At 46.3% G+C, this 72,089-nt stretch overlaps 1 protein-coding gene across 1 annotated transcript; it reads left to right on the top strand.

The window, feature by feature from the left end:
• The first annotated feature begins 21,206 nt into the window (after positions 1-21,206).
• LOC149372391 (adenosine deaminase-like) lies at positions 21,207-31,707 on the top strand. The gene is made up of 8 exons (XM_089586262.1): positions 21,207-21,526; positions 22,805-22,866; positions 23,917-24,039; positions 24,760-24,989; positions 27,058-27,182; positions 28,494-28,741; positions 31,302-31,428; positions 31,579-31,707. Exons 1-8 carry the CDS (start codon positions 21,479-21,481, stop codon positions 31,681-31,683), a joined length of 1,068 nt encoding a protein of 355 aa, XP_089442388.1. The 5' UTR covers positions 21,207-21,478; the 3' UTR covers positions 31,684-31,707.
• Positions 31,708-72,089: the final 40,382 nt, after the last annotated feature.

Here is a 72,089-nt window from a genome sequence, read left to right as displayed (position 1 = left end):
TCGATGGTCTGTACTAAGCTATACATTAAAAGTAAAACACAAATATGGGATGACGAACTGAACAATAAGTCATAACTAGAAAAGAAGGAAAAAAAGAACGCTAAGGAAAAACAGTCTCTGCCCAGGACACGCCTGCAAGCGCAGAAAAAAGCAAATAATCGCTAACCCAAAACTGCTTATCAACGCCGCCTTGTAGGCACCCACTTTAACTGAATAAGCCTACTCGGGGCAGTGAACCGGCACTAGCACAAGAAAAGCAGCTGAATAATTAATTATTAACGCCCGTAGCTTCCTTAGCTTCCTTAATCACCTTTGCGTAACTTGATAAAATCGGGCATTTCTAAGTACACTCACAGGTTCACAGCACATTACGGAAAAATAAGTTTGTTTCACTTCCTTGTACTTACTTGCTCAGGTTGAATAAAAATATTGTACGGGTCAATGTAATTCATATACGGGACGGCCTCGCGCTTTCTAGTAAATATAGCATACGTGGTGTTCGATCGAAAAATGCCAACTTAGTCGTAGTAATCAGGATGTACTTACAGAAGTCTGCGAAGATAGCAAACGCTTTTGCTGCTACGTAGTCTAAATTGCTCTCCTCGTCAAGGGTCTTCCAGGTTTCTTATGTCTGTCTACTCGTAGCCGCGTTCAGTGTGCACCTGTGTTCCGCTTTTGGTGCACAGGTGACGCACATGTGAAACATCAAAGGCGCGTACATGTATGCAAACCTCAAGTGCACAGACTTTATATGTGAAGAAATCGCTACTAGTTAGCGCACTTCCGCTATTTATCGCGGTGTAGAGAATCGAGCTGGGTACATGTCCCAACAACAGACCCGTGCATTCTTCTTCGCGCTATAAACTAACATGTCACGTCTCTCACTCTGCGTGTTGCACTCTTGCTTTATGCACTTGCATCAAGTGTCGTAACAGCGCGTGAAAGGCGATAGGCTGCATTAAGATGCGGATTTGTTTTTTTTTTTTTTACGAATGTGGGATCTGTAGATGAACAGAATGGCGTAGATATAGATATCACGGTGAGCCGACAGGTTATAAGCATGCGACGAGAGGAAAAGCGACTGCTTGCGACGTGTGCGCTGGACCTAGCGGCGTTCCGAAAAGGATAAGCCTTCGCGGTCTCCTGACAACATCTATACTGGATAGAGATGGTCTGAATTTAAGCAATGCAAATGTTACTCTACGCATTTGTGTACGAGGTCGCACTTCGTTCTCCCGCTGCTCGATACGCATTATTTATTTATTTAATACTGCCAGCCTTATTAGGCCCAGGCAGGAGGCATGGGGCTACAAACCTCTAAGCCAACATCAAGATGCTTTGAAATATCGTATTTCGACACCATTTCAAAAACCAAGATGCAGCCGCTTTTGCTGCTTGCGCTCGGCAAACGCAAATACAGCACGCATGTTTAAAAAAATTGGCAGTGATTTCGCTCCGGTTAAAACTGGAGTATTGTGAAAGCAACTAGGAGAAAGAGAGAGGCGATGGAGAGCGCGCGGCAGCGGCGGCGGCCCCGGCACGCTAGCTATGCGCAGCTATTGCGCATGCGCAACTGTCGAGCGCGGCGGCGGCACCTCTGAGTCACCCGCGCAGCCACGGCGGCGGCGCGCCAGCTGTGCGCCGTGTGACGTCACTGCTCCTACGCACATGTGCAGTATGGCCTTGCCTCAGCTCCGCGAAATGGCTCGGCGACTCGCGTAGTGCTGCTTTTGCAACAAAAATGTCGCCTTAACAAACGCCTACGGACCTTTACGTCGTCGAGGAAGCGTGTTTCAAAGCGGGCATCTTAAAGACTACGTGGAACTGGCTCCTCCACCATGAGTGCGAGCGCAAGCAGCTAAGAAAACTTTACAAATTAGCCAGCAAGGTTATAGTCACCGATCAGGCAAGTGGCTGTTAATCTGCAAGCGGAATAAACTCTGCCGACCTCCTGCTCATACGTTGGCATAAAAATTCCATTGGCGACGACTGAAAACCGCTGCATTAGGTTTCCTTATTTACATCTGGTTTTTAAGTATGCAGGCTGCCAGTCAAGAGTCGGGTCCTTATTAATTTGAGTTTATTAATTTGAGCCTATTTGAGCCTATTCCCGGCGTGACTGCAACTATTTTTACGTCACAACCAGCTCTGGTATTAAGTGCCTATTAGCAAGGGTATGCGCTTCACCTGTTGTATAAAGAATAAGGTACAAGCAACACAATATGTTCTGCAGCGTTTTCCAGCAAGTAGGGGGTGCACACACTAGTTTTTCAATCCAATGTTATGCTGTTTCGGTGTGCCCCTAACACCACACGTGACATTGAATGAAGGTATTTGCATTTGCTTCATGCGGTACCAGGAAAGCGTTCGGCTTTCAGATAAGCATTGTCTGGGTGGAGGATATTGATAGAGCTCAGAAGTGGACGAAGAAGAAGTGCTTCGCCATCTCGCTTGTGACGAGGAAGAAGAAGTGGTTCGTCTTCTTGCTGGTGACCGCTCGGCAGACTGGAGCAGTTCTTGTGTCTCTGTGTGCTGTGTAATATTCGTGACAAATCTGGTGGAGGTGCGGGGTACGCTTCCAGACCCGCGTAGGCTACCGATCAATACGGATCTCACCCCAGTTCACCAGCGCCGCGGCCGCCGCCTCCGTGGAGCGTCCCCTGAATTTGGACTCCTTCCGGCTGCAACCAGGGCGACGCAACCCCGGCCTTCGGAGGCACCAGCTGCCATGGCAACTGAGACCACGCTCCCGGCGCACATCCTCTGTCATCAGCCACGAACACCCCCGTCGTTTCATGGCGACGTGTTCGAGGACGCCGAGGATTGGCTCGAGATATTCGAACGGGTTGCCCGTTACAACGGCTGGAGTGACAACCGTAAGCTCCACAATGTCTATTTTGCACTTGAAGAGTCGGCTCGGACATGGTTCGAAAATCATGAAGCTTCGTTTACGTCCTGGGAAGCTTTCTGCCGCAATCTTAAAGCCACTTTTCCGAATGCAGACCGTCGAGAGCGAGCAGAAGCTGCGTTACACTCGCGCAACCAGCGCCACAACGAGAGTGTACGCATGTACTACGAGGACATGACTCGCCTTTTTAAGCGCGCGGATCCCAACATGACAGAAGACAAGAAGCTTCGCCACCTCATGCGGGGTGTCAAGCAAGAGCTCTTCGCAGGACTCGTGCGCAGCCCACCAAGCACTGTGGCAGAGTTCCTCACCGAGGCGGCAACTATGGAGAAGACGCTGGAACAGCGAGCCCGCCAGTACAATCGCGACGTCAACACCTTCGGGCCTGATCCCATCTCCATGCCTCCCGGTATCGACGCGGCCTTTCTACGCGAGCTGGTCCGATCCGTCGTCAGAGAGGAACTGCAGGCCTTCCGTACGCCGTCCGAGACGCCATCTTTCACGCCACTGAGCGAAGTCATCCGGGACGAGGTGCGCCTGGCAGCACAACAGCACCAGATTTCCGAGGTTCCTCGCCAGCCTGATGCAAGGCTCACGTATGAGTCCGTCCTGCGCCAGGCCCCTGGGTACGACGTCACTGCCGCGACTCCAGCAGTGCGCTCGTCGAGCTCCCCTCGTGGTGACGCTCCGCCAGCCTATCAGCGGCCGCGAAAGAGTGAAGTGTGGCGTGCCCCGGATCGTCAGCCCCTCTGCTATCACTGTGGCGAGGCGGGTCACCTCTACAGGGCGTGCCCATACCGCCGCGTGGGCCTGCGTGGTTTCGCGCCGGACGACCCGTGCCCTCAGAACGGGGAACGACCGCAGGAGATAGCATTCCATCTGTCGTCGCGCCAGAACCACATCACGTCAGGCTACCAGGAGGCTCGATCACCGTCGCCGCGACGCTACCGTTCTCCAAGCCCCCGTCAAGCCGCAGGCTACTCCGGACGCCGTTCTCCCAGTCCACGCCGGGAAAACTGATTCCAGCGGCCTCTGGAGGCAAGGCCGCTGATGCCGGGACTTGTGAAGATCCTCCTGCGCCACTACCACGCGACGATGTTTCTCCGGGAGCGAGTAGCGACAGCATCCGACGCGCTACCTCCGATTTGTGCGTCAAAATTGACGGAATCGACGTGACCGCGTTGCTGGATACTGGTGCCGACTATTCTGTCATGTGCCTGGCCCTTGCCGTACAACTGAAGAAAGTATTGACGGGGTGGTCGGGGCCTAGCATTCGCACTGCTGGGGGTCACCTGATTATCCCTGCCGGCAGGTGCACAGCTCGTGTCGATATCCGTGGTTTTGTGTACGTCGGCGAGTTTGTAGTCCTCCGTGAGTGTTCGAGGGACTTGATCCTCGCTCTTGACTTTCTCCACACGAACGGTGCTGTCATTGACCTCCACGAATTACGGGTCACGTTCTCGACGAAACGGCCCGTGGCACGCACTGACACAGACGATTCACGCTTCACTGCTTTGCGACTTGTTGACGACGACGTAATGGTGCCACCCCGGTCCAGTGTGCTAGTTCTCGTGAGGAATGATTTATTCCACGACTACGAAGGTGTCGCTGATAGCCACGTACCCCTGCTGCTCAAGAAAGGAGTAGCCATCGCTCGCGGGCTCGTCCAACTAAAAGACGGTTGTGCTAGTGTGCTCCTTACAAATTTTGCCAACGAGTTGCAGCACCTCGCCAAGGGCACGGCTGTCGCCTTCCTGCATGACTTCGCTGTGGTGCCTCAAGTGTGCGCCCTGGAGACAAGCCCTGAAGACCAGGCCCCACCATGCCCTGTCCTTCCGTCCGTCAGAATCAATCCCGATTTGGCGCCTGAGCAGAAGGCTCTTCTCTCGGCGCTTCTAACCGACTTCGCGGGTTGTTTTGCCACAAGCTCCAGGGTCGGTCGTACGCCTGTCGCAAAGCATCGCATTATCACCGACGAGACTACACCACCCGTGTGCCAGCGCCCATACCGCGTTTCTTCGACGGAACGCGAAGCCATTAAAAGGCAAGTGGATGAAATGCTCGCCGACGATGTCATTCAACCGTCGACAAGTCCATGGGCGTCACCGGTAGTCCTCGTGAAAAAGAAAGACAACACCCTGAGATTTTGTGTCGATTACCGCAAACTGAACAACGTGACGAAAAAGGTCGTTTACCCGCTCCCCAGGATTGATGATGCACTCGACAGACTACGTGATGCCAGGTTCTTTTCCTCCTTGGATCTCAAAAGCGGCTACTGGCAGATAGAGGTGGACGAGCGAGACCGCGAGAAAACTGCTTTTGTGACGCTTGATGGTCTATACGAATTTAAGGTGCTCCCGTTTGGACTATGCTCATCGCCGGCCACTTTCCAACGCATGATGGACACTGTCTTGTCTGGGCTCAAGTGGCAGACGTGCCTCGTATACCTGGACGATGTCGTCATTTTCTCGCCCACCTTCGAGCAACACTTGGAGCGGCTGCGCACAGTGCTCCGGGCGCTCCAATGTGCGCAACTTACGATCAAGCCCGAGAAATGCTATTTCGGTTTTGAGGAGCTTCGTTTCCTCGGCCATGTTGTCAGCGCGCGCGGTGTTCTCCCAGATCCCGACAAGACCGCTGCTGTCTCCAGTTTCCCGCGTCCCACTGACAAAAAGACCCTTCGACGTTTTTTGGGACTGTGCTCTTACTATCGACGATTCGTCCAAGATTTTTCCAAAATAGCTGAACCCTTAACAGCGCTGACCAGAGACGACACACCCTTCTTGTGGGGAAGCGACCAAGAGGATGCTTTCGTGGAGCTCCGCCACCGCCTGCAACGTCCACCGATACTCGCCCATTTCGATGACGCCGCAGCAACTGACATACACATGCACTGATGCTAGCAACGTAGGCCTTGGGGCAGTCCTGGTACAGTGGCAGGATGGCGCCGAACGAGTCATCGCATACGCAAGCCGTACACTTTCGCGCTCGGAATGCAACTATTCAACGACTGAGAAAGAATGTCTTGCGGTAGTCTGGGCCATCAGTAAGTTCCGCCCATACCTATACGGAAGACCATTTCGCGTTGTCAGTGATCACCACTCGTTATGCTGGCTGGCCAGCCTCAAAGATCCATCTGGGCGGTTGGCGAGGTGGAGCCTCCGTTTGCAGGAGTACGACGTAACGGTCGTGTACAAGTCGGGGCGGAAGCACCAAGATGCGGATTGTTTATCACGCGCGCCAGTGGACCTTACTTCCCCGGAAATCACTGAAGACTTCTCTTTCCTTGGTGATGTTAGCGCAACCGATATGGCGCAGCTTCAAAGGGAAGACCCAGAGTTAGCGCCGCTCATCGCGTACCTGGAAGGCTGCGACGGTCCCCGCATTCCTCGTGTTTTTCTTCGTGGACTCAAATCCTTCACTCTGCAGAACGGCGTCCTCTACAAGCGCAACTTTGAGAGCAACACTGCAACATTTCTGCTCGTAGTCCCGTCCGAGTTGCGACCTGATATCTTGAGCGCTTGCCACGACGAACCATCTGCCGGCCACCTGGGGGTCAGTCGTACCTTAGCGAGGATTCGGCAGAGGTACTACTGGCCAAGATTACTTCCATCAGTGCGGACATACGTCAAAACCTGTCGCGACTGCCAGCGCCGTAAGTCTCCTCCCTTCAAACCCGCAGGATTTCTTCATCCCATAGCGCCTCCGAAGACGCCTTTCCAACAAGTGGGAATGGACCTACTCGGCCCTTTCCCGAAGTCATCCACTGGAAAACGTTGGATTGCTGTCGCGACGGATTATTTTACGCGGTACGCTGAGACAACGGCGCTTGCAAACGGAACTGCTGTCGAAGTGGCTACGTTTTTTGTACACAACATCGTGCTGCGTCATGGCGCTCCTGCGGTTATAATTACTGACCGTGGAGCTGCTTTCACAGCCCGCTTGACTCAGGCAGTCCTAGATCTGACCCACACCAGCGATAGGCGTACAACAGCGTACCACCCACAGACAAATGGTTTGGTAGAGCGCCTTAACAGAACCCTGGCCGACATGCTCTCCATGTATGTGGATGTGGAGCATAAAACATGGGACCAAATTCTCCCATACGTAACGTTCGCTTACAATACGGCCCTGCAAGAGGCAACGCGGCTCACGCCCTTCCAGCTTGTCTTCGGTCGTCCAGTTGTTACTTCTTTGGATGCCATGTTGCCCGTCGACCCTCAGTGTGACCTAGAGCCAGATCTTGACGTCGCCACTTTCGTTCAGCGGGCTGAAGAAGCACGTCAACTGGCCAGGCAGCGAATACACCGTCAACAGCACGCCGACGCTGACCGCTACAATATCGGACGGCGATTTGTTACGTACGAACCAGGCGACCACGTGTGGGTTTGGACACCAGTTCGTCGCCGTGGGTTGTCCGAAAAATTACTGCGCCGATACTTCGGACCTTACCGAGTTCTCCGCCGCATTAGCGACGTGACGTACGAAGTTTCACCGGCAACCCCAGGCCGCCCTTCGCGCAGACCACCGCATCCGGATGTTGTGCACGTCGTTCGTATGAAGCCGTACCACGACCGTCCTGCTGATTGTACTTGACGCTGAGTGCCGCCGGTTGTGTGTCGTGATAGCTGTATCTCACTTTCCGTGTCTAACCCATTTTCCCCTCTGTGAAAGCGGCCCGCATCGAGGCGATGCTGCAGGGGAGGGAGCAATGATACAGCTCAGAAGTGGACGAAGAAGAAGTGCTTCGCCATCTCGCTTGTGACGAGGAAGAAGAAGTGGTTCGTCTTCTTGCTGGTGACCGCTCGGCAGACTGGAGCAGTTCTTGTGTCTCTGTGTGCTGTGTAATATTCGTGACAATATCACCTGATTATGTAATTTAGAAGGAAGGCTACTACCCCACACACAGTCGTTTGGGGAAACATTTGAAACCCGTCCATTTTGCGCGTATTGAACTCATCGTTTTATGCAATTCACTTAACTGAGACTTCTCGGCGGGTATTTATAACTGCATTTCGTATCCTCTGGGTACGCTTGTCTGGATTTCAATCTCTTGAGCGTTACAGTTTGCGTAAAAGTTAAATTTCCAAAACACTATCTTTGTTACACGTCGAAACAAACGTCGACATGGTCTACACCCTAAAAATCTATTCATGCATAATATATATCTCGGCACTGTCTCAGTACAGTGCGCAGCCAGACAAATGGGACGGATCACTTCCAGCCGTGAATGCAATAAAACTCAGAATATTAATTAATTCGCCGCAGTTAACAACTGTGTACAAACCGGCTAACAGATCATTAATCTTGTCCGAGGAAGTTAATTAGCTTTGTTATTTCACTAAACTGCACAATAACATAGTTGCTGAACAGGGAAAATATCATGTTCATAATGGCTCAGGGGCAGAAGTGTTTTTTTACTGAAAAAAAAGCTGCGGCTTCGGTGTCCGATTGCCTCGGCTGTATTTTGGCTGGGATTACGAATGTGACATTTCTGCGCGAATAGTTTTTGATTAAATGAACGTACGATTTTCATTAAGGGACGCCTCAAAATTCTGACACACAAAGTATCCCTTCGTCGTTGCTCTCTTGTTCTTATGGTGAATAACAGAGCAAAAGGACTTCATATTCTCGTCTTCATCTCCAATTCCCGCGAGAAGATAAACGGCAACGGATCTTTCCACCTTCGGTAAAGATGTCTCCTCAACTTTGAGTGCGTTTTTTTTTTATTTCCGGAATGCTACAGGAGTTGTGTACCGCATTCGATGAACACCATGAAAGATATCTCTCGGTCTTCCTTCCCGTAAGCCGCGTAGCATTCTTCGTGCGGCCAAATCCAGAGGCGCCATGGAATAAATCAAAGTAGCGCACGAAGAGGCACTCGTGAGAAACACCACGCGCGCTGCGAAAACGGAATACTTGCATTCAGACTTCCTTTGAAAGACTCGCAGCCGTCTGGGTAAACACGACGAGGCTCATTTCCCTCCCCCATAACTGCGATATTTCTTGCCTGCTAGACTTCAGGCAGTAAAAGGTGAAGGCAGCGCAAGCTGAAGCTCCACTTTCAAAATACGGAGGATGAGAAGCTTCGCAGTTTCAGAGGGGTGAGTTTCATATGTGATCTCGTGTCTGCGAATAAAATGAGTTACGCGCACATCTCCGGGGATGCAGTGGTTGCTGGGAAAACGAGAAAGTGCCATGTTCAAAACTCCCAACAATTTCCTTTTCTCCGAGTAAACAAAGCCAGCCTCTAGCTCTCAACGAGTACGCTTGTTTGCGGAGGCTGGCACGCTTTCGGGTCTTGACTATACACCGTATACATAAAGAACTCGTTGGGCTATGCAGTTCGCAAACAACTGAACAGACATGTTGCGACGACCACACGTGCTTCCTGCCAATATCTTATTATGAACAGTTCCTTGCAGGCGAAACTTTTGCTAGTTCCACTTTGAACTTTGCACTCTACCAAGTGGCGGCAATGGTGCAGTAATTTCCTGTATAGTCAGGCTTATGGTAAGATTATCTCTTATTGGAGAAGAGTTGCTCTTCGCGTTGGCAAAATAGCTCGAGAAAAATTACCGTGTTTATGGTAGCCACGGATACTATGATCAAGAGAATGCGAAGTGTGTGGGGGGAAAACCATTTCAATAGCTCCCAGCATGACAGCAGATTTGCAGCTTATATCGCTTGCCGCCCATACCACTGCACGCATTTATAAGTTTTTCAAATGGAGCTTTTTATTTCTTCAACTTGAAACGGGAAAACAGATGGTGCTGGTCTTACCGCACGGTTACACTACAAGACTAAACGAGAAGAGCTTTGTTCAAGGCTCCTAAATGTAATGCTTGGCTGCGACTTTGCGCCGACACCGGTTTAGTCGGCTTGCGCGCAGTGCGGGTTCATTTAAACGCGCTGCTCACAAACAGAAAGCAGATTCAAACGCAGAGGTGATACGCATAGGCGTAACAGGGTGAGTAGTCCACTGCAAGCGAAGATACCTAAAACAAGTTGTGTGACGCTCCTGTTGGTAATTTCCGGCCTTTCAATCCCTTGCCATACTTTCCAACGTTCGTGGCGTCGCCTGGTTCAGAATTACATTAGCTGCTTCAAAAAAATAAAAAAAATAAATACACTATCACTGAACGTTGCCTACGTACGAATGAAGAGGTGAATTCGGCATGCTCTGTGCTTACCTGCATCGAGATCTTTAAATAGCAATGTGAGAAGAAACTGAAAGAGGTCCGATACATACAAACAGCAATGCCAAGAAAGTAAGTTGCCGCGCTATTTTAAGGCAGAACTTGCCATAATGTACTGCATCGTTTACGTCAGAGTTGTTTGGTTTTCACCGTGTACGGTGAATATCTTTGTATACAAAGATATTTTTTCGGCCTGAAGTAGAACTTAGCAAGACACCCCACATTTCCTTTGCAAAGCACTCTGCTCGCAAGGAACTGCATTATCAAGTTTGAACGAGATTACTTATGACGTTATCAATACGTAATCATGTCATGGTTTCGTCATGACTACTTTAATATCCTGCGCCGCCTCCTCACCTAATTGCAGCAATGCAAACGATGCGTCTGATGCACGCCTACTTAGTTAGGTAATGGGACTCCAGTCCACGCATTACGCGAAATGTCAGAATTAGCAGGACGCAGCGCCATCAGTTCTGCCTCGGAAAAAAAAAAACAGCGGGTTCTAATCTCGATCTCTTCTTTGGCAGGGAAGCCTGGAGCCGATAGCGAGCTTAGGTCGGCTACTTCAGCGAACGACGGCTCATTGCCGTAAGGATCGACCGAGGCAGCTACGGAGTGCCATTCGGTGGTTACCGACGTCGATTCAGCAAGCAGCTTCCCATTGGAGCCTTATTTTTCTTGCGTTACGGAGTCGAGCGCGCCGCTTCGTAATGAGGGAGCTGTCATTTTTCAAGTTTTCTGATTATGCTTTCGCGGCTTAGGAGGCCAGATAGCAGTGGCGCTAACAGACCGCGCACCGACATACAAAGGGCGTTAAATAGCTGCGTGGAGCAAGATGCTCTGGCGTTTCATGGCACGGCGAAGCGTGAAATGAAGAAATCAATCAGAGGCACATCTTTGTCAGTAGTTCATGCCAGTGAACGACGTGCGTTCAAGAGAGGGGCCTTTCAACGTCGCTTCCTGCATTTAGGCGGCAGGAGGGAAGTGCAAAACACGTATTAAGACGCTGATAAGCCAAACAGGCTTTTTCTTATCGTATCTTAAACGCAGATGACTTCGATAAGATGCTGATGAAAAAAAAAAGAACACCAAGGAGTGTTATTATTAAGGGGAAAAGGAAGCATAACGCTACTACTGGCAGGTGAAGAAATAAAAAGACGAGAGCGAAGCACGAAAACCCTGACAAAAAATAATCTTTTGAAAATCTTCTGAGAGCTTAAATACCATTTTGCGCCTACGCAGTTTGTCAAGATCTTGAATAGCACCCACGTGTGCAGAGGCTTCATGGAGGGTGCGCTGAGCTAATTTTGTCTGCACAAAATTTTCCCGCTCAGTGAGCACAGTCATCATTAGCTCGACCAATGTCGCAGTAGCATCCGACCGTAAAAGCTTGTGTCTTAGTAGAGCCGTGATCAGCGATAACTTCTCTCAGCCTTCGAGTTCGCATTTTAAGGCCGGCGTAACGGCGTCTAAAACGTGGCGGGCACGTTTATAAAAACAAAAAAAAAAAGATTTCTTAAGTAAGCGTTGTATTATTTATTTTATTATTTAAAGACACCGAAACTTCTGTCCATATATCGTATGTGTTACAGGCCTGAGCCAGAAAGGAGTTTTTCTACAATGCATTACAACTAAAGTGCCTGAGATAACGCAACTAGTTCTCCGGCGTAATGTAATATCCACGAAACACATAACAAAATACATCGAAAGAAACAAAGCTCATGGACTAGAAACACTCAATTTACCCACTGCTATTGTTCTATTGTTGTTGTTTTTCAATATTTATTTTGTGCTGTCAATATCTGTTTGTGTCCTAATCTTTCGCCCACTGTTCGCTTTTGGCACTTAGATTTCTTTTAATAGCATGGAACTCGCACTTACATCGCTTCTCCGTGGTTCACTTTTTTTCTTGCACATCTTTGTTGTTGAGAAAGGCATATACACCATATCGATTGTTTTCGTGAAGTCCCCATATAACGGGTTTAGAGAAACTTGTCACGCCAAACAACACTCGTATAATGCGGTAATCTAAATGCAGCCGTCTGCCAGGTCGCTGCCTTTGCCTCCATTCTCATGATTTCCGCCTCCTCGAATGGGAACAGCTTGACCGATGGTAACACTTTCTTCTTGTCCTCTAGCATTTCCTTCGGTAGCCTTCAACAGATTACAAATTTAAAATCTTCGTGACCTAAGGCTACATAAAAAAAAAATCTAGTATTTTTCTCGGTGACCATATGTGTAAGGAATTCTAGTTCGGTGGTGTTATAATTCCTTGGATTCCTATCGTTGGTTAACATGAAAGATGCGAGCACGAAACTTCAAAAATAAACTGAAACAAAGAGAAACAAAAACTGTGTAAACTTCCTTTGTACCTTTCTTAAAGTCCCAAGGTGAAAGTTTTGGAAGGGGTACAGCGAGAATTTCTTCTCTCTGGCAACCATTCGTAGCGTCACTGCTTCGAAGTTGCTCCGAGAGGCCCACGACACTGGTTCGCTGGAAATCTCATGGCCTGGAAATTTTAGACAAAGATACGCGGTGCAAATTGCAAGCAAAGTGTGCCCACGAGTCCGAAACGACACACACACGAAAGCAAAGTATATATACGTATATTTATTGTAAAGCAGTATTCAGTGGTGAAAAAATAGTCGTCGATTTCATTTGGAGCGTGATTGTTCTCAAAAAGCTTTAACCTTTATAACCAATACTTTCGAGAATATCATGGAATATAGACAGTGAGACCGCCATAATGCGATGTTTTTTGGTATAAGTGTAAAGGAATAACACAAACAAACTATTCCAAAAATCTCTTCGCATGCTGCTGTGCAAGCGCACGTGCTCAAATGTACACACACCGAAAGGTTTACTGAGGCCTCAGGCCCTCAGAATATCCGAAGATCACGCCGAATGCGTTTCGATCTCGGCTTTAAATTCGCGTCGGCTCACACAACAGCCCGAGGCTCCGTTCGAAATTGGTCACACGCCTTGCTTTCTTCAACCTTGCACCGGCTGCGCTGTCGGCTTATTCCACACGCGTCTCAGACAGGTTGAAGCATTTGCAGGCAGTTGTGTTCAGGTTCTAAAATTTATTTTGTTTTTCTTCTTTTTTTAAATCTGTGCTTTCTTTAGGTGTAGCACGAGGATGTAGTCAGTGCTGCTGCGGGTTTTATCAGTGCCACATATTTGCTGAAAAAATGATAATAACGAGGCCCAAGCAAGGAGCTCGTGCCTTTTGAGTTCTTAACTTCGTTGAAGCTCATGATGCCCCGAGAAGGTGCCCCTGACAGCACCTTGGGCTGGATGGAACGAGCTCAGGATTGTTTTTTGCCACTGATTACTGTTTTTTTATAGTGTACGTCTTTCAATAGCGTGCTGTCAGCGAGTGAAATAGATATTTGTTGGAGAAAAGTAATAGCAGAGACGAGGTTGTGCGATCGGCAGTCGGCCACTCACTCATGTTGGAATACACGCGAGCGAAATGTTGAATCGAAAATTTTGGTAGTAAAAAAATGTATAGCCTATCTCGTCGTCGAGATCATATCAATTTCAATTTTTCAATTTTGATTTATTTTCTCATGTACACATGGTGAGGGCCGAGGGAAAAAAGCCAGAAATTGTGGCTTGACGTGCCCCTCGGCCCCTACATTGCAGGGCAGCAGGTAACATATAAATGTTTTACACAAGTAGCATCCCAAAATGTAAACAATAGTTATCAAAAATGGTTTGGCGCATTATTAGAAAAAATGACAGGGAATGAAGTGTACACAAAAAATGGTAACAAAAAAGTTAACAGAAAAATACACGTCGTCGAAAAACAGGAATTCGGTTATTCAAATCAAGTCAACACTATACGGAAACGAAAGAGATAAAGAAGCAGTGAAGAGATAAAGAAGCAATGAAAGCACGGTGAAATCTAAAAAGTAGCACATACATCGTGTATATCTTTGCGGCATGCTCGTGATTAATATACAACATTTTCATTGATATATATATAAACATGAAATGCGCTGCAGGAAAGGCGTAGAACATTATACGACGCCTCATAGATAGCGATTGGCTCCTGTGTGGGCCCTGTCTTCGTCCGCTTCTTTTCTACTAGCTACACAGCGCGCTTGTATTCCCTGGCTGCTTTCACGGTTTTCCCAGCCTCCATCATCAGCGGGTTTATTGTGCTAGCATTACAGGCCCCACTGCAGCGATTTCTGGCCGTCCTTTGGAGTTCGTTCTGAAGCCTCAATGGAGCACTGTAGTCTGAGAAATGGAGAATAGAATTAGCACTTAGTAGTGTAATTAGTACTTAGCATATTCATTAATAGCCTAACTTGTAATTAGAAGTAGTAATGAATAATTAGTAGTAGTAATAGATGGAAATTGATAGGAATGCTTCGTGATAGTGATATATTACCTATGGTTAGGTAATTTGTGATAGTAATCGCAAAATACGCCTGATGCTAAGGCATCAAATCAATTACGCTGATCATCCCTCAATTTTTCCGAACTGGACTGCATGCTCGGCTTCCTTCGCCGCCTTTGATGCTTCGCATGCATCCCGCCGCGTTGAGTTATTCAGATTTTCGAGATGGGCAGCTTTCACTCTCACCGTTATCCCTTCCTTTATGGCGTGGTTCAGGTGTCCACCGAGATATGTGAGACAGTTTCTGCGCCATTTCCTTTCCTCAAAAACCAACAAACAAAAGCGCTTTCCGCACTGCTTTCACTGCTTGACGCGCCATAGCACTTTCACACTCCCTATCGGCCTCAGCGCCCGGTTTGACCGCCTTCTAGCCTTCATGTGCGGCTACATAAAACTGCCACTGGCGACATAGTCAAACCTTTCTATCCCTTGACTGAATAGGCTTCATTATGGTGCTACTGCGGCAGCACTGCTGGCTCATTTAGAAGCGTAGCACGAATGGATTTACAGCACGTTTAGTTGTAACCCTATGCGCGAGAGGCACTTAGGATCGAGCGTGCCAATGCTGGTTCTACTGTACTTAAGGGGCAGCGACAGCAACTGTTCGAGCTGCTTGATTGTAAACTATCAGAGCACGTGCCAATCCGCTCGTCCGTATAGCACGGCTGTTCGATATCCCGCTGCTTTTTGCCCTTTACATAGAGCCGATTTGTTTGGTTTTTCTGCACAGCAGTAATATCCACGGCTTCCCTGTTTTGAGTAATAAATTCAAAGTGCTTGCAAGTTGAACTGCTTCCGAGCACAGCTAAACTCGCGGCAAAGGGCGTTTCATCTGCTTCGGCCTGCTCGAAGTGCCAACTCAGGATAATTTATCCTGTATAATCGCAGTCTACGAGCGCTAAAACAAAGCAAAAAAAGATTCCATGTTTTGCAGAATATTGCTGTGTAGGGCGGGAAAAGTCGAATGACCTCGCAGGTTTCTTTGCATAAAGCGAAGCATGTTGTGTTTCCACTAACCCAGCTTTCTGCACACTATAAAGAAATTTCTCTAGGTGATCAAGTGATCCCTGTGGTGTTGAGCCTCGTACAGAGGGCAAAACAAACCGCTTGCCTAGAGCGCAAGAACTGTGTGCTGCAAGCCGATCCGAGCTACGCGCGCTATATAACTTAATAATACAGCCTATTTCGAGACGAGCTGTGAATGAGCGTGCGCGGCTGAACTGATAGCATTACTGGCATTACCCGTCTTGTTTTGGCTTGCTGGACGCCGTGGCTTCGCCGACTCCTTTCCCTTTACCAGCGCTGTCTGATGTGTCGGCTGCGAAAGTAAAGCTCAGCGGCTGCAGGCGTGTAATGCTTGGCTTCTTGTTTTTATTTTTTCGTGTGCGGAAGCTTTGTCACGCAACATTCCGTCGCGTCGTTGTCATGACAGCGCTTCTGACAATGGAAGTAGGTGGCAAAGCCGCTGTAGCCAGCGAGCCGCGGAAATACAGGCAATGCTATCAGTTTGGCAGCCCGTGCTCACACCCGACCTGTCTCGAAACAGGTGTTATCGTAGAGTTCGCGCGCGTAGCCAGGAGCGGCTCAGAGCTCGCAGTTACAGCGTTGTAGACTAGCGTTTTGCCTTCTGTACTCCTTGGCGTGTGTGTTCTTAGAAGTTGGGGCTTGTCAATTCCACTCTTAGTACTTCACTCCGGAACTGCGAAATATCTTAATTTTTGTTTTTCAGAGAGGCAGCTTTGGGGCGTACATTATCTCAGGTAAACAATGAGGGCTAAGGTGCTGGAGTCGTACTATATGGGAAACTAAAATCCATCTGCTTACCGCATGTTCAAACTGATGTTGCAGCGGCGGGAGTAAGATGTTAGGAAATCGTCGTCCCGGAACTAGTAGAGCGCTTTGTAAAATGTGTCACTTACTTTTATGCTAACATGCTTGCCCTGATAGTTGGCGCACTCATGCTGATGAGATGACGAGCAGCATATCTATGGCTGTCGCTTCTATGTCTTCGTCAGAGAGGAAAAAGTGAATTTGCCTACGCGATTTCTCTTAAATGCAAACATTTGTTGCGATAAATACACTCAATAGGCAGTGAAGTGCAGGTTTCCAGAAACGGCCGATCGCTAGTTCGTGGCACAACGCTATGAGGAAGATTTGGCATCACGTCGCGAGTCGCCACTGCTCTCTTCGCAGCTTCCTCACCGGAAGGTCTTCACCGGCCAACACACAATACAATACAATACAATACAATACAATACAATACAATACAATACAATACAATACAATACAATACAATACAATACAATACAATACAATACAATACAATACAATACAATACAATACAATACAATACAATACAATACAATACAATACAATACAATACAATACAATACATCATCATCATCATTTATTTTCCCTTTAGGACCCCTAGGTGGGGCATTACATAAGGGGGGAGCAAAAATACGAAATCACAAACAATAGGAACATTTGAAATATAACAGTAAAGGCAAAACAATTGTTAAAAGAGCATTGAAAAATGAAAAAGGGAACAATCACAGGTACACTGTGGCCATCACGCTATATATATACAGGAAGAAAATGGGAACACTGATTAGCAGACAAGGGTTCAAAAATGTAACATGTGCAGAGGTGGTACTGAAAATTGTCGGGCATTACACTGTAAGTGCGCTAACGAAAAGGATGAGATAAAAGCAGGGTTTTGAATTTATTTGCATCGCGCTCAGTTACAACTGCCTCAGGCAGCTCATTCCACAGTTCAATGGCGGATGGCAGGAAGGATTTTTGAAAGGCATTGGTGGAACCATGTAAACGCTGTAGGCTCAGGCTGTTAAAAAGACGACGAGATGTTCTATTGGGAGGGAGTAGAAGTGTGCAGTGCAATTGAGGAAAACTGTAATATAACTTGTGGAAAAGGCAGAGTTGGGAAATTTTACGGCGAAAAGACAGTGGCGGTATGTCAAGCGATGATTTTATGCCAGAAACACTGGTTCTGCGATCGTAACATGAAGTAATAAATCGGGCTGCACGACTTTGTACTGATTCTAATGCTTCAATTAGGTATGACTGATGCGGGTTCCAAATGGGTGAGGCATATTCTAGTTTAGTACGAATGAATACAATACAGTACAATACAATACAATACAATACAATACAATACAATACAATACAATACAATACAATACAATACAATACAATACAATACAATACAATACAATACAATACAATACAATACAATACAATACAATACAATACAATACAATACAATACAATACAATGCATTACCTGACCCGAAAGACGCGGGTTCGATCCCGGCCGCGGCGGCTGAATTTCTTAAAGGCGAAATTCTAGAGGCCCGTGTGCTGCGCGATGTCAGTGCACGTTAAAGAACCCCAGGTGGTCGAAATTTCCGGAGCCCTTCACTACGGCGTCTCACATAGCCCCAGTCGCTTTGGGACGTTAAACCCCAATAAACCAATAAAAACAATACATTACAGTAAAATAGATCTTTATTTTTCAGAAAGAACTAGCTGGTCTCTTGAGCTAAAGCTGCACAAAAAGCGTGACGAGGCCAAAGAGACCATTTACATGGCAGCAGCTTAATGAAAGCAGTGAAAATCTGACTACTAAACAATGTTAAAGACAAGAACATGGCAATAAACGTGACCGATTCGAAGAGTGGTAATTTCAAATATTGTAACCAGCAATAAACTGAAAGAAACTCTTTATAGAACAACGAAAACGGTATACATCAAGGGCACCCCGCAGTGCTTCAGCTAGAACGGGCTGTGTAATAGTAGTTGCTAAGGCTGAGTAACGATAGTTCAGTGATGCGCTTCTTCGGATGGGGCGCCTGCATGAGAATACTCTAGATTTCAAACGTAGAAGACTGAATTGTTTTTGTAACCTGTGAAGGATTGGTATACAAGTAAGGTTGTCTTGGACGTCTGTCGGGAACTCCCCTTAAGGATGTGGCGAGCGCTGTGTGTATGTTTGTGTGCGTTTTGCCTCCGTGGCTGGACCGCCAAATTTTAGAACAATATAAAAAGGCCAGTCTCAGCCGCTACTGAGGACAGCGCCGGTAGGTGCGCTTGGCGGTGTATGGAGACGCCTTCGATGCGAGCAGTAGTCCACGAAATCGGGAGCGCGCGTGGGGGGCAAATGGTCGTCCGCCTTGAGCCTTTCTGTCCCGACTCGACGGCGCCACCGCCGGAAGCGGATGTGATCTTTTGGGGAGTTCCTGGATGGATTATCGTCAACAAGTCGGTTGCTACCACAACTTCGCAGGTGACAATGGCCGCTCGTTAGCGCATGTCATTCTGAAGTGAGGCGCACAGGCAGCGGAGACACGCTTTGTCGGACAGGCTGTGTTCGTCCGCCGACTGTGCATGCGAGGGCCCCCGAAGGTTTTTAGTGATGACAAAGCGATAACGCAGTCTGCTTCGAAGACGGGTTTTCGACGAACTTGTGCAAATAGTATGCTCGTGTTCTGCGAGTCTGTAAATATACCGAACCATGGAAAAGCGAGGGTGTTTATAAGTTAGCGAAGTGTGAATTTACTTGTGTTGTATTGGATGGGGAAGACTTAACTTCTTTCCCATACCTTCGATTTGCTGTTTGGTCCTTTCCCCAAGCTCTGATTGAACGCGCGTTTGGGAATTTGCCCAGTTGGTCGTTGTCCCCAGTAAGGGCGGGGACATAGAAATTAAAAGAGGCTGTTTTGAGGGAAACGGGGGCTGGTTTCGTCAAGTTTGACTGTGAGGCGTGACATTCGGAGTTTGCGGGTTCGATACTCACCATTTGCACGCGGTTGCTTTTTCTTATGCTTTATTATCATTTACATTTCAGGCATAAAATAATGAGGCTATAGTCGAGCTATGATATATGGAGTTCGGGTATATCTGGTAAACCTGGTATTCGGGTATATTGGGAAATGAAACTTAACGCTGTCAAAAAAAAATAGCGTAGTTTTTACCAAGAAAACGCCACTAGATTTTTCATACGGTATAAATAATCTCCCAGTCGTAAAAACCAATTATGTTCGATACCTAGGGTTGACCCTATCAAGTAATCTGAGCTGGGACCAACGCGCAACTTATGTAAGAAGGCCCGGGGCAAGTTGTATTTCCTCAGAAGAAGATTACGCAATGTTTCTCCTGCTGTAAAACAATGCATACAAAACACTCGTGAGACCAACCCTAGCGTATGGTGATATTATTGGGAGTCTAATGGCAGGTTAGAAAGAATTAAGAACCTAGCAGTACGCTCTGTATACTCAAACTATTTCCGGCAGTCGAGCATATCTAACCTACTAAAGATAGCAGATCTACACAGCCTAGCTCAGCGTTGAGTAGCATCAAGACTTAAGCTTTTCTACCTACTTTATCACTGACACTTGGAAATAACAAAAGCAACATACCTTCAGGAACCATTTTGCCACTCCTTGAGAACCAAAAATATGAAAGCACTTCGCCAGCCGATAAGCCGCATTAATGTTCACAAATCTTCCTTGTTCAATTCAGCTATCTGTTACTTAAACAAACTGACATCTATTGTTGTGAGCTGCAACTCAGTCAAAGTTTTCTTAGAACAAGTTAATCACCTTCATCTAACATCATTCCCACCGTGATGCCTCTGTAATAAGTTGTTATTTGGTGTTTATTTGAGCATATACTTGTTTACCTTGTTCAGTGCGCTTTTGTCTTTTTTCTACCTGCATCCACTCCAGCATGAGCCTGAGAAGGGCCTGCAGTATTTGTAAATAAAATACATAAACCTAATTATTGTTTATATCGAACAGTCAGAACATCCCCTTGAAGATCTTATGCAAAAGTATAGCACTATTGTTCGCGGATATCGGACTCGCATTCAGCGGACCATTCAATATATTTAACTGTGCGCACGCCCCTTAAGCGCCCCTTCTTCTAACGGAGCTCCATCGAACACTTTTCACACGCGGGGACAGATCGACTGCGCAGCCTTGGGCAGCTGTTGTCAGTGCTCATGCTGTGAAACCGCGTGAGGATTTTAACGTGAGAAGTATTCGAGGGTGACATGCGGACTCTTGTACTCATTTTTCACATCACGTCGAAGTCATGGGGTGAAGCCAACCAAACTAAGCCCTTGCGGCGGCATTTATTTGGTATGCTTCGCTGAGAACTTTCCGAACAGAGCTTCCACTCCTCGTCCAAATTTGGATGCCGCCCTCATCAAATTCGAATTTATGAGTAATATCGAACAAAAGCTTATTTAAAATGTTATCTCTGTGGGCGTAAAAATAGACGCGAGGGGGGTGTGGCGGTGAGAGGGACGAAGCTTTTTTACGACCATTTATCACTTTGACATCAAATCATAAAGATATGCCCGCTAACGCTGAAGCGGCTATGGCCTCGAAGCAAAACCTGTTCGTTCAGACGTTTTGCGACGCCTTTCTTGGTCCAAAAGTAGCTGCTTCACTGGTCTTTGTGGCCTACATTCGGAGTTAAGCAAGCCTTCCTATCTCTGCTCGATAACTATCCGTCGAGTGAAGGCCGTGCTCCTATCTGGTATTGACCTTGTCGTTACACATGTTCTCAGTGCGCGTCTGCAGAGGGCAGGGGCCGAGCGGCGGGAGCGACGCCACTCACGGCTGAAAGGAGGTGATCAGGATAACACCCCGCTCTCGCCATCTAGAGCTTGCGCCAATGCCACGGACTCCAGACGCTGCTGGAAAGGGAAGCCAGTGCCGTGTGCACTGGCTGCCCGTTGGAGCCTCGCTCTTTCGTGCCTTCCGACCACTCACGAGACAGTAACTGCCGCCAGCGGGGACAATTTGGAAGCTGCCGAACTACTCTAGACGCAAGGCTAGCGAAGCCGTCGCTGCTGTCATTGTTTTGTGCCGCCTTGAAGGCTGATACTCGCTCTCCGTTGTCCTAAGTGAGGTGACAGCAGCCGGCTTTCGCGATGAGCTTTCTGAGGCATTTCGATCCGGCGAAGATTCCGCGGACCAGGGTGAGTGGCGTTGTTTACCGTTCGTGTTGGGCGTCGCGCTGCATGACAACAGATGGCTAGTATGACCATGGTGGGTGTGTCCTTGCCCGTAGTCATAGTTTTAATGCGTTTCCAGTGCTCAGGTTTTGTAAACACGCCGGTACGTACGAGGTGCCGCGATAAGCGAGCAGCGCGCGGGCAACATTGGGCTGTTGTTGCCAGACTTGGTCCGAGTGTTGAGCGTGTCGTCTGCTAGCCAAGCAGTCGCGGATGTGAATCGCGTAAACGTGTGCGAAAAAAAATCCACTTTTTCATTTAATGACTGCGATGAAACGTGCTGCTGGTGAATTAGAGACCAGGCAAAGAGGAGAGTTCAGTTAGCATCTTATTGTGCGCTAAGAGATAGTTCATTTGAAATCTCATTTAACAGTTGAACCAAAAGCATGGAGATGGAGGAGAAGCACTCTTTACCCCGTAATGTGCTGTTTTTGTTCGGAATCTTTTGTCATATAAGTCTTTTATTTCTAGGTCTAAAATCTCACCGAACAATTTCTGTTGCGGAATGGCTAACTACAGCGACAGAATACGGCTGCGTCATTTCCCCTTAAGCTTTTGGATGCAAACAAATGGGAATCGGTCAGAAAAAAAAAAAAACGCTGCCTGTTTTACATCTCAGCCGATATCACATAGGCTTTCCGCCTTATCAGCACTCTGATCTATGGATTACTTGACTGGCCTCACGTCGTCGTATTGAAAATACAAAGTTGTTGCACACGGCAATTAACACTCCGTGATTTTAATCACTTGGCTACAATTAATAATTTTTAAAACTGTTATCGTTGAAGAACTGGTACGAAATAACAAATATTTGAACTTTTAATCCTCGTACTGACTTGTTCGAGTAGTTTTTTCCGCGCACCATAGAAATATGGCGCTCATTTCTTAGTCCTACTGGTGCTCTGGCGCCTTGAACGGATTTTTAGATTTTGCGATCTATACGTGACATGCTCCTAACCGCGTTTCCGCGTGCTTTTCTAGCGTGATATTTGCTGCTGCCTGTTATGACAGTGTTTATGCGTTGTTTGTTTAACTCCGCCTGCATTAGCAAAGTGCGAGGCTGCAGAGTTCGACAGGGCTGTGCATCAAAGCAAAGTGGCGCAGATGCAGAATCTCCTGGAGATGCTGCTTCGCGTCCTTCGTCACTTTGCTTCCATGCAAGGCCGCACGTGCGCTTGTTCACCCCGGGAGTGGATAACTCTAAATATCGGTGGGGATCTCCCTTTGCTTCCTTTCACACAGGTGGAGCTTCACCTTCATTTAGATGGCTCCATGCGACTTGAGACCATATGGGAACTTGCACAGTAAGTACGGCAAAATTCCAAGATAAGCCCTTTGCATGGACAGTTCTCAGCCAGAATTTGATGTCATTCGTACTATCCAATTTATGTTGTGAGTAACATTGATGTCGTAACCCGAGCGCGTTACTTCGTAGAACCGTATGTTAGAAACTGTAGGTGTTAGGCTATTTTGGAGTTTAATGAACAGGAAATCGATATGCGTTAATGTGTCGAATCTACTTATGCGCCCCTGTAAATGTGGTCTTTATGGCCGCGCAGGAGTAGCTAAAATTCACTAGCTACTCTTATGGGTTTGTAGTGTGGTTGTACTAGCTAAGGTGATGTGGCCTGTGCTTGCAACCGCTGCTTTCATTAACCTGTCTGCCTTCTGGCTGCTAGTTAACGAGATAAGCTGCACTTCCTAAGTCTAGGTGCGCGCGTTGATCAACTTCTGTGAAAAAATAAGTAATGGCGTCAGTGTAGGATCCTATAGTGGTAGAAACTTTGATGTGTGACATGCGCTCACAGACCGTCTGGGGTCGCTCATTCGAAAAGATGGTTGCGATGGACGAATAGCGACCCTTACTATCGCCCAAATTTCGTGTAGGCTGGCTTGCGCAGCAGTATGGGTGATTTAAAAAAAATAACTTTACTATTCCTTACAGTGCTACAGTTAACTGTGTTGGGGTCCATGCTTCAACAGACTACGGCACACTACCTGTGATATTCCTGTAAAGATGTGTGTTTTTTTTTCAATTGAGCTGCTGTGTTTAAGGCTTCTCATGGCGCGTAATTAAATTTCTTTTTTGCCCTGAACTGTACAATATGGTCATCAGTAGTCAAGAAAGGAGGTGTTAGTGGTGTGACAAAGCAAATAAAAATCGAGAACAACACAAGAGGCAAATCAGAGAGCAACGATAGCGACTTGTACAAAACCTTTTCCGCAGTGGGAGGCAAGCGATCCATTGCCGAAGGTAGCAATTTTTACAACGTTCGCTTTAATGAATTGGGAACACATCGCCGCGTTATTTCAGTAACCACAATTATTGTTATTATTTTTTTTTCAAATTCAAGCAAAAAGCAGATTGACCTTGGCTGCTCTTCCATCGCTGCCCTCCGGTGGCGTCTTCAGAAAGTGGAGTCATCGTCTCTGAAGGATTTCCTTGACCGCTTCTCGATATTCATGCCGACTATCGTGTGAGTACACTCAACTTTAGTCCTTCGTGTTCCAAGCATGGTCGACCCTTGATAATTCGAACTCGAATGGTACAGAAAATTTGTTCGAATTATGCGAAGTTCGAATTAAACGGAGTCTCCTTAATACTCTTGATGTGGACGGGATTAAAGCTCAAGTTGAAATAAGCTAATAGATGAAATTACGCTCATTCGGACTAAAGAGACACCACTGCAATTCGTGTTCCACCGTTCTATAACTAGTAATTTTTCAGCATGCCAGGTTTTGTGAAGCAGAATTTTACATGTCTTATACATTGATGATATTCAAAGCCGATGTGCTTCAGGCAGACGAAGGCCTATGCAGCTCTTTTTGTGTCATGGTGGGAACCCTTTCTAAACATTTATTACATTAAGTTACCCTTAAAGACCAAGTTAATTGTCCAAGCTTAAAAATCAGCAACTCCTGTTAAGTGTTTGTGTAAGCCATACTGATCTCTCCAGATATTTTTCAATCTGTATGTCTGCCTTACCTTTCGTAACACGTGATCATCTGAAAACACAAAACAATAGCGGCAGCGAAAGACTGGCAAATGGAAAACAGTTGAACGCTTTGAAGTATTTTCTTCATAAGCCTTCCGCGAGATTTCGAAACCTGCAGGCTCTTCGCCAGAAGGCGGTAGTGACTGCTCTACCACCCATGCACAAAGCAGATGACCATCGCCTGGACTCTCCGTTTTGCAGAGGCGATCTGGAGGCGATTGAGCGCATTTCGTACGAGCTTTGCGAGGACCAGGCAAGAGAGGGCGTCGCGTATTTCGAGACGCGCTACTCGCCTCAGCTGCTGACCTCAAAGGAAAAAGGGGTGACGGCGTCGCTGGTCGTCGAAGCAGTCAACCGTGGCTTGGAGAAAGGACAGCGAGACTTCAACGTTAAGGCTCGCTCCATATTGACCTCCCTCTGGGGAAATGACGGTAAGTAATAATAGTTAGATGTTCATTGCTGCTCAAAAATTGTTTCAAGAGCTTTTCTCTTAATTTTTGTGTGTCGTTACGGGCGAAACTATGGCTTAGGTCAGAAGTTTGCGGTATACCGTCCAGAAATGAGAGGCGTAATAAAGGAAGCGCAGTGTGGTTATATCCAGTCAATGCCCGGTTGTCGACCCTGTATAGCAGGACTAGGGATAAAGGAGTGAAAGAAAATTCACTCCAGTTGTACAAAGCGTGTCATTGTTTACCTTTTGGTGCATAAAAACAAAGAACGCCGTCAGTCAGTCTACTTTTCGGCGCTCAGACCTGTGGGTCTTAAACATTATTGGATCGCCGTGATGGCTTTGTTACCTATAGCACATGAAGATTAAGACCATGGTCACAAAATTTTATCTTCTTTTAGGGGATGTGAGTCTAAGCGCCAGAGTGCAGCCTCTATAGAGACACTTGTTGATTTTCAAAGCTGGGCTGGCGGCGAAGTGGCTTTGTTTCCTCGCTATAGATTATGATATCTCAATTAGATGAGATTAAGGGTCCCCAAAAGGCCCGATTGTTGTTATACAGATTGCCCCATTCGAGTGTTAGTGGGGCGGCGTTAAAGGTTCCATTCAGCGGAAAGACTGGCATCGTCGTCGTCGTTGGCAGCGGCGTCTGCGAAAAATACCCAGACAATGGCAGGTGGGCCACATAGGTCCCGTTACCTTTTCGACGTCTTCCCAGTCTGCACACTGGATTGTGACCAAGCTGCCTACCATTGCAGGTGGCTGTTGAATTAAAGACTGGTCGTAACAGGAGCCCTCACACGGCAGGAGTGGTATGCGGGCTCCCAGCGATCTATGGCTGTAAAGTTAAGAACGACCGATAAAGCATATGTGGCCACTAACCCATTAACACTGTCGGGTGATGATACTCTAAAGGCGGAGCTTAAGTGTCCGTTCCAGTTTTCTCGCATGAATGCCAAAAAACAAAGAAGCGCGCTTTGTAAAGAAAGTCACTCTTAAGAGCAGTGCCTCCTAGTATTTGTATTCATAGCATCTCCTAAGATCTAGCAAGCTCACTTTTTGATACTTTAAGGTCATTGAGAACGCAATAGAAAGAACGAAGAAACTCCCCACAAAAGCGTCTATGCGAAGGTTATAGTTTGGCCTCTCTTGATTATTATTTTTTCATCTGAAACGAAAACCTTAGAATTTGAGAAAAGTGCTACGTGACAAAGTGTCCGTGCGGTGCGTCTCATGCGTTCTCGAGCGGACAGCGAAAGCGCGCAGTCAGCTGGATGCGTGGAGCGTTTTTCGTTCTACTATGTGTTTGTTTCTCGCAAACGCAGGCAGAATGGGCATGCATGTCCCTTACGAGCATTTCTTGAGGCTAGCGAAAACCGAAAGCTCGGTTTGCCAGGGGCGATTAAGGCTCTTGAAGTGCTTTCTCGCAGCTATACCACTTGCAGTGCAGGTATTTTTTTATAAGGCGTTGCTTAAACTTTGAGTGTTTTTCTTTTATTTTTCTTCGCGAAAACAAGAACCAGGTGTATGCACGTGGAAGCCCTTCGTTTGTGGGCGAAGCTCGGAGCCCTCTAGCGCTTCATAGCTATCATTTAGTCCCTGAAATTAGCCGTTAAACGACCAGAGTGACGGCCTTTTAACAAAAAAATACACCTCGCTTTCGGGACGTACTGGGTTCGAACCTCGGAATCAGTAGGTTCCTCGTAAAAGCATCCGTCGGCTGGGTGCAGAGAATAGGTACCAGCGACAAAAGCACTGCAATTGTCGTTTATAATGAACCACCAGAATGCTTGGTTTGACTCTAATGCTGGTTATTCAGATGCAAGAACAGAAGCTACGACCTAATGGCAGCAGCAAACGGTTCTGTTCGCGTACAGCTATTCGTTACTTTCCTGTCCGTGTGAAGGATTTTTACCTTTCACGTGGAATTTTTTGTGCATGCTAACGTATTCTTGCTGCTTGTCTTCGTCCCCTTGAGTGGAGTTGAAAGTATAGGGATGAAAAATGAGGTCGCCAATTTAAAGCAAGCGTCCCTATCAACGTTTCTGCAGACTGGACGGTCGAGTGCTTGAAACTGTGCGAGCAGTACCAGAGCATGGGTGTCGTCGGAATCGACACTGTGAAGGACGAAGTGCAGACGCCTGGCTACACGGCGTTCGAAGCGCAAGTTTTCCAGGTGTATATTGCCGTCCATTCCTTTTTCCGTGCTTTGGACGCATGTTGCATCCAGAGTCCTTCTGGTACTACTTTATCGGAAACTTCATGTTTTACAATAGGTTCAGATCTTTGTGTAACCTCCTGCGTGAGTAAACACCGAAAGAGAGAGATAATGGGCGTTAGTAGCGTGTCTAGTACAGCAATTTCCCACTCAGGGCATCATCCAGATTATCTATGACGTGCTAGGGTGAGTGATGACCGTAGAGCGACAGTGACAGATAAAGACTGAAGAAAAGAAAGGCAGGGAGGTTAATATAGGGAGGAGGATAAAGAGACTAATACATAAAAAGCAGATGAATGTAAGATCAATTGGGATCGCAGTATGGAGCATGGCCAAGGTGTCCTCCAGTCCGTCACTACTCGAGACGCTTGAAGTTGGCGGCTTCCTGATGGGGTAACTATTGCACAAATTAGAGCATTTATGGATTGTTTTGAACGTGGCCAGTAAAGGAAACAGTGTCCAAGTTGCAAACTCCGAGATTAGTGATAAACGCACAACCCACTATCAACAAAATCGGTGAAATAAACATACTAACAAAATTACATGAATACATCGGTCTGAGTTAGAGAGATAAAACAATCAAAACAAGGAGAAATGCTCTTCGTAAGAAAATGGCAGCAAATGGCAGCAGCTCCTATTCGCTGCTTCCAGATGACGCCGCCATCCGTAAGCCCCTGAAAAGTGGACCCTCGCACTTTGTAGTTACTTATTGATTTTGGTATTGCGTTTTAAGGAGTTTAACGTCCCGAAGCAACCCAGGCTGTGAGGCACGCCGTAGTGGAGAGACGGCGTCCCTCATAACCTGAGTCGCTTTCGGGCCAGAAAAAGCAATACCAAAATCAATAAGTGGAGTGGAGAGCTTCGCATAGTTTCGACTAGCTAGAATTCTTCAACGTGCACTGGTATCGCGCACTGCACGGACCTCTAGCATTTCGCCTCCAACGAAATGCGACCGCCGCGGCCGAGATTGAACCGGCGTCTTTCGGGTCAGCAGACGAGCATCATAACCACTAAGCCACCGGGGCGGCTAGTGACTTTTAGAAGCCTACTTTCGTGACTAAGAGTCTGGTTGCAGCAGCAACTTCGCAGGTGTGTGACGGCGAGGCATAGATGCTTAAGAAAATCGACATCTGGCTTCTATGTATCGTTGACACTTTCTGTACAGGCATGTTATGTTGGATCCCTTCTCATTAGCACGTGCCGAATGCGCCTCAAAGCGATAATGTTTTTGAATGACATCCTTCCCCATGTTGCTTGCCGCCAACGCAGAGAGCGAAGCAGCTGGGCATCCCAAGGACGGTGCATGCCGGTGAAAGCGGCAGCTACACGACCGTGCGACAGGCCATCGTGGACATGAGCTGCGACCGCGTGGGCCACGGCTACCGCGTCTTCGGAGACCCGACGGGCGAGACGTACCGCTTGGCGCGAGAGCAGGACATCCACTTCGAAGTCTGCCCTTACTCGAGCGTCCTTACCGGCGGCTGCCCTTTGGACACCCGGCGACATTCCATAGTTAGGTGAGTAAGCTGGTTAACGAAATTCAAATAGTTAACATTTTTACTATTATGCATATAGGCAGGGGGTTGTAATCAGAGATTTGTAGCTGACTATCAGTGATAACCATATCAGTTTTTACAATATTGATAAGGCGATTATCTTCGGCTTTGTGGCTCAACAAATTTTGAAGAATATCAAGCACAGTTGGAGAATTGCCCGCAGCTGTACGCACAGCCGGGCCCACCTGTGTCAGTTAAGCCGTGACAGATGTGTCATGTGACGACCACTGTCCCGCCCGCACTGAGGGGCAGTGAAGGTCACGTGGCACGCATGCCACGGCTTAACGGACACAAGCGGGGATCGCTGTGAGCGCAGCACACAATGTTTTATTCGCTTGTTGTACAGCTAAAATTTGCTAAGCGTCAGCGCAAGAGTTAATCCAGTTTTCCAGTTAATACAAGCGCATATGGCTATTGGTAATGCTCTTCTACCAAAGTCTAATTATGATTGGTGCCTATCTGTATTAGTCAAAATATAAATATTAGAATGTAATTAACTAAGTGACTAGTTAGCTTGATTAGTATTTTTTTTCTGACGTCCACCCAGCACTCATATTCAGATGCCGGAAAAGCAATATCACTATGTCAAAAAGCCTGTTAAAAAAACAGTGGTGAGCTTTCTTGAAACACTATAGCATAGTGCATCTGCTAAGGCGCGAAGATTATTTATGCCAGGTGAACCGTCCACCTCGATGCCTGAGAACAATGATACAGCGTATAGCTAGCTTTCGACTCTAGGGCTGATCACTGGCGCCCGTTCTTGATTTTACGGTGAGGAGAAAAGTTTCATTCATTCATTCATTCATTCATTCATTCATTCATTCATTCATTCATTCATTCATTCATTCATTCATTCATTCATTCATTCATTCATTCATTCATTCATTCATTCATTCATTCATTCATTTTATTTCTACTTTTGCCATACAAATTACCAAAACACTGACTGAACCCATAGCCAGAGGCTAGTGTGGGGTTCAGAAACAAAATATATGAAGGCAATGACACAGCACTTGTGAAAAATGAAAAGCACAAAAATCACGGCGAAAGACCCAAATACATCATACAACAAGGAAAAAATAAAATAATGTGCATTTTACAGCAGAAGAAAAAAAAAATCTTTCATGAACAACATGGTACAACAGACACAAACCGAAGACAATTGTCACATATGTCAAATAAGGCTCATAAAGTATGTTCGCAATGCTCTATTTGTTTCATGAGACTGTTTTATTTCTGGGGGTAAAGCATTCCAAACCTTGGCTCCAGAAAACTGCACCAATCTTTCGCTGTAAACGTTATAATTCGGTGGTAGATTAAAGTTACTATGTGTAAGGTTTCTTGTGAGTCGAGAAGATGAGCGAAACAGGGAGGCATTGAAAGGTTGATTATGCGAACGTAGCGCTCATTCATCACGTAAGAGGAGGTGCTCAAGGACATCGTTATCTTTATTGACGACTTGTATCTCTCGCTTTCCACTTAGTCAAGCGCAAGGATGTCAGGGCTTTAGTGTACTGTCGGTCGGCCGCAGAATCTCGCGCTGTAAATATTGATAACACGCTCACCCAGTCTGCCCGGACGTCGTCATGGCAAACGTCCCAACCGCGCACAAAAACGGGCGAAGGAACAGTGGTGCGGTGTCGTGAATACTTTAAAGATTTTCTGCAGACATGCTTGGGGTGACGAAAATAAGCTGCACTGACTTTGTTTTCAATTCCCTTTACTCCTTTTCTATCTGTATGTCTGCAAATGTTCTTTTAACACAGCAAGTACTTGTACTTCCCTATCCTGCCATTACTGCCGGCTATTTTTCCATTGGTCAAAATGTTGCAGGGATGGGGACTTTTCCAGTATTTTAAGGTGTACTTAAACCAGATTCTAGTCTGATACCGAGCTGGTCGGATACTCAGCGACGCTGCGACATATGTCGCGAAACTGCACGGCACAGCACCTTCTTGATGGGGCTTCCGACTCCACAAGCCATCCTATTGCACTGTACGGGACCAGAACTGAGAAGAATGAAAAAGCTTAGTAATGCGCCCAATTAAAAACGGCTTGCCACAAAAGTGCCCGTGATGGCACGGGTGGTACACGGCCCTTTGGCCGCTATCTGTCTCTTTGTATTCAGTCAAAGCTGCCTGCCTTCGACTACGTGTTTTTTGTGTGTGTTGTGCGGATGGCAGTGCACACACAGCACCTTCGAGGAGTCATTCCAATTTTGTTAGTCGCAGCGAGGAGATTCGTTGGTAACTCCACATCTGAATCGAACGATGAACTGCCAGACCGAACGTGCAAATTTTTAACACAACGGCACTGAGAAGAACTAGCTGAACATACTTGCAGGGCCCAGCTCCACCCGTGGTATAAAAGGCGGCTTTCACAGCGGCTTACAGCGCTACTAAAAGACCGGGTATTAGTGCCATTAACTTGCTTGTAGGGACACAGCCATTTTGTTCCAGGTGATTTCTGCTGAGTCTACTTCCTCCGACTGCCATGTAATTCTATCTCATTATCTTTAAAGGTTTGCTGAAGATAATGTAAACTTCTCAATCAACAAAGATGACAGCACTATCACTGGAAGTACTTTGGACGACGAGTACGCATTCCTCAGGCACCTCGGCTTGACTGAAGCTCACCTTATCAGAGCGGTGAGTGTCTTGTCGTTTTCATCATCGCTAGGTAGTTTGGCTTTAGTAATTTGCTTGTAGTACCACGTAACTGTTATCGACCATGTTTGTGCACGTTAATGTAAATTTCGATGCGAAAGTTCAAGGATTTTTTTCCTTTTCTTTATTCAGAACATAAATGCGGCTCGGTCATGCTTCCTGCCACATGCGGAAAAGGAAGATCTGCTCCAGCATCTCTACAAGGAATATGGAGTCTCATCGATGGTAACAGCCTGAACAGAATAAACTTTCTCGATTGAAGCTTCTCTGTTTTTGATTGGTTTTTGGACCTTGATATGTTGCAAGTAATCGCAGAACGAAAAAGATAGAAACTGTTCACAACTGATGGGTTTTGTTATCAATTTTTCTGTAGAATTTGCAGCACTGTCTCTAATTTGAAAAAGCAGTCAATCCATATTACAGTAGCATTCTGGTTTCAAATTAGAAAATGCAAGAAGACAATAAGAACAGATGAAAGGGCTCTTTCTGGCGTAAGGATGCCACAGGCCTGTGATAAACAGCTATGTACAGCCATATATACCTACTTAGTTGTTAGTGCGCAGAATAACATTCAAATGGAGTTCGAAGTCAAACTCAAATCAATATATAAAGCTTTCTCATTAATGATTTTCTTTCTTTAGATGGCTCTAAAGGAAGAAAATTATTAATGTGAAAGCAATGGGGCGCCCTTGCGCGTTTTATCGTACGCCTGGTTACCCTGTCGTGCGCCTATCGCGCATGCTAGTTGTGAGGGAGCTACGGCTCGTAGCGGCAATAAATTTTCCTAAAAATAAGCAAGCATTGTAGTTAATAGTTAATGTCGTGTATGAAGCAGCAGTTTACCGCAAACTTTATTTGAAGTTTGCTGGGTATTTCGAAAAACCGCAGTCCACGCAAGGTCACTGGACAAGAATACGGTGCACTAGTAGGGGCGTGGAGAACGGAACTTTGCGAAATTCTGTTTTGCGTGGGCATATTTAAAGCGAACGCGGTAGGCGTGCGTCAATGTATTCATATTTTACGAGCAGCCTAAGGCAAGCAGTACGTTAGCGTTACTCTAAAACTGCGGTGAAATAGGCAGCTCATTTGCATATCCAAAGATTGTTTCTTGTCTTTGTTGCGCTGATTTACTGCAGTCGGCGTGCAAGCAAAGCAAGCTAAATCGGTGGAGAAAATGATGGGCCTCCTGAGATTTTTTTTTCATCGCTGGATAACGCGTCAGCTGCAGAACGGTTATTAGGTTAGACTATAAAATGCGAGGGCCCGCGTGTTGTCGATCATGAATTTCTTTGCTAATTCGGCTGGGAGAAGGCTGGCGCCTAACTTCGCAAGTTGAAAGCAGCTGTTATAAAAAAAAATATCGCCATTTCTAACGACGAATGACGGCCTACAAAACGACTTTACTCTCATAGCGAGATAATATCTCGCTATTATTATCGCTATTATCTCTGTATCCACTCCTGCTTGGGCCTCACGGCCTGTAATATGCAATAAATAAATAAATAAATAAATAAATAAATAAATAAATAAATAAATAAATAAATAAATAAATAAATAAATAAATAAATAAATAAATAAATAAAAATATTCTCTCTGACAGACCCCGGAGAGCAGCCTACCATTGTTGCCCACGTTGAATGTGCACAGCGGACGTATCCAGCTAGTCTTCGCCTAAGGAGCTGGAACATGGAAGCTAACAAAATTGATTCAAACTAGACTAAGAACAGCACTGTGAACGGTGGTAAGAAAAAAGTGCAGGCATAAGATTACACGCTAGAACACACATGTCAGATGACGTTTCGATTCAAATTATGAAAGAAAATCCTCATTAGCAGAGAGTACATTTTTAATAACAACTAACCGTTAGTCTATTTCAGTTTAAGGTTATGTAAGTACCATGAGAAGAAAAACGCTGCTGGAGGCGACAAAGAATTAGAGGGAAGATTAAGAAATTTGCCTGTACTTGATTCCCGCGAATGATGCAAGACATAGCCTGTTGGGGTTTGCATAAAATATCCATCAGAAGTCATCCCTCGGCACAAGTTCGGCTGATGAATTCCAAATGAAGTTCTATATCTTTTCCCGAGAACTTAATTAAACAGGAACACGGCGCTGCAAAACATGAGACAAAATTGATTTTCTATATCGATAGATACCGCAACTGCACGTATCCAAATAACAGCAATATTCCAGACTATTCCACAAATGCTTTGCTCGTGTTTCGGTAACAACTGCACAATCAAGTCAAAAGTATAGCTGAACCGTGTGGGGGCGTTCCTGCGTGAAATCACCATTCTTTAAGAGTCTTCTTCGAGGGCAGCCATTAGTGTCCGAATCAATTATGGAGCCCGGATCTGACGTGACGTTGGCACTTCGGAGGAAAATTCCCGGTCTTATTAGTTCAAAACAAAAATACAGACTACGTTACATAATCAGCACCGATCCCGTTGACAAAGCTTCTCAACCGTCCCCTAATGAAAATCACGTAGTGTATCCATCTCTCTCATAAAGATAGCGAAAGTTTTTTTGCATATATTATGACTACTCAGGCAATTAAACACTTCAGGGCACAAGAATACGATGACAGCGTTCTGCTCTGCCTACAATATTTACACCCTGAATTTATCATGTTGGCGACAATCTTCTCTGCAGTGCTAGCTCAGTTGACGCGAAAGCAAATTCTCCGCTTCTCAGACAGTTTTTATGAAAGGTTATGGTACGGAAGGTGCTGTGGTTGGCTTTTATTTAAATTATGTCAACTTCAAAATTAGCATGCAATTTAATTTTAAAACCACCAGTAGTTTCGTTGTATTTGCTCCTGTTCTGCTGTTAATGATGTTGGCTACGGCGCTCTGGCTGCCCTTTTCAGATCGCGAACAAGTAATTTCTTTAGAGTAACAAAAAATGCAACAGCTAAAAATTGGCCCAGAAAAACAAAACCCCTTTACGCTTGCTGGCTTTGCAAAGAATTTCATGATGATTTTCCAGTTGCGAAGCATACTCAGTCTGCGAAGCACTGGCAAGTTGGAGTGCAACGCAGACAGAGTGACTTATTACCTGACCAATCACCAGAGCTCTTGAATGTTGACCAGCAGAAATTTTGTACGTTCATTTTCTGCAAAAATCAATTCAACACTTTCTTCCTGTTCCGCTTTTTTTCTATCAGAGCCCATATCTTCCCAGTCATCCCCATTCATTGCCAGTATTGAAGTTAATGCTTTGAGACGAAAGATAAAAACCGCGCTAAATTTAGCCCTAACCATACAGAAAGACGGACAAGTGTGGTTGGTGTTAAATTTAGCCCTGTTAGGAAAATGCAAGCTTACGAGAGGGTGCGGGCGAGACCCCGAACGTTTAAAAGCAAAAACGAAACTTATCATAATGAAATCCTTAACAATTCTGAAAGGCGGGTTTTGTTTCCACACAAACACTTCTTGTGAGCACGATAACGTGTTGCATGTTGTTATCATAATCTAAAGAGCAAAATGATCTAAAGGTGAGGAATCAGCAAAGTGCCCGCTGAAGGACTCATGTACTCTTCGGTCTCTAATGTCTACTGCGCCAACGGCGGTCCAACAAAAATTATTATTCGTGGCTCAAAATTCTGGTTACCTCATAAAGAAAGTAGTTCCAGGCGACTTGGACAGCAAACACGACCTTTTAAGGATTTTAGGAACGGTTGCTTCCTATATAGAAGGTGCTATCGACACATGGTTGTTTACACAAGAACTTAATTTCTAGCTCACAATATTTTCGCTTTGCCTTTTAGGACAGAAGCGTTGACACGCGTGCTATTTCATCCCACAAACAAATAAAGCATGTGAGGAATTGCCTTGAGCTTAAAAGAGAACACGCGAGAAGAGGCCCTGACCACTTCAAAAATAAAATAACAGAGAACAAGGAGAACAGAGCAGGTGTGATTCACCGCAAAGAAGTAAACTTTCCAAACTTTTTCCAAAATTTTTTTCATTGTGCTTCATTCGTTTTCTAGTGTTTCGTCATGTCTTCTTCAAGGAGTGCGTCCTTTAGTACTGTATTGTGTCACAAGTTGTAAGGAAAGATAAGACGTTCGCACTACCAAAATCTTTTTGTCAATCGAAAAGCAACACACAGATCACGACACCCACTATGGCGGACAGAAAGAAGCGATACGTCTCACTGCTTTTCAATTTTTTTCACCTTTTCGGCAAAGTAAGTTTTTTTTTCGGTAAAAGTAAGTTTTTTTGGTAAGTTGAAGGACTACTGGTAACGATGATGATGTTCTGGTTCAGCCATTTTTTTTACCCACAAGTACAGGTGTGGCTGCTATCGTTAAAGTTTTTGAAAGAAAGTTGAACGAAATTCTAAATTCACCAAATTTTTGGAGCTTTTCAGGGGCGTGAATACCCAATATCTTGATTATTTTGTTTTAATGTCTTTTCAGCTCTATGGGCACAGCTCGTTTCACTTTCTCACATTAGTGTAATAGAAGTAGAGTATTCCTCTTGTGTAAGAGTAGCTGAAGGGGCAAATTTAACTTAGGTGTGTTTCGATAGACGCGAAACGCATAAGGCGCCCGTGTGCTGTGCGACGTCAGTGCACGTTAAAGAACCCCAGATGGTCAAAATTATTCCGTAGACCTCCACTATGGCACCTCTTTCTCTCTTTCTTCTCTCACTCCCTCCTTTATTCTTTTCCTTACGGCGCAGTTCAGGTGTCCGCCGAAAAGTGAGACAGATACTGCGCCATTTACTTCCCTCAAAACTCAGATTTCAATTTTTCACTTTTCGTGTGCAGACTGGGCGTACTAATAAAACTTTTGAGCGCTTATTTAATCGCGTTGGTTTGAACCTTCAAACGTCAGCGGGTTAGCGTGTAAATACGATTACTGAATAAGAAATAATGTTTCAAAAGCAGCCAAAGATTTCGAGTCTAGAGATCCTGCACGCGCACAAGGAAATTTGCGAAAAGCTGACGCATAAGTAGTCATGCAGACGGCAGACGAAAGGCAACACGAAAAACTGTAGCCAACTTAGTATCCGGCAAGTGCAGGTTTGCGCGGCTGTTTGCTTGCATTTCTAAGGGTTCCCAGAACGCACTTCCATCTCGTTACAAATTGCCGCGTTGCCTACTGTGACAGTTACGCAATATCACCTAAGCTTCGGCCTAATGGAGAGCGCCCCGACAACGGGAAGACCTTCACAACGCTAATCTTTTTCCCAAACTTGCGAGTGCTGGCTGACTTGCCGTCAGATGTGACTTAGGTACGCAGTTCCTAACGACAGCTGTTAACCTGTTGCAAAACTTGAAGCTTAACAAATATATCGCATTTTCACGCGTCCCAGTGTTGTATTATTCAGGCTTTGAATGGCGATGCGCGCTTCACAAGTAATAACTACTTAACTCCAGGAAACACGTTAAGGCCCCCAGCATTTTGTCCCAAAGCCGGGTGAAACTTCAAGCTAGGCAAAGATTACGAAAAGAATGGGATACAGAGAGCCGGTTCTATTCGATGTAGTCGTCAAGGAAAACCGTGTTACTCACAATGAGTTTGCCGCTGTCACCGGTAAAGGCGGTTCTACCCCCAGAAAATGGTAAAAATACGCCGAGAACGCGGACTTTAATAAAAAGCAAGATTGGCTTCGCATCGCGTATACATATGTAATAGAGTTCGTTACGACATATACGATTGCTTTATACGTATTCTTGAAACTTGGGAAAAAAAACCACCTAGGCGCAAATGATTTCACGACACAAAAAGAGACGAGGAGACAACGGACAGGCGCCATTGTCCGTTGTCTCCTCGTCTCTTTTTGTGTCGTGAAATTATTTGCGCCTAGGTGGGTTTTTTCCCAAGTTTCAAGATGAATAACCAACTAGGCCGTCAACATGCCTTACTGAGTTATACGTACTCTGTACTCGAATTTTATTTCTCTACGGCAAGACTCAAAATACGCTTCGTTTTAAACAAGCACAATTACAACGCCTCGGTGGTTTTTCTCCGACTTCTCTGCAGCTGCAGTTGTCGTTGCAGAGTAGCGCGTACTCTATACGCGCTTGTTTCCCATTGAAGTTATCCCTGCTCCTGTCTCATCGCGGAATGCTCGCCGGCTTTTAATCTACCTCCGGTGATTTCATAGTATTGCTGCTGAATTCCGCGAGTTCATGACGTAAAGTATCCGCTTCTATTCTCGCACAGATCGTCTTTACTCAAATATAGACACATGGACGCGTATGCTGCTGCTGGCTTCCAGATTAGTTCAGTTTCTGGTATGCATAGATCAACAAGCAAATGAAGCAAGGTTTAAGAGAGCTTAGCGAATATGATAACTGACTAAACTAGGCAACAGCTTAGTAAAACTTCCGACGAGAGCCTTCATTGGTAGCAGTTAACAAGTTGCGAAATTCTGCAAATCCGCTTAACTGCAAACGTTTTTTTTCAACGAAACAAGCTCGTTCACGAACCCGTTTGCGCTTCCGGCGCTGCCCACCAAAGGATTTAGGGCGGGAAAAGACGCAGAAGTTTCCTCCGTTCTATTTTCTTTTTTTCAAAAGAAAGAAAGAGGTTCGTCCTGTAATCTGCGTGAACTTAAGCCCCGAACAGCTGCCACCTGCTTTTGAGTTCGTGCAGTGGCTGCCTAATCGCTTTGCTCTATTTATATTTGTACGGCTCTTCAGCACACAAATACCAATTTAGTCAGGATTAACTTTGCGATGTTGCATCAAAAGAATGTGAAGAAGCGTCTCGCATTTGAAGCTTTTGAAATTTCGCAATCTGCATTGATAGGAGTTCGGTTCGCTAGCGCGCAAGCCTTCGTCACGCTCACCAGAGACCTTAAAGGATACCTGCGCTGCAACGCTAAAGGACACGGCCGCCTTTCTAGTGGTTGCGCAGGACACGTACGCATTAAGGTCAGATTCGTATGAAGTGTTGCACCATGTGTTGTACACGTCCACGAGGGATCGCATAGCAGAAACGTTTATCCACAGCCAGGCACAACCGTAAAGAACATCCGCAGCTGCTTGATTTCTGGCTTCTCAAGCAGCTATAATTTCGTATTGCTCTGGTTGGTAAAGCGCATCGTTGCAAGAAAGTTTTCCAGCCCATCACCAGCTGCTGGCATACAACTGCCGCATAGAATCCCATGGGCAATGTATTGCGCCCAGTTCTGTCTTATATTAAAGTTGCTATATAGTAACTGTATGTTTTATGTGCTTTGAAACATGTTAACCACAACCATGATGCCTTCTCCTTCCTTACGCGAAGTTTCTTGGCCACCTTCTTCAGAGATTTATCCTAGTTAGTTAGTTAGTTATATTGATTTTAATGGCGCAAAAGCAACTGAGGCTATGATGCGCCAAACACAAGGTTAGAGTTTTTGTTAAAGGTGAAGCTTTTGATACTTAGAGTTTGTTTAAAACGCTGGCTTCCTTGAGAAACCTAAAAATACAAGAGATGTCAACCAGTGCTCGATCACCTAAAAGTAACATGGGGTGTAAAGGAATGCTTTCGCTGTAAAATGTTGTAAAATATTTCTTTCTTAGTTCTTCTAGTTTGATACATGAAATTAAAATGTGGTTCACCGTGAGTTCAGCACCACACATGTCACAGAGAGGTTTGTTCTGTTTGGTTAGTAGAAAGCTGTGCATGAGGTGGGCGTGTCCAATGCGGAGCCGACATAAAATTACTTCGGTAAAACGTTCTTGATGCCTACATGATTGCCATTCCCCTAAGATTGATTTCACAGAATGTAGTTTGTTGTTTACGTGCTCTTGCCATGCAGCCTGCCATTTATTTCTGAGTTTACTGTAGATAAACTTTAAGCAATCCCTGTGCGGTATGCTCACTTGTTTTATTTGACCATTCCGGGCTTGTGCAGCGCATACATCTGCTTTCTCATTGCCCACAATTCCAACATGGCTAGGAACCCAGCAGAATTTAATGTTATGCTTTTGTTTTGTGATTTGAGCTATGTTATGTATGATGTTTCCTATTATGGGTTCAGCAGCATTCCTGCAGTGCAGTGCTTTAAGCATACTCAGGGAGTCGGTGTAAATGATGCTATTTTTGATGTTCTCTCTTACTATTTTTTCTACAGCTATAAAGATGGCATAACACTCAGCGATAAAAACTGATACGCATTCTGGTAGTCGCATTATCTGTTTAGTATTTTCTTGGATTACTGCACTTCCAACATGACTTTCTGTTTTTGAGCCATCGGTGTAAAATTCGATGTAGGTGTCATACTTTTCTTGTAGTGCAAAGAATTCCTGTAATATGTACTCATTTGGCGTTTGCTTTTTATCTAAATGTGTCATTGTGAGGTCACATACTGAAGGCAGGCTGTACCATGGTGGTAAATATTCATTCCTTTGTGCAATATTCGGTAGGGCATCTAGTACTGTTAGCTCTTCGCATTTATCTTCAAAGCGCAGTAGTAAAGGCCTGATAGAATGTGATTTGTTGATGAATAATCTTTTAGATGGGCACTTGGTGACAATTGGATGGCAGAGATGTTTCGGAAGGGAACAGATTTTTAAGACATACGAGCATGTAAGGGCGATTCTTCGATCCTCAAGAGCGGCTTCATTAGTTTCAACGTAAAGGCTAACTACTGGTGATGTTCTGTATGCTCCAGAAGATAGCCGCAAACCAAGATTATGAATGGGGTCTAATCTTTTCAAGTAGGATGCTCTTGCCGAACCATATACTATGCACCCGTAGTCCAGCTTGGAGCGCACCAGAGAGCGATATATTTGTAAAAGGCTTGCTCTATCGGACCCCCACCGCTTCCGTGAGAGCACTTTTAAGATATTGAGGGTTTGAGAAGCTTTCTTTTTAAGGTTGTTAATGTGTGGTAGAAATGTGAGTTTCTTGTCGAAAGTTACGCCTAAAAATTTGTGTTCTTGTTTAATTGGTAGTGGAGTATGATTCAGGTACAGATTGGGATCGACCTGCAGGCCTCGTCGCAATGAAAAAAGAACAGCTACTGTTTTTTGAGGGGAAAATTTAAATCCATTTCTGTCTGCCCAAGCACCTAATTTATTTAGTGTGATTTGTATTTGTCTCTCACAGGTTGATATGCTGGAGGACGTGCATGCTATTTGTAGGTCATCTACATAAACTGAATACATTATGGACTTGGGTATTACTTTAGCTAAGGAGTTCATTTTTACTATGAAGAGTGTCGTGCTTAGAATACACCCCTGGGGTACGCCGTTCTCTTGGGTGAAAATCATGGAGAGAGTTGCTCCTAGGCGGACTCGGAATGTGCTGTTAGCCAGGAAGTCGTTCAAGCAGTTCAACATCCTGCCGCGGATACCTAGCTCCGCTAGGTCACGGAGGATGCCGAACTTCCACGTGGTATCGTAGGCTTTCTCCAGGTCGAAGAAGACCCCAATACAGTGCTGCTTGTGGATGAACGCCTCCCGGATGGTGTTTTCCAGGCGGACAAGGTGATCTGTGGTGGAGCATGTTTTCTTAAACCCACATTGGTGTTTATCTAGTAGTTGCCGAGATTCAAGTACGAAGGTCAGTCTAATGTTTATTACGCTTTCGAAAGATTTAGCAATGCAGCTGGTGAGGGCTATTGGTCTGTAACTGCTAGGACTTGTTGGTGGTTTTCCGGGTTTGAGAAAAGGTATTATGACTGCTTTTTTCCACTCGTCAGGTATATTTCCAGTTATCCAGATTTTATTAAAGAATTTTAACAGTGCCTCTACAGCAGCCTCGGAGAGATGGGCAAGCATAGCGTAATGCACGTTGTCTGGTCCTGGTGCTGTCTTTTTTCCAGAAGATAATACCTTATGTAATTCTTGCAGTGTGAGAGGCTGGTTGTAATCCTCATGTACACCTGCTCCGGATGGCAATTTTTGTTTTTCAGCTATCGCTTTGTGTTTCTGAAATGTGTTTGTGTAATTGGATGAGCTTGAGATCTCAGCAAAATGCTCGCCCAATATGTTGGCCTGTTCTTCTAAAGATGTTTGTGTCCCGGGTGCTGTCAAGAGAGGAAGTGTGAAAGGGGTATGGTCACCAGTAAATTTACGAACTTTTTCCCACATTTTCTTTGATGTTATTGAACTATTTATTGAGGAGACATATTTCTGCCAAGAGGTTTTCTCTGCAATTCTTCGCACATACCGTGCTCTGGCTTTTGCCTTCTTAAAGGTAAGTAAGTTCTCTGCAGTGGGATATCGACGCAGAGCGCTCCAGGCTTTGTTTTGTTTTTTTTTTGCTAATGTGCATTCTTTTGTCCACCACACTTTGTGTTTCTTTTGTGCAAGTCCTGTTGTTTGTGGTATAGCGAGTGTTGCGGCCGATATTATGCATTGAGTAAACTTCTCATTAATTTCATCTGTGCTAAGGTCGTCACAAAATTCCTTTTCCAGAGTGGCACTTTTTGTAAAAAGTGACCAGTCGGCGAGCTGAATTTTCCAGCGCCGTGGCCTTGTGGGGATGATTGGAGTGGACGATGAGAGCCTGATGACGGTAGGTAAGTGATCGCTGCCCATGGGGTCATTTAAAACATCCCATTTAAAATCGTTAAAAAGTAATGGTGATGCGAAAGCTAAATCGAGAGAGCTCATTTTTGCTGAGCTTGGGCAGCAATATGTGGCTTTTCCCGTATTTAAAAGACAGACATTATTCGAAAGTATAAAATCTTCGATTGTTTGGCCTCTAGAGTCACAGCGTTCGCTTCCCCAAAACGGAGAGTGAGCGTTAAAATCGCCAACTACCAGAAATGGCTCCGGCAGTTCATTGATCAGGCCTTCTAGATCTTGGCATGTTAATGTGATGTTTGGGGGGAGATATACAGAACATATTGTTATGGTTTTGTAGCTGATGACGCTAACCGCAACCGCCTCAAGTTTTGTTTTCAGTTTGATTTCTTGAGCCCGGATGCCGCTTTGGATGATGATTGCGACGCCTCCCGAGAGTCTATTTGCATGTTCACGATCACGCCTAAAAGTTGTATAATGTTTTAAGATATTTGAATGTTGTGGACCAAGATTGGTCTCCTGGAGACAGGGCTAGAGCATCACTAACCCTAGAATATGAGTTATATCGCTGTAGTTCCTCAACATTCCTCTACAGTTCCATTGTATTATGAAAGCCATCTTAGTTTTGTGTTTGTACTGATTAAAAAACTAGATCAAGTTGTTTATGGCCCCATGACTCGGGGCCTGTCTTTTTTTGACCGATCCAGGGAGCTCCGCCGACCGTCCGACGTGGACGGCGAGGGGCTGCCCGGGGTCGTGTCCATCGCCTCTGTAGAGGCACTGGAAGCCCGTGCAGGAGGCACATTGATTTTTGAGTTAGACCTCGACCTGTGGGAAGAGGTCTTTGGGCCCGCCGACCCGGGGGTCTGCATCCCCTCCTTTGGGGTAGGCGGAATAGCGTGAGCTACTCCACCAGACGGCGCGGATGGCCCCTCCCCAGGCTCACTACGTGTGACCTGGACGGGTGCCGAAGCCTGGTGTGGTGCGCCGCGCCCACGCACCACATCGGCGAAGTTTGTTTTTGCAGTGAAGGAGAATTTGTTTGTCTGTGAGTATCGTCTTCTTGCTTCTCTGAAAGAAATGTTTTCTGTAGTCTTGAGAGTAATGATTTCTTTCTCTTTCTTCCAGGACGGACAAGCCCTGGAGTAGGCAGCATGGTCGCCTTCACAGTTTGCACACCGTGGGTTAGCAACACATTCTTCGGATTGGTGGTCCTTCGAAGAGCACTTTGCGCAAGTTTTGCGGCCGCGACAACTCTGTGAGCCGTGGCCAAATCTCTGGCAGTTGAAACATCTGCGTGGGTTGGGAATATACGGTCTTACATTTATTTTCAGGTAGCCTACTTCAATGGATTCAGGCAATGTGCTCATGTTGAATGTCAAGATCAGGTGTTTGGTGTCCATTTCTTTGCCATCCTTCCGGATCTTGATCCGGTGGACATCGATCACTTCTTGGTCAGTAAGTCCTTCGAGCATTTCCTTTTCAGAAAGGTGGACACAATCTATTTCTGAGATGACGCCTCGTACAGTATTCAGAGACCGATGTAGGGTCACAGAGACAGGGATGTCCCCAATGGATACAATTGTTGCAACTTTTGAGTGTTGTATGCTGTCGCGCAGTTCAAGAAGTAAGTCGCCACTGGCCATTTTTGACACCTTGTAGCCAAGGCCTAAGGCATCCGTCAAGCGTTTTGAGACTTGGAATGGGGATATTATCCTTGCTTGCGTTTCTTCTGCTTTGCTATGGATGACGTGAAATTTTGGAAATGATACTTTTCTTTTTTGAAAAAAGTCGTCTGCTTCGGTCCGCCCTCTCTTGAGAGAGCGATCAAGTTTTGAAAGGGGGGAGCCATAAAAAATTGAGGTTTTTCGGTCATGGTGCCAGCCACCCACCATGGAGCCCAACAGGGGGACGCGACAGGAACTTGAAAGCAAGTCCTGCCCACGCCAGCTGTACACCTTAACTATAACCTAATATGACTCAACTCAGGGTAGTTGGTCACACACGGTTAACCCTCGCCGCCAGGAAAAAGAGGAAAAAACGAAGAAGAGAGGAGGACACAGGAAAGTTGTAAGAAAGGCAGTAGGAAAGTGAAAGATAGAGGGGAGGACAGGAAAAGGCGACTGCCATTTCCCCCGGTCGGGTCAGGCCGGAGGTGCCGTCTGCAGGAAGCTGGGGCCAAAGTGGTGTGTTGCCTCCGCCGAGGGGCCTTAAGGGTCCAAACGCTCGGCATCGGCTCAACCACCAGGATCCCCTTTTCCCCGGACACGGCGATGCCACGCACGGCTAAGCGCGGATGCTCGGGTCCGTGGTGACGCATTGTTCACCATCATCCCCCTGCGGGGATGTCCCTGCGGATGCTCGGGTTAACCCCGTGGTGTCGCCACTCACCAACGTCTGCATGCTGCAGACGCCTCCCTGCGGGGAAGAGATTTATGCATACATCTCGCAAACTGCATCTACATCAACCTTCACACACTGAGCCCAATGTTTCATCATGCTGTCCAGGTGCTCCACGTAAGGCTTCAAGCGCACTGCTGTTTCCATCCGTGGACGACGAGTGGTCGCATCGGGTGTGGACGCACCAGCGAAAAAAGCCTTTAAGTTTGAAATTTTCAAATTTTAGAATTTATAAATTTATAAATTGTACAATTTCCAAAAATTTTATTACAAATATAAAATTTATAATCAAACAAAAATAAAAACATACTAAAATTTAAACCAGCGAAGCAAATAGCTAAATTACCTCTCCGTGTTACAGATCCAATTTGATCGACGGTTCAGGGAAGCTCACAATAACGGCTCTCGCCGTAAAACTCTACTGTTAGTACACTATCAAAATGAAGTATGCTTTAAGGAATCTAATTTTTATCACCCCGTTGTACTTTTTCATTTGCTTCTTAAATCGCTTGAGATATACGAAAACTTTCGGTGAAAAAGTAATAGTGTGTGCAGCATGAAAAAAAAATTTCGACGATTACGTTACTTCCTAATGCGAAATTTGAGCGCAGTACATCAGCTGTTTCAGCTTTTCCATAGATTGAGGCAAAGAATTCGAGCAAGACATGTGTGTCCAATTACACACAACTTGTTATTTCTCGCACATATTCCTTCCTCAAGAAACACTCCGCTAACAGTTCTCAATTGATTGTCATGAAGGAAGCTTTGTGGTCGGTGAAATAAATATATGCTCGACTTGCTGCACCAATGCCTGGTTCTCAAAGAAGAGGCCTATGCAAGTATTTCGCGAGGTAGTCACAGCTGTGACAAGGGTTACGAGCGAGAGGAACGGGATGTTCTGCCACATGAGCGGTAATGAATTCCTGTTTGTTTGTCTTTGCATCTTACAAAATAAGGGTTGCCAAACAACACTACTGTGGTACTACGCTTAGAGGGTTTATTGAAACCTCACCCCAAAAGTTCTGGAGATAATTAACCTCCCAACGCTCTACAGGTACGAAGAAATCCACTAAATATGCGGATGGAGACACTTTTAACACACACTTTCAGTTAGTATTTAGATGTGATACCGACACTACTAACCCAACTATAGCAAGCGCATGTAAAAACGCGCGGACTAGTTCTGCAACAATATTCGAAGAGGGACTGCATTCGATCATGCTGTTAAACTTTGAGAGCAAGAAATCTGAAGGACCAGATTGAATTCCAAACCAATTTCTCGAACGGTGTACCGAGCCTCTCAGTAAGTACATCTGGCTAATGTATCAAAAATAAACCGACGAGTCTTGCCTTTCTGTTGAGGGAAAATTGACAAAAAATTATCCCGAGGCGTAAGTCAGGCAATATTTCATCTGCGGCTAATTAACGAGCCATATTTCTCCTTCGTACCATAGGGGACAAAGGTAACAGATTCCTCCTCTAAGTTCCGACCCGTGCCACTCTGCATGAGGGCGACACCTGACAAAGCACTTCTGGCGTCGTGCTTGAGCTCATCAGGATTTCAAGGCACATTAAGCGCGGGCGCCAAACTTTACAGGAAATTAACTTACTTGAATTGTCCTCAAGCGCTTAATTCGCCAGCAAAAGGAAGTGTGCGCGTCTAACACAAGTAGGAGCATTTATATTTTGGCTTCGAATTTTCAAATATATGCAGTGTATTAGAGCCTTTGTCGTATTTTTTTTTCCTGCAAGCGGCATCCGAACGGAGCGCGGCTGTGTGACGTCTAGGTTTTATTGTTACTCCTGCAACTTCTGGAAATTCCCGGAACCCACACTCCTCCAAGAAACAATATGAGGCCACGTGAATGCCGCGGACTTATCCATCCAGATCGCCTGAATCACTTGACAATGTAAAGCAAAAGTAGATCAAGCTCATAGAAAGGATGTCCTCCAAGGAACCTATTTAGAGTGCTCAAACATATGCGCACCCAACAATAGAAAACTGATATTATGCTATTGGGTTCAATAGAAGAGAGAACATGAAAACGCTGTTAATTTGGCCTTTCAACAGAATTCGATACTCGCCCAGGATAGCAGTTCTGACAAGAAAAGCAGTATAAAGAACAAAGCAATTTTCCGAAGTCATAAGTTTTGCAAAATTTAGGGCTTTCTTTTGTGTCAAGATAAATTCCTAGCATTCACATTATCCCAGAAAAATTCTTGATCTAGGGCACCCGAGCAAAGCTTGCCACTTGTTAGCATATTACTTCCCACGTCGCCACTATGAAAGGCTTGAAGATCTGACGAGATGCCCTTCAAAGAAGGAGGCGAACGCAAGTCTGAACGCGTGGCCGTCTGGCACAGAAGATATTGGAACGCAAGTGTGCGTGCTATGAAGCTGTTCTACCGGAATATTAAAGCTTTAAGCCGCGCGGAAACAAAAAGCTAAATCTTGGAGCGATATAACTCCCTCTTGTAAAGCCGCCCACTCACTCATCTTCTGAAATGAAATCGCAGAAACCTGCACTCTACAGTTAGAATGAAAGGCCTCAGGTTTTGTCGATGACGTATGCGGTTGAATGTCTGTCGTCTGTTGATATTCATTCTGTATGAAACGATAGAGCAGTACAAAATTTTTTAGACAGTATATAGACTGTTCATGGACTTCTGTCTATACAGTCTATCGACTCTCTAAAGACAAATCCTAGAGAACAAGTTACAGGAAATGCATATACTATAGAACGTCCACACACAATCTATAGATTTATTTGGCTGGTTTATCTGGTTTAACATCCCAAAGCGACTCAGGCTATAAGAGACGTTGTAGCGAAGGGCTCGGGAAATTTCGAATCTATCAATTTATGTCCACACATTTTTAGCAGACTTTTGTTCATAGAGAACCTATAGACCATGAACAAAAAGAAATAGCTATTGGAAGGCATTCTATAAGTCTATAGACTGTATATAGACCATTTTTATAAGGGAAAACACCAAAGCTCAGACCAAACCTCGGGCAGCCAGTGTTAGGAGGATAAAGAAGGCATTATAATGTGTTCAATCACCCCTGTTCGTATTCTACATGCGATTGAATTAATTTTACTGTAGGGCGAACATTGTGTGCTCCGGAACCCGTGTATAAACTGTACACGAGTGTTCTTGAATTCTTAAAAACATCAACAGACACGTAATTTCTCAAAATTAGGCGCAAGAATAAAATTTTCTGCGAAGAGAACTAGCTCGAGGGAACTATAGGAGGAGTGCATGGAGTGCTTCACAATGTGAGGCGGCTTTGAGGGATGGAGCGGGCGCGATGCCCAACGTTCTGGTGCTCAACATTCTCTTGATATGCCTCTAAACAGAGTTCGCGATGCTGGACGCTTTTTATTCTCCGCGCCATACAAGTTCTAAACGACTTCCGTGCCATGCGGATACGGGTTTTATTTGGTTTGTTAGCTAGAAAACTAAGAGCACAGTGTCATGAGTCATGTCGTTGCCATGGCGAATGGATGTGACCCTTGCCATGACCGAGCCGTACGGTTTCTGTTTGTAGTCGCGCTCGCACCGTTATTCTGGACACTGGTAACTGTCATACTGAACAAGCTCCTATTAGGGCATAGCACGGCTTACATGCTTTTAAAAGCCTCCTCCCATTGCAAAATGCATCATGTTCCTATGTTTTGCAGTGAGAATATGCCTCACTTGACCAGAGTAAGCAATCCGTATGTTTAGTGATCGAAATATACACCGGAACTATGGCAGCATACCCTGCCCTTAAAAGGTAATGCGCTAGAGGACAGCTCATACCCATCTTAATCCTATATAGGCTTATTCATTTTTAGGGTGTGTGCACAGCTCACTAAGTCATGTCTCCTCTCCATCCCATTACTCTCTTTCTCTCTTCTACTCTCCCCCAGCGTGGAGTAGCAGACCAGAGGCGGTTATCCTGGTCGACCTTTACACTCTTCCGCACTTTAAAGATGTATCCCTCCCTCCCTAACTTGTTCCTCTGATGTCATTACTCGTAGGAAAGGCGAGCCGATGAGGGGCTATGACGGCTCGTTGTCAGCAGGCCCTGTTCATTTTAGCGCCTGGATCCGTTATTTCGGAAACAAAACGTTCAAATACCTGTAGAGGGTTCCAGAATTGAAAAAGCATCTCCATTCCGGTTTGTATGGTGATAAACAGTAATAACCTGACTTACAATGCTTGCTTCGCCTGGTCTGAATACCTAGCCCCTTGAAGGTATGTTAGTAGGGGTGAGAAGAAAAGCTTATATTAGTATTCCAAAGTACGCTGCCACGGCTTTGAGTAGTTAGACATTCTTTTTCCACCTCATCAGTGTAATCTCTTTTGACAAAATAAACAAAAATTCAAATGATTTCAGATGATTGCCCAAAGGTTATGGCATAACTGCTTCAGAGCTTTCCTGAGATGCTTCAGGTGCGTTGTCTCATGTGTAAAATTCATTTGGAACACTCTCATGATATTTAGCTAACTCAAGTTCCAAATGTGACAGCGGTCTGGAATACAATAGCCGTTGCACACTAGGCTTGGCATTGAATGACACAATCCAGCAAAGCTAAAACCGAAATGTCCCATGAGTTTTCACAGGAGAGCTTCGCTTTAGCACTACGTGGCCAAATGCGTATGGAAATTTGGCCACGCACCCTCGCAACTTGGCACATAAAAAAATATAAATGCGCTCACCTGGCGGTACGGATGCCCGAAACCACCACGTCCAAGTGATCTTAACTACCTTCAGGGCCGAGGTAGCGTCTCTCTCAAGGCTACCGTAGGAAGAACTTCGGAGCACGAGATGAATATTTATGCGAGTCGAGCTCGGACCATTTATCAGGACCGTCCACTCCTTGCGAGAAGTACGCAACACACCCAAGAAGAAGGCAACGCTGTTTAATTATTGCAGGCCAGCGCGAGTCAGAAAAGTTGGTTTATAAATTTAAAATGCTGTAGTTTAATGAAATTGAAAAAAACTGACTATATCGCATAACACACCCCACCGTCGAAATTAAGTGCACACTTTGGTCGTGCCTTCACTGTGATTTGCAGGGAGCGGAGAAGGAATGCATTGAAGCAAGCCTTCAAGATACTGTAACAAGCGATATAACATAAAGTAATGTTTTCATTATGCGTGGATTATTATATTTTTGGCAAAAGAGAGGGTCCTAAACATTTTACGTATTCCTTCAACTCCGTCCTAATAATCATAGAGTTAAGATACCTGAAATCAGCAGAGGCTTAACATTGGAGACAATTTAGGGTAACAATTTTTTTTGGTGCCCACATTTAGCATATTTTTTTTTTCAATAAAGAACCAAAATCCAGCTGTGACTGCGAATGCTGCCGGCGTAGAAGGCATTGATTCATTCGGAATATTATGAAAGGAAAACGGCCGCAACCTCATTGAAAAACAGCCTGACATCTTCGCCATTGCCGATGTTTCTGATATACAAAAAAGGTTATTAAAGTGTCTATTTTGTTGTGGCAGACATGAGCTCAATACGTGTAGTTTGTTATGTATGATTTCTAGTATCAAAACATTAATTGTCGATTTCCCTGGCTGGATGCGAATATGGACTTCAATTTTAATGGTAATGCATAAATTTTTTGTTAAGCAATGTCAGCTTCGTTTTGAAACATGACTAAGCTTGGCGTGTTTTCAGTGTTATATAGGACTTAGGTGTCCACACAAAGAAAGGCTTCGAAATTTACGCAGGTAGTGAACGTTTCGCTCACCTTATCTGCTTTCGTGAACCCGATTGGAACCACTGCTTTTATCCAAGCGGATAAGTTGTTTCGCTTCCAGAAGCAATTCTTATTTAATGATTCTTGTTTTTGCATGACGGGCGTGGTCAGGCCGCAAAGGCATCGAAGATTGTCTCACGTAAGTTGCAATTTCTCAAATTTATGCCACACCTGTTAACTCTCTCGGGAAGAACAATGTACTTGACCAGTGGCCTTAAGGCAGAAGACATTGGAAGGTTAGGATTTCGACTTACGAAGAAAACATTCTTAAGCACAGTGCCACAAACTACAGGGCTCATTTTCATTGTGGAGTTTGAAGCTTTTCTAGCGTTCAGTACGCAAAGTTATTGGCAGACTTTAGAGTTTAAGTGGCTAAACGTGACAAGTACAAGACTAGTGACAAGTGAAAACAGTGACAAGACTACCAGAGAAGTCGCCGAAGCATTCCACATCATCAGAAAATCTAATGATTGTGTTAGCAAAACTTCTTCAGTTTTGTCAGCGAAAGAAATGACATAGCTGCACAAAGGGTAGCTTGGAAGGCAGGTAGAACGCACGCGATTATTGTGGCTTTTCGTAGTTTTTATCTGAACTTCAATGTGTGACTGTGCGCACCTGTGCCAATTTTTGTTATGTATATATTGACATTTTTCTTCGAAAAAATCAGTTGTAAGTTCAGCGCCGTGTTTGTATCCTTCTCTTTCTGGTCCAGCTGTCGAGCGCTGTTTGAATTTTCTCGCCACCATGGAACACCAACTCGCCCAACCTCCTGTCCTTCTACAGAATAAATATTTTCCTTTTTCAATATAAGACAAATTTGCGTTAAGTCGTGGCCTTAATAAAACGCGAGATCAAACTGATCTCACGTTTTACCTAGCGAACATCAGAAGGTGCTCAATCATATATACACTAGCAAATGCTCCTGTTGCACTCGTCTATAACCACGAGACCACAGCACGTCAAATAATGAACGGCCCGCCTGCATTTACCTACAAATTCTTGTCCCCTGTCGCACGAATTTTCCCTCACGTCATTAAAAGAAGATCTTTGTCTTCGATAAGTTTGACAACATATCCGAATTTTGACCACAATGCAAATAATGAAAGTTTCATGCAATGTTGTTTTACTCTGAAAAGAATAAGTGCAGATAAGAGAAAAAAGTATTATTTTAAGGCTTCTCGAATGAGACTCGAAAACATAACAGCGCCAGTTCACGACGCACAAAATATGACAACAACGAGGAGCAGAAAGTGAAGCCGTCCTTTCGAAATGGCATGGTTTGGAAAGTATATCTGCTATAAAGCACAGCCATCTGGATAGCCGGTGAGAGTTTGTGTTACATGTACTCACGAAGGCACTCCGGTGTTAAAAAGCAGTGCTTTTTCACTGAGAGACACTCGAGAAAACACGCAGTACAAGATATCCAGTTACATAATAGCGAATTGCAGCAAAGCCTGGATTTAGTCTGCCTTACAAGACTGGTGGAATTCACGTCTGCGTGACCCTTATCTCAACCATGAACAAAGGTTTTCAGTAGTACGCATACTTCTGACAATTTCACACCTGAGATAAACAGATTCCCTGGTGGGAACCTCGGCAAGAATCGAGGGACGGAAGCAGTGGTAGTTACGGCCTGTTAGGATAGCGCAGCGCTTTGGACACATTGTGTTCATTTATATGTTAATGTGCGGGTGCGCCATCAGCGCTGAATAACATTAGCATATCAACAAGAGTAGAAGCTTGTAGTTATGGCCTTCAGGGTCGGACGAAACTTATGGCAAGCGTGAATAGAAGGTACTACTACATTTTTTTATACTTTGCGTATTTACGTCTTTTACGACTTCGGCGTGGCAACGCTGTCTTTCTTGCGTGCTCCTCCGCTGTCACCTTGGAGGGCGATACTGTGTCGCAACGCTGTAAAGTAGCCGTTTTGGACCGTTTGCGTATGGCCAAGGAAATAAACCACAGTCGATTGATCGGTTCTTGGGCCTTTCAGAGACAGCAAAAAAAAAAAAAAACAACTTTTTTATCTTCGGTCGCGTGTGCAGTGTGGAAAATGTGTGAAAAAAAAATCGGTGGATAAATCTTGCACGGAGCGGCCGGACACTATGGATGCAGCTGTTAAAGGCGTACATTCCTTTCATTCTGTCATGAGCAGCCAGGTGTTCTCTGAAGCGACGCGTTATTCCCAGAAGACTCGTGGCGCTGCTTTGAGCGTGTGAAAAGTACGGAGTGAGTGGGGCAGAGATAGCTTTCTCTTCCATTAAAGGAACTGCATAAAGGGCCCATGTGTATGCACATTACAAAGGGCCAAGGGTAATTGCAGAGACTCAACTTCTGCAGATACCTTCCTGTACTTCAGGCTGTATTAATGTGGTTAGCATCATGCCAAGATGTTGTATTTCCACTTAGCCACACGCTTTTCTCGTAGACATAACATTTCCTATCACTATAAAGACGTAACTATCGCGAAAAGCTCTCATGGCCGGAATCGAAACGGGCACGTTCAGTACATAAGACAAACTGACTCCAATGGCCAAATTAAACTCTCGACTTTGCATTCTTAGAAACAGGAGAATCCATTAGAGAAAGCTACATGACAGAAGAGTGTTAAAGGAAGTAGATAAAGAATTCCAAATGCTACTGATAGGTTTATTACTCTGAGTTCGCTAGCACAATTACGTGCCAGCTGACGCAACCAGGCACCTTGCTTAGTCATCCCCGCACGCTACTCCAGCTTGTTCTTACTTTTGCATAGCGAGGAGGAGCTCACGAAAAACATGATCAAGAATGAGAAGCAGTGAATATTCGCTTAGTTAACATATCGGCCATGCCCTTCCTTTTGTACGAATATAAAAGTGTTCCGCTGCTCTGCCACCTACAAATGAGGGCAACTTATCCACAGCATCCAGAAAGAGCCAACCCTTGGCTCACTTCCTGAGTGTTGTCCAGTTAGCGAAGCACCGAGGCGAACTTGATTAGCAGCCGGAGTGTGGCTGATCGTCTGTCAAGGTGCCTTCTTTAAACGAAAAATAAAAAAAGAAATGAGTGAATCGTACGTCGATGCCGTGCACAGGCAGCGTGGGGATCCGTCGCCGACAGTGCTGACGACTTCCTTGTCTGAAGGCAGCGAACTCACACTTTCACTGCTGCCTTAAGAACCTGTAGGTGTTAACTCTGACCTAGACAGCTGATATCTGGCTGTCAGCCTGTGCCTCTTTTATCTTTTGCTGAGTTTAGCAAAGAGAAGAGTTTAGAAGTTGTGTTCATTAATGCGCCCTTTGTTCACTGTTTATGAAAACAAAGTTTCGCTTATGTTTGTCTAAGGTTCTATAAATACGAGAGACGATCAAAATATTTTATTTCTCGTATTTATTGCGCTGTTTTTGTAGTAAATACTTTTATCTGCCATAAATCTTATATCAAAACTAACAGACTTCTCTTGCCTCACAGAGCAGGGTCTCCATCAAAAAAGCGGTGACTGTCATGTTCAGAAGCAGTATGAGCTCAAAAAAACAGAGCTGGAGTTCTCCTTTACGGAATCTCAATTTCAGCTCTTGTCCCGAAACTGAAGCGTGCTCACTGTCCACCTCATCAAGGAAAGGAGCAGGAAGAGAAAACGCCTGCGTGATTAGGACCTTCTGTACGGGCACTCTCGTTGGTGGGCAGATGGAGCTAGTGTTGCCAGATGGCGATTGGCCCAGAGGGCCTTTTGTCTTCGTTTGACGTGATCGAATAGGACTGCTACAATGGCGTTCCTGTGCGGAGACTTGAGGGGAAACAGCTACTCCTACTCTTCAAATAGGAAACGGAAAATATCGGGATGGTTATTAACTTTACATAATTAGTGTTTTTTGGAATGGACTCTCTGAGAAGTGTGTGCCATGGTGTGTGTAGTTTGTGTTCGTCTAAAAATGCAGAAACGATAAAATACTCTCTTATGCTGACGAAGCAATAAGATATGCTTGTTTTCCAAACGGATGCAAGAAATAGACACTATCCTTATTCTTTAAGCGCTTTTAAAAACAACCTGAACAGCCAGCCAGCCAGCCACAAGTAATGAATTGCAATCTCCTAAGGGGCGTCTGAAAACAAGGTATAATATATGCACAACCTGAATAGGTTCTGAAAGGTGAAAGAATTTGCGAGCAGAAAGTTCTTTCAAAGACGATATAATCAGGTGTGGGTTTTCCTTTTCTTTCTTTTTTATTATTCATATGGATGCACGCAGTTGCCTGAGAGACGCGGGTTCGATCCCGGCCGCGGCAGTCGCATTTCGGTTAAGGCGAAATGCTAGAGGCCCGTGTACTGGGTCTTACCAGGAACCCTCCACCGGAGCCCGGCGCCCTCTATTATGAAGTCACTCATAGCCTGAGTCGCTTTGAGGCGTTAAACCCCATAAAACTATAAAAACCAACTACATGATGAATGGCAAGCTTGCCAATATGAGCCGACACCTTTCCAAGCGTGTAAGGAGAGAGTGTTGAGCGACTTTTCATAAAGGCGCTGCTTATGGCGGTGTTGCGAGGAAGGCGTTCGTTCACCCGATATCTTCTCTTCTGAATAGCAGATCTGAATTTATGAGATGCTAATGCCGTTTCGCGTCTTTGTGTACTAAGTCTCACAAAGTTCTTCGGCTACTCGACGCGCCTGCGGCGCGAAAGCTCAAAGCCAACCTCAAAATATCTTGAAATCTGCTCTTTCGACAGCATTTGCATAAATCAAGATGCGGCCATCATAGTTCTAGTGTTCAGGGTATGCAAATAGCGCGCACATGTTTTAGAAATCAGAGGAAAGTCTGGCACTATCGCGGGCGCCAGCTTTACTTCGTCGGCGAACATCTTTTAAAGCCAGCATCTCAAAGACTGCGCAGAACTTGCTCTCAGGGGCTGAGTGTGTGCCCACGCAGCTAATACAGAGTGTTAAGTCGAGAAGCAAGCCTCCGGTCACCGATTAAGAAGCGGTTAATCTGCCAGTGAAATGAGCACCGCTGATTTGTTGTTTACGTGGCAACGTAAGAGCTGCATTAGCGCCGAATGAATACATCTACAGCTAGGGCGCTTTAGCTTAACGCAGACAGTTAGTGAGGAGTGTGGGATCGGAAGGTCGTTTCGATATCACATAATAGGTACTAATCTGCACTACGCCACTTCGACGTACTTGTCATGTATATAAGCAGCTACTAACAGCCATACATAAAGCTGGTTAGTTTCAGCGGCAACGTATACAGACGTACGCTTGATCAGCCTGATAAATTCGTACACAGAAACTACTTGTCGTGCACTCTGTGCAGCGTTCGTTAAACGACACATTGAGAAAGTACTCTGCCAGTATCGGCAACTAAAACTTTAACGTCGGAAGCCTGTGAATGACATTTCATATCAATAGGTCATTAAATGATGCACACTACGCACTCTGTCCATCATCTTGGCTCCATATGTGTGCATGAAAAGGAGCCCTGAAGTAGGCGCAGAAAGAACTGATGCAGCTTAATCAAATGGTTGGTAGGTTGGTTTATGGGGTTTTATGTCCCAAAGTGACTAAGGCTATGAGAGGCGCCGTAGTGGAGGACTCCGGAAATTTCGACCACCTGGGGTTCTTTAACGTGCACTGACATCGCACAGTACACAGGCCTCTAGAATTTCTCCTCCAAAGAAATTCAACCGCCGCGGCCGGGATCGAACCCGCGTCGTTCGGGTCAGCAGCCGAGCACCATAACCACTGAGCCACCGCGGCGGCCTTAATGAAATGAATTAGTCGAACAAACGCTACAAAACATATCGCCAGGATGATCGTTAATGTTGGCCTGCTGCCTGTCCTGCCCAGTTGCGTGAATGCAGCGACAGTATATCTAGATAATTTATTGTTCTAGATATCATTAACTAACCAGCGCCCAGTCCTGCACGCGCACACATCACCACGGCCACGCTACAAGATTTTGCGCCTGAGTCACCTTCTCTCAAACAAGCATATTTGCTTGGCATTTCGAACGTATAATTTTCGACCTTCGTCCTAATCTTCAGTCTCAAAGTTCCATGTACAATACGCTGTTGTAACACTCAGAAAGGTCAACAGCAGTTTTTGACGTTTCGGAACGACGCAGTTCTTTTTTACAGCAACAGCTGTTCCCATTCCTCTCGGAACTTGGTCGTCGTATGGCGCCACATCTGAGTCGTAGCGAAGATCGAGGCACAAGCGTCTTCATTCGATTGATGCCAGAGAGGTCGCTGCTTTCGGTAGATGTTATAAGTAGTTTTAGTGAAAGGTGTCATCGATGAGTGTCCTTATTTGCACATTTGTAAGCGCTGTGAATTTATTTACGAGCAAATCTCTAAGAATGCAAACGTCTTCGAGTGAAAGAACCACCAGCGCAGCGGACGACCAGCTGGTGCATATGGTTTCTTCTGACAAGTGCGAAAGATGAACGTTTGAGAAATAAACGCCGATGCGTATAACATATCTACTCGATCTGTTTTTTGGCACTGCACTTGTCCAGAACAAAAGGCGATTGTTTCGTGGTATGACAAATACATTTAACTTTCAAATAAGCTTTTGTAAGAGCTGAGAAAGATTATGACTTCATGTTGAGTCATTTCAGAACGTTTAAAACACGGCTCGGCTTGTGTAAGAGCTGAGAAAGATTATGACTTCACATCCAGTCGGTCGCGTACGCGACGTCTGAAATACGCGGCTTTACTGACGCTGATGGCCACAGCTTTGTTTGTAGACTTTGTTCTTCTCGAATATATTCGTGTAAAATTTGTTCCTTGGTCGTCACATTTGGTACAAAAACCTAGCTGGCAAAGCATACACAAAGTGAAATTATACTGACATGCTGGTACAAACTTCGGCAAGATGCACTCGCTAAATATTTCTCGAATGGCTTATTGTACCTCTACGACTAATATAGCCCTTTTTAAGTAAGTGAACTGTGGGATAAAACAGTTACCGTGCAGTAAACAAACCTGTTCGTTGGAGCAAACAAGCTAGAACGTCTTCCTACGGAGCACGCAATTGAATATTCAGTATCTGATTATTCAGCGCGCGCAGCTTTTGACGAAGTATTTGTACGCTATTCATGAGGTGCGCCTAATCATTTAGACGCACAGTCTCTACCTGCCTCATTGTTGCGTACAGGGAAGAATATTCTTACGAGATACGGAACACACAGAGAGACTCCCCCGCGCAGTATGACTTCCCTCTGTTGCACCAACTAGCACAAAGGACCCCAAAGGCTACCTGAGTGAAAAACATTCGGGCGTAAACAAATTACATTGAAACCCTCCACTTCAGCCTACCATTCTTCCCGGTGACAGTAAGAAACAACTGCGAGCTGCGCCACTCTCGACAAAGCTCTCACTTTCCTACCAGGCAGAGTAGAATCATTTTTTTTTTATTGAACTACGCTACAGCCATTGAATGCCGGTTTTGCAGGACAGTATTACAAGGGTCGCACGAGCCCTAAGCCATGTAGAATTATTCTTACGGCCACTGACTTCGTTTGGCTAAAACAAGAAAAGCCGCAGATGCACAGACTCGGTTCCTGGTCAATGCAACCGCTCAACCGCTTCTCCTATCCACCAAGACAATGTGTGCTGTAGCCAAAACGCCAGCGGCATAATTCATGCCATGAACTTCTAGGATACTAGTACGTCTGGCTTTCTGTGGTGCGCCTGTTCTCGTAGCATGCCAAATTCAGAGGCGCCTTGGCATAAATCAAATTGGCGCTTCTTACGTAGTGGCACGCACGAGTAACGCCACGACCGATTGTGAAAGCAGGACGCATGCATACAGGCCTCCTTCGCAAAACACGCAACCGCCCGAGTGGATAGGACGGGCCTCACTTTCCTCGCCCACGACTGCGAGATTGCTTGCCGGCTGTGGCGTTGAACTCGGGGCCCAAAAACCGCGAAGGGAGCGAAACTGAGGCCAGCGTTTCATAATATGGGAGCTACGCTGAGAACGAGAAACCGCGCGGCTACTAAGCGGTCAGTTTGATATACGGACTGCTGCCTCCGAATAAAATGAGGGACGCACAGTTGTCTGTGGAAAGTGTGGCCTGTGAGGAAACGCGAAAGCCTGGCCTTGCGTAAAGTAGCCGCTGCTTGCGTTTCTGATAGTAAAGCCAACCGGCCTCTACCCGTGAGCGAGAATGCCTGTTTGTGAAGTCTCGCATGCCTCCGTATGTTGAAGTTATATACGCATACACGGCACGTAAAAATCGCGGGGTTCTGGCAATACGCAAGGATCTAGGAAAGCATGTTGTTATGGTGGTGCGTTCTTCTTACTAATACTTGTTTGTTGACCGTTTTTTGTGGCCGACACTTTTTCAAACATCATTCTGAAAGTTACCCATAAATTCCAGTGGTGGTGGTTCATTGACCTTTAGCCGGGGTAATCATAACAATGCAAGCATTAAAATTCAGTTGCCTTCGGCAAGTTGCCTTACCAGTCCCTGCCAGCGTGTCTGCAAATTTTCAAATCCGCATTGGTTGCTAAGTGTTGCGTGCGTTCAAATCAGCAGCCGATTCAACCTGCCTGTGCTCTTTGTCCGTAGTTAATTTTTTACTTGACTTTCCTTGTTCTGACTTCTGACGCGTGTCGTTTTGTAGTGTCCTCGTTCTAGTGCTTACCTCCGCTCTTAAAGGACGCATTTAACACGACGTGTAAGTAATTACCTTGAAATTCTTTTCCGGCTTTTCAATTTCTTGCCTTGCTTCTCAACTTTAGCAGTTTCACTGCCTTCATAATTGCTTGCGTCCCTTAATTAAAAAATTATGCCTCCTCAATTTTGTATCTATCAAGGATAGGGCAGGTGCAGCCGACATGAACCTGTATGTTGCCATGACCAAAATAAGTAAAATAGCTAAGAGGCAAACAAACTGCATGGTCGGCAAATGATGTCTTAGAACCTCTTTAATACAACAATTATCTTCGCGTACTGTTTCGCTCAGTTTAACATTTTTTTGTTTCACCACGGTGAATGGTATTCATTGAGTAAGGGAGCAAAAATTACCCCGTACATTCGATTTTTTCCCTGAATTTACAGCCCTATTTCTAAATATCAATGTACCTCACGTTACCAGTATGTAATTGTGTTATGGCCTCCTCACGTCAGTTTCAGGAGCCTGCACATTGTCTCCTTATAGCTGCAGCAAATTGTACAATACAGCAGATGTACATGCCCTTTTTCATGTAACGATACACTTCTTCTCACATTACGCGATATGTGAGAATCTGCAGGGTTCAGATCCATCGGTTACGCTTATGAAAAAAAGCAACAAAAGCGATATCCCAATCTCTCTCTCTTTTGCAAGGCATCTGGGAGCCAATCGCGAGCGAGGAGTGGCTGCTTGAATGAACGAGGGCTCATCGCTGGAACGACCCCTCGATGCAGCCATACCCCGAGTGCCATTCGGCGGTTCCTGAGATCGTCACAGCTAGCAGCTACCGAACACGGTCTTACTTCCCTGCCGTAACGATGTCGAGCACACCGCTAGGTAATGAGGGAGCATCCCTTCCTCTTAGACACGCCATCCTTCAATTTATTTTCCTTTTTACTTATACGCAAGTTTTCTGATCTTATCTTCGCAGTTTAAAAGTTCTTCCCGTGTCTCATTCCGGTTTACCCCTTTAGATGGCAGCGGAGCAAGTATACACGTGCAGGCATGCGCTCCGGTGTTTCTCGGTGCTGTGATGCATGAACTGAAGAAATCAATCTCAGCCACATTTTTTTCCCTAGTTCCTCCGTATGAAGCACGTGCTTACAAAACAGCGGTCCTTCGAAGTCCCTTTCATCACAGACAGGAGAGGAGATGGGAGAAAAGGGCTCATTACCAGGATAACAACTAAAAAAAAGTTTCTTCAATATGCTTTAAACGCAGATTCCATCACTTGACGATCCCAGAAGTGCGTCAAACCAAACATGAAAAAATGTTAAAACAAAGTGGGGTGGGGGAGGGGTTATGCCGTCGATGAAAGGCGAAGAAAAACAAAATTCGGCAGAGATAATAAAGACTGCTTACGTATTGGAATGCGGAAGGATTACTGTCCCTGGGTGTGCCGTTTACAAGGAATGTTTGTAGATGCATTAAGGATTTTTTCTGCGTGTTCGTGTTTGCGTATCGTTTCCGCACCAGACCACAAACTGCTTGCGGATGTGCTTGTTAGTAATATGAATTATTCACAAGCTTATGAATGCTGTACAGAGCGAATGCACTGCTATAGTGTTATATCTGAGCAATTTTCCCGTATCAAACTCCTCATTATCTCCAGAAACGCAGTGGCAGTGTTCGACCTAGTGCTGAACAAGATTCTGAGTGGACCTGCACTCTGTGATAACTTGGCTCCGCGCTTGCTTTCGTAGGTCAGGTACCCCATCAGATGCGCGGCTGATCCACTTATGTCAAATCAGGAGGCTCCTAATCAAGTATAACGCTCGCAGTTTATTATTTTAAACATAACCAAACTTCAATTTCACACATTCGGCTCTTTATTAATGAGAATACAAAATTCGTTTACTTCCGATGAATTATCGCAAGTTTAATGCCGTGGATAGCCTATACCTTGAATGACGCATTTTTCACGTGTTCGATATTTCGCGAATTCGATTAAATCGAAACCTAATGATGTTTTGTGGGCATCAAACCTTGCGAAGCATCTATAGCCGATGACCTGGTCCTTCCCTGTCCTCAAAAAACGGGATTTAGCATTTAAAAAGAAAATTGAGAGAAATTGGAGTACGATTGTGCTCACCAGTCTTTGAACTCTCAAAGGAAAACTTTCCGGCAAATCCCGGCATCGAGACAGCGACATTGTCACAATAATATGAATCTAGGAAGGAATGGCACTGCATAAATACATCGAAAATTTCAAATGCATCAGAATAACGCACATCTCATGCTCGCAGTAGAAGCGCCGTCTAGTTTCTTTCATTCCATATTTTTTATTCAACAATTTCTTCTAGGTCATGAATAAAAGTTCGAATGTGTTGTGCACAAACGCGCGTGTTGAAAGGCACACTAAAGCGGGCATTATACGCAAGTTTTATTGTTCCCATGGGATCTGTTGTGATCACGCCGAGCGCTTTTCGATTTAGGCTTTAGCATCGCGTCAGCTCACACAGCAGCCTGAGGCCACGGCCGAGCTTTGTCGGCGCCATGTTTTTTCAACCATGCAACGGGCCAGCTGTCTACACAATGACCCTCCCAAACCGGCTGGAACGTAAAAAAATGATGCGGGGGAATTTTCGTATAGGTTTTTCAGTCTTTCGTTTTGGTCTCCTCTGTGGTATCTAAAGTAGATCTATTCAATGGGCTTTAAAGATGTTCCATGCCACAGATAAAAATTTCCTGTCTCTTTTCCCCTGCAGCAGGCTGAAAACTCCGACAATTGCGAAAATGTGGGTTGGTTTGAGCTTCTAAATTTTCTTGAAACTTCGAAAAAATTAGCTTTCTGCTAAATTTTCTCTTTCGAATTCCCTGAAAAGGGATAAATGCCCAGAATGTATCATAACTGTGCCACTTCCAGCTTTTTCAGCCCGATATATTTGTTAAACAAATAATGAGAAGGCCAAAGAAAAAAGCTTCTACTTATCCTGTTTTCAATACCGTTGACGTTCGTGATACAACTTAGAGAAAGTGTCTGTGACAACAGATTAAGGCAGAATGGAAAAGCTGCGAATTACTATTTAGAATCATTGTTTTTCCCTTGGCGTTCCTCTTTTAGCGGTGAGTTCGCTGGGGAGAATGAGATACGTATTGGACAAAAATGTAGATTTGGCTCCTCAACCATGAGCCATGTATTCATCCATGTTGTGAAGCATGCAAGCAAAATGTCGAAAGCAAAAATTATGATTACAAGAAAAACAGAGAATGAAGGAGAACGTCTTTGTGGCAACATCAAGTGTGGAAGTAACGGAGACAGTAGAAACTATGGAGTGAAAGTGCAGTGGTATGGCATGAATGATTTAACGTCCGAAAACTGTGCGTGGGCTATGATGCATCGTTGTGGGGGCTCCGGATATTTTATGACTGACAATGCAGTGAGGATAGCCATGAAAATCTGTAGACGGAGCTTTTTGCCCGCAGTTAAGTCCCGGTGCTCGGTGACATGTTCCACCACGTTGTTTTAGCTATTTCAGTGCCATCTGACGCGGCTAACTTATTTCACGACCAGAATACGCTTTCTCGGCGTCGTTCATAGTCAAAGAGCTGGAATTGCAGACACATTTAGAAAACAAGATTTTTTTTTTTACTTTGTTACATTTCTGGTTTTCATTGAACTATAGCCACTTTCTTTCAGATATTACCAATGCATATTTAACGTGGCTCTAACAACCATGAAACCAACTGAAGCGCACTGTTACTTTCCAGCGGAAGACGATTTTGTTTAATAAAAATGACCACAGTTTTTTTTTGAACCGAAAAAAAATTGGTTTTTCCATTAAGCTGTATTGATTACCCGAGGCCAGGAAAATAAGAGAAAGATAAACAAAAAAATGTTTTCGACACGCCGGTGAGGTTCTCACTAACCTTCGTATTGCTCGCTCACTCATAGCTCAGGCGCCGCAACATTCAGGAACTTTTGTCGAATGGGACTGTGCGCTTTCTGTTCAGTGGTGTCGTTCGCTCTTTCCCACTAGTCGAAGTGCCAGCGAAATGAACCCTTTTCAAACGTCACTTTTTTGTCTTTAGAGCAAGAAATTATTCGCAGTTTCCGAGGCAAGTAAGAGCCTAGTTCGCTGTTACTCTTTACGAAAATTCCAGTTGCTCATCACTGACCGCTTTTCCGTATACTCAGTGGTTACCGTGTAAACCCGTCCTTGGAAACATTGCACAGGTTAAGAAATAGACGTCTTTTTTATTCATCGACCTTTTCACACGCAACATGAATCAACCGCGGGAGCTGTTTAAGGAAATACTTTCGTCGGCCTGCTTTGCCGCGAAAAGAAAGAAGTCACACCGCAGTTTTCCATTTACTGAAGATTAAGTGCGTACAATGTCGCCTTGTTGGCCCTGGAAGTAAGAATGCAGGCGAGTCACGTGCTCATGATTATGGCAGAAAAAACAACTCGCTAGATTAGCAATAGGCTGCAAAGACATGACATCAATATTAAAACGTTCCATAGCAAAATATATGGACATCCATACGAATTTCGTATGGTGTCCATAAACTTTCTATAAAATGTCTATAAAAGTTTTATAAAATGTGCATTAAGTCATATTGGCCAGCCAGCATAACGAGTGGTGATCACTGACAACGCGAAATGGTCTTCCGTATAGGTATGGGCGGAACTTACTGATGGCCCAGACTACCGCAAGACATTCTTTCTCAGTCGTTGAATAGTTGCATTCCGAGCGCGAAAGTGTACGGCTTGCGTATGCGATGACTCGTTCGGCGCCATCCTGCCACTGTACCAGGACCGCCCCAAGGCCTACGTTGCTAGCATCAGTGTGTATGTCAGTTGCTGCGGCGTCATCGAAATGGGCAAGTATCGATGGACGTTGCAGGCGGTGGCGGAGCTCCACGAAAGCATCCTCTTGGTCGCTTCCCCACAAGAAGGGTGTGTCGTCTCTGGTCAGCGCTGTTAAGGGTTCAGCTATTTTGGAAAAATCTTGGACGAATCGTCGATAGTAAGAGCACAGTCCCAAAAAACGTCGAAGGGTCTTTTTGTCAGTGGGACGCGGGAAACTGGAGACAGCAGCGGTCTTGTCGGGATCTGGGAGAACACCGCGCGCGCTGACAACATGGCCGAGGAAACGAAGCTCCTCAAAACCGAAATAGCATTTCTCGGGCTTGATCGTAAGTTGCGCACATTGGAGCGCCCGGAGCACTGTGCGCAGCCGCTCCAAGTGTTGCTCGAAGGTGGGCGAGAAAATGACGACATCGTCCAGGTATACGAGGCATGTCTGCCACTTGAGCCCAGACAAGACAGTGTCCATCATGCGTTGGAAAGTGGCCGGCGCGGAGCATAGTCCAAACGGGAGCACCTTAAATTCGTATAGACCATCAGGCGTCACGAAAGCAGTTTTCTCGCGGTCTCGCTCGTCCACCTCTATCTGCCAGTAGCCACTTTTGAGATCCAAGGAGGAAAAGAACCTGGCATTACGTAGTCTGTCGAGTGCATCATCAATCCTGGGGAGCGGGTAAACGTCCTTTTTCGTCACGTTGTTCAGTTTGCGGTAATCGACACAAAATCTCAGGGTGTTGTCTTTCTTTTTCACGAGGACTACCGGTGACGCATATGGACTTGTCGACGGTTGAATGACATCGTCGGCGAGCATTTCGTACCACTTGCCTTTTAATGGCTTCGCGTTCCGTCGAAGAAACGCGGTATGGGCGCTGGCATACGGGTGGTGTAGTCTCGTCGGTGATGATGCGATGCTTTGCGACAGGCGTACGACCGACCCTGGAGCTTGTGGCAAAACAACCCGCGAAGTCGGTTAGAAGCGCCGAGAGAAGAGCCTTCTGCTCAGGTGCCAAGTCGGGATTGATTCTGACGGACGGAAGGACTGGGCATGGTGGGGCCTGGTCTTCAGGGCTTGTCTCCAGGGCGCACACTTGAGGCACCACAGCGAAGTCATGCAGGAAGGCGACAGCCGTGCCCTTGGCGAGGTGCTGCAACTCGTTGGCAAAATTTGTAAGGAGCACACTAGCACAACCGTCTTGTAGTTGGACGAGCCCGCGAGCGATGGCTACTCCCTTCTCGAGCAGCAGGGGTACGTGGCTATCAGCGATACCTTCGTAGTCGTGGAATAAATCATTCCTCACGAGAACTAGCACACTGGACCGGGGTGGCACCATTACGTCGTCGTCAACAAGTCGCAGAGCAGTGAAGCGTGAATCGTCTGTGTCAGTGCGTGCCACAGCCCGTTTCGTCGAGAACGTGACCCGTGATTCGTGGAGGTCAATGACAGCACCGTTCGTGTGGAGAAAGTCAAGACCGAGGATCAAGTCCCTCGAACACTCACGGAGGACTACAAACTCGCCGACGTACACAAAACCACGGATATCGACACGAGCTGTGCACCTGCCGGCAGGGATAATCAGGTGACCCCCAGCAGTGCGAATGCTAGGCCCCGACCACCCCATCAATACTTTCTTCAGTTGTACGGCAAGGGCCAGGCACATGACAGAATAGTCGGCACCAGTATCTAGCAAAGCGGTCACGTCGATTCCGTCAATTTTGACGCACAAATCGGAGGTAGCTCGTCGGATGCTGTCGCTACTCGCTCCCGGAGAAACATCGTCGCGTGGTAGTGGCGCAGGAGGATCTTCACAAGTCCCGGCATCAGCGGCCTTGCCTCCAGAGGCCGCTGGGATCAGTTTTCCCGGCGTGGACTGGGAGAACGGCGTCCGGAGTAGCCTGCGGCTTGACAGGGGCTTGGAGAACGGTAGCGTCGCGGCGACGGTGATCGAGCCTCCTGGTGGCCTGACGTGATGTGGTTCTGGCGCGACGACAGATGGAATGCTATCTCCTGCGGTCGTTCCCCGTTCTGAGGGCACGGGTCGTTCGGCGCGAAACCACGCAGGCCCACGCGGCGGTATGGGCACGCCCTGTATAGGTGACCCGCCTCGCCACAGTGATAGCAGAGGGGCCGACGATCCGGGGCACGCCACACTTCACTCTTTCGCGGTCGCTGATAGGCTGGCGGAGCGTCACCACGAGGGGAGCTCGACGAGAGCACTGCTGGAGTCGCGGCAGTGACGTCGTACCCAGGGGCCTGGCGCAGGACGGACGCATACGTGGGCCTTGCATCAGGCTGGCGAGGAACCTCGGAAATCTGGTGCTGTTGTGCTGCCAGGCGCACCTCGTCCCGGATGACTTCGCTCAGTGGCGTGAAAGATGGCGTCTCGGACGGCGTACGGAAGGCCTGCAGTTCCTCTCTGACGACAGATCGGACCAGCTCGCGTAGAAAGGCCGCGTCGATACCAGGAGGCGTGGAAATGGGATCAGGCCCGAAGGTGTTGACGTCGCGATTGTACTGTCGGGCTCGCTGTTCCAGCGTCTTCTCCATAGTTGCCGCCTCGGTGAGGAACTCTGCCACAGTGTTTGGTGGGCTGCGCACGAGTCCTGCGAAGAGCTCTTGCTTGACGCCCCGCATGAGGTGGCGAAGCTTCTTGTCTTCTGTCATGCTAGGATCCGCGCGCTTAAAAAGGCGAGTCATGTCCTCGTAGTACATGCGTACACTCTCGTTGTGGCGCTGGTTGCGCGAGTGTAACGCAGCTTCTGCTCGCTCTCGACGGTCTGCATTCGGAAAAGTGGCTTTAAGATTGCGGCAGAAAGCTTCCCAGGACGTAAACGAAGCTTCATGGTTTTCGAACCATGTCCGAGCCGACTCTTCAAGTGCAAAATAGACATTGTGGAGCTTACGGTTGTCACTCCAGCCGTTGTAACGGGCAACCCGTTCGAATATCTCGAGCCAATCCTCTGCGTCCTCGAACACGTCGCCATGAAACGACGGGGGTGTTCGTGGCTGATGACAGAGGATGTGCGCCGGGAGCGTGGTCTCAGTTGCCATGGCAGCTGGTGCCTCCGAAGGCCGGGGTTGCGTCGCCCTGGTTGCAGCCGGAAGGAGTCCAAATTCAGGGGACGCTCCACGGAGGCGGCGGCCGCGGCGCTGGTGAACTGGGGTGAGATCCGTATTGGTCGGTAGCCTACGCGGGTCTGGAAGCGTACCCAGCACCTCCACCAGATTTGTCACGAATATTACACAGCACACAGAGACACAAGAACTGCTCCAGTCTGCCGAGCGGTCACCAGCCAGAAGACGAACCACTTCTTCTTCCTCGTCACAAGCGAGAAGGCGAAACACTTCTTCTTCTTCCACTTCTGAGCTGTATCATTGCAGCGAGATGGCGAAGCACTTCTTCTTCGTCCACTTCTGAGCTGTATCAATATGGACTCTGTAAGATTCCATACACTCTTTCCATAGCGTTCACACCAATTCCATACATTCCATACTCATTCCATATAATCCATAGAAAAATATAGAAAATTATGGGACTCGGCTTAAGGAAACTTTCACTAGGGATGCTTGTTCTAGCCGCATCGTGTCGCAAGGAGTAGTGTCGACGGTAACAGGCAAGGCAACAACTTTGCTCGCGCCGCGATGTCACAGCTTTGGGGAACCGGTTCTCATTACATGGCCGATCAGCTGCCTGCGTCAATAAGGGACCCTCGCGTGAATCGTGGACAGCTTTTTTACGGTCGCTTGCTGGTTTTACTTCGCGATATCAATCCGAGATTGCTTTTAGGTCTTTTGCCTTTTTATACGAAGAGCGATAAGAATTTAATAAACGTGCTAGATCCAGGCTGTTGGCTTACATATGTTAGTTTACTGTGCAACTCAGTGCGGTTCGAAGGTACGTTACTCAACGCTTAGGTGATGCAAACATCAAGTGGCAATATGGTCTAGCGGAGTGCGGTCAGAGTTGTGTCCCAACTTTGGAACAGGGGAACAGGCGGAGGTGGAGTTTGTGCCAGAAGTAGTGCGGTGATCTACAGGCACCTGTACAGAACCAATACGTGTGTTTGTCAGGGCAGGTGTGACATACCTGGAAGTGTGGGTGGCGAAGGATGTAGAGCATGTCGTGGTTGTGGATCTCTTGAGGAGCGGATTTTGTTTGCGTTTGTCAGACGTAAATAGATTCGTGGCAAGAAGTGGGGGGAAGGGGGGGGGGAGGGGAGACAAAAAGCAGCAGGAGACACGTAGTAGTGTGAGTTTCTGCAGTCTGTGTTTGCACTAGGTGCCTTTTTGGCGGAAAGGAATGGGTTACTAGGGAACGGGTCGTGAGCGAGGTGATGAGTCCATCCGTTCCCCCCTGGAGGGGCTTTCATTTGTGGTTGCTGGTGCAGGTTTGTGTTCAGCTGGATATGTCCTGAGGGTCTTTTGGCTGCATGATCATGCACGGCGTCCTGGATGTTTGTCGCGCTGTGACGACAGAGGTCCATTTCGTACTCAGGCACTAACGCAAGTTGCAAAGAGGAAGACTAAAACCGCACGTACAAGTGTTGCTGCGGGACCGGCGTTTTTTGTGTGTGCTTCTTTTCTCCAGAGTATAATTTCCTGTGCATCTGATGACATGTCTAGCTTTACGGCACCTGCATTCACACGACGAGTGCTTCGCCATTTTGGGTAGCTGCGTGTGAAAAAAATGGCCGATGATTTCGTTACTTCCTAATGCGAAATTTAAGTGCAGCTCATCAGCTGTTTCAGCTTTTCGATAGATTGAGGCAATGAATTCGAGCAAGACATGTATGTACAATTACAGACAACTTGTTGTTTTTCACACATATTTCTTCTTCAAGAAACACCCCACTAACAGTTCTTGATTGTGATGAAGGAAGCTTTGTGGACGAAGAAATAGAGGGATATATGCACGACTTGCTGCACCAATGCCTGGTTCTCAAAGACGAGGTCTGCGCAAGTATTTCGCGAGGTTGTCATACCTGTTGGATGTGGTGAAAAACATTTATGTACAAATACACTTCAGGAGGGTATTCATGAGCTGACCCAGAGGGGGCCAGCCCTTACAAGTACTAGGTGGAGGTCCCTAGTTCGGGACCCCAGTGGCGTCGGCCGCCACCGGGCTCGCGCGACCAAGGCACGTTGGGTCTGCAGGTCTGATCAGACGAGCAGGGTCACCTCCCATTCCTCCCTGGTTGGGTTGGGTTGGGTTGAGGGGGATAGCAGGGTTGGTGGGGCAGGCCCACACCATGTGGTAGATGTCCGAAGACTTCTCCGCACAGTGCGGACAGCTTGCGAGAAAGAAGGGTCGAAGTGTTTGAGAGCTACCGGGCACAGTAAAGTATTAGTATACAGGCGAAGCAGAAGCCGCTCCTCTGCCTTTGAGAGACCTTTACACGGGCGGGGATAAAGACCGTGGCCAGATCGATAAAGTAAAACAATGTCTTTGAAGGAGTAAGCGGGAGTGAATTCCTGATCGTCGGGGTCGGAGGGGAATGTCCGGTGAGAGAGCGCGCGGGCGGTGGCTCATTTCCCTCAAAGCCCACGTGAGCAGGAGCCCAAACGATACGCCGGTGAACGGGGCCCCCGGTGTAGACGCTGTTTTCGAGAATACGGCAGGCTAGATACGGTACCCAACCCTGCTCGACGTTCCGACAGGCCCTTCGCGAGTCGGAAATAATTGTTTTTGAATTGCGATCAGATGCAGCCGACGCAATGGCGACCTCCTCCGCGTGTGTTATGTCACGTGCTCGGAAAGTAAGGCCGTTCACTGTTTTGTATTGGTGGACGACTGCGGCCGTGTACCATCCCCCATGGTGGGGCCGGATGCATCTACGTAGAATACCCCGGGTTTCGATCCATAGTGGCGGACCAGGGCTTCCACCTGCGCCACGCGCCGGCCATTATGGTCCTCACGGTTCATGTTCGCGGGAAGAGGGCGCACGGGGAGGGCGCATCTCCACTGGGATGGAATACTGGGAGGCCCGGCATTGCCTCGTCCCTCGGTGGCGCCGGCAAAAGCACAACCGGAAACTTAAACCTCGCTTCGCCGACCTCACTCAACGAGCGGCTGAGCTAGTATACGGCCCAACTCGCCGACTCAAAGTGAGCGGCCCGATGCAATACGGCCGCGCGGCAAATGTCAAGCCGGAACACGTGGCGACTCTTTCGCGCCCTAATTGACCCAACGAAAACACGCACGGAAACTCAAAAACACTTCGAAAGAGCAATACACACCTTTCAGGGCAACACAACTCAGTTGGCGCACATGCACCGGAACCAGTACTTGTGCACCACCTGAGAACGTTGAGCTCTGAGAACGTTGAGCTGGATCAACCGTTCCAGCTCCCCGACCTGAGGGCGGCCCTGGCAAAAATGAAACGTGGCACCGCTCCGGGTCGGGACAAAATTACAGTCAAATTGTTAGCCAACCTCCCCGACCAGGCATACCTGTCTTTAATGAATTACATTAACTCAATCTGGCTTGGGGAAGTGCCACTCCCCATCGAGTGGAGGACAGCCCTGGTCACCTTCATTCCTAAAGCTGCCAAGGCCATCAACAAAGACAACCTTCGTCCCATTTCTCTGACTTCCTGTGTGGGCAAACTCATGGAGACGATGGTACGCGACAGGTTGTCCGAGTTCATGGAATCCAAACATCTTTTCGCAGACACCATGTTCGGGTTTCGCCCACACAGATCTGCACAGGATGTCCTGCTACAACTCAATCGGGCTGTCCTCGGCCTCGTCGAATGCCCTCACAATGACAAGGTCGTACACGCCTTGGATTTGAAGGGTGCATTCGACAACGTCACCCACAAGATCATTCCCTCCCACCTCTCTCAAACTAACTGTGGCAGAAACGCTTTCCAATACATTCGGTAATTCTTGACCGACAGACAATGATTGACCGACAGAACATGACCCTTTTCATTTAGGAACCAGGGGTACACCCCAGGGCGCGGTGCTTTCTCCCCTGTTATTCAATTTGGCTATGATGCCCCTACCGGCTCAGCTGGGCGCTGTCGCCGGTATGCAGCATGCGCTGTACGCCGGTGACATCACCCTGTGGGCCACACAGGGTTCCCTTGGAGACATTGAGGCCAACCTGCTGTAGGCGGCGAGCATAGTGGACCGTTATGCTGGAGGTTGCGCTTTTACTTTCTTCTTTCCAAGCTCCCGCTGCATTGCTTTCGCAGCTTAAAGGGTGTCCACTGCTAATTACAACGGGCAACGGCGACGTCGCGAAACGCAGAAACGGGCGCCTAAGAGCTACGCTCTAAAATAAATAAATAAAACTAACAAATCCTACAAAATATAATTATTGGCTCGGAGTTCGCGGTGACGCCAAGACACCGACACCAACGGTGGCTAACCGAAGTGCTCCTGCGAAGTGCGGTCGCATCCGGAATCGAAACGGATCTAGCTCGGTACCCACGGTGGCGCTACTCACCGAACAGCACCGTGGCGTGCCACGCTGTGCTGCTCCTGTGGGTTGCATTCCCAACCTGAGTCCAGAAGGGCGCTATTTTTTTGGCACCCGCGGCGACGCCCTGGCGGCAAGACGCCACCTCGGATGCCGCTATACCGGGGTCTCCGGCTGCCATGCCATCGCAGTCTCGAAGCGCCCCCGGGTTGGCTCGGGAAACCCACGGTGGCGCCACTCACCGACGTCCGCTGTTGACTGACAGCGGGGCTCCTGTGGGCCGGCCCCCCCGGGCTCAGGTAGGAAGCGCGTTGTGCTCGGAGTACGCGGTGTCGCCACACACCGACACCCAAGGGCCAACAAAGGTGCTCCTGCGGGACCCTGTTTCGAACATGAATGAGACGCGCACTAGCTCGGGTAACCCACGGTGTCGCCACTCACCGGCATGCTACGCACGCCCCTGTGGGATAAGGGTGGTTCTCACACTGGGAATCAGCTTCGGCCAACCTGGGCTTCCACTGCCATGGCCACCAGCCCGCGCTGATTGCCACCTTCCACTGTGCCAGTGCCTTAACCACCGAGATGCCATGTAATGGCGACTACGTAATGCTAGCAGAGCCTCTTATACTAGAAAGGTACACGCATCACATAGCGCATATGTGTGGAGAGCACTGCCTTCCGTGCAGACGGCCACTCGAAATCACAGAGGCACGAGGCCGCCAAGTGATAGAACTCCCGGAATGCTTCAGTCACGTGATCACATACGGAACATTACAGAAAGCCTCCATCTGTGGCTGAATTTACGGATTTCCTGGTAGGAAAAAGGCATTTAACGTTTTTATAGAAAAAGAAAAACAAAACCGGCCATTATGGTCCCGTTTACAATTCTGACTTTTCGTGCATTGATCTTGGTATTTTTCTTATCATTCAAGGCTAATTTTTAACGCCCTGTAAACCACCCTTTTGTGTTCACATACGACTGCTAAATAATTTACAACTAAATTTCTTCTTCATGCTCTTCGGTTTCGTTTTCATCAGCTGAACGATGGTTGTGGCGTGTAGTTGATTTTTAGGTCTCGTGAGGCGTAAAAAAGAAAACCGGC

The sequence above is a fragment of the Amblyomma mixtum genome, chromosome 1, assembly GCF_055824585.1.
Source record: "Amblyomma mixtum isolate Tamu chromosome 1, ASM5582458v1, whole genome shotgun sequence".
NCBI classification, from domain to species: domain Eukaryota; kingdom Metazoa; phylum Arthropoda; class Arachnida; order Ixodida; family Ixodidae; genus Amblyomma; species Amblyomma mixtum.
This window is presented reverse-complemented; position numbering and strand designations above follow the sequence as displayed.

What these genes read in the sequence shown, in the direction of transcription:
- LOC149372391 (XM_089586262.1), top strand. Translation starts at nt 21,479, where the DNA reads ATGAGCTTTCTGAGGCATTTCGATCCGGCGAAGATTCCGCGGACCAGG. An exon ending in CGAAGATTCCGCGGACCAGG is followed by an intron (nt 21,527 to 22,804) that starts GTGAGTGGCGTT and finishes CCTTTCACACAG; the next exon opens with GTGGAGCTTCACCTTCATTT. An exon ending in CGGCGACATTCCATAGTTAG is followed by an intron (nt 28,742 to 31,301) that starts GTGAGTAAGCTG and finishes TTATCTTTAAAG; the next exon opens with GTTTGCTGAAGATAATGTAA.